This window comes from Amblyomma americanum, chromosome 6 (assembly GCF_052857255.1).
Source record: "Amblyomma americanum isolate KBUSLIRL-KWMA chromosome 6, ASM5285725v1, whole genome shotgun sequence".
Classification (NCBI taxonomy): Eukaryota; Metazoa; Arthropoda; class Arachnida; order Ixodida; family Ixodidae; genus Amblyomma; species Amblyomma americanum.
In genome coordinates this window covers 197,267,174-197,339,262 of record NC_135502.1, presented here as the reverse complement: position 1 = coordinate 197,339,262, position 72,089 = coordinate 197,267,174, and the positions used below count along the sequence as shown (strand labels likewise).

Sequence of the window (72,089 nt, the reverse complement as noted above, 5' to 3'; positions counted from 1 at the left end):
GAGCACTGCCGACATTTCCCGAGCAGAAACACCCTTTCCGTGCATTGGCACTTCATGATAGACGGCAAGAACTAGAGGTGGCGGAGGATTTCTGCTCGAGAATTGCCGGAAGCGCTTCTTTACCTCGGCAGCATCGATGTGCTCCCCCCACGATGGACGATCGACTGGACATCCCCTTCACAATTCAAGAACTGAAAGCAGCTCTTTCTGCTCTCACGCATCCTTCATCCCCAGGACCTGATGGAATAACATACAATGCGCTTCGTCATCTAGGCCCACAGGTAATGGAAGCCCTCTTAACATTGTTCAACCACTCTTGGGCCTCTGCCACTGTACCACAGCAGTGGAAAAGAAGCCGCATTGTGGCCTTGCTCAAACCAGGGAAATCGCCACTCACATTAACATCCTACAGACCAGTAGCTCTGGCAAGTTGTATTGGCAAGACGATGGAGCGTATGGTGCTAACCCGTCTAGAATGGTTCCTTGAAAAACATGGGCTATACCCTTCCACAATGACGGGTTTCCGCAAAGGCCGGTCTGCCATCGACAGTGTAATTGATCTCGTGTCAACGGTAGAACATGAAAAACGCCGTCACAGGTTGACTGCTGCTCTTTTCCTCGACATAAAGGGCGCATTCGATAATGTTCAGCATGATGCAGTACTAAATGCACTCGAAGAATGTGGTATAGGCGGACGTCTACACAATTGGATTGCAAGCTATTTGACAAACCGGACAGTCTACATGGAGACTCTTGAAGGTGACACAGCAGATCATCATGTTGCTTGTGGTGTTCCTCAGGGAGGAGTGCTCAGTCCAACGTTGTTCAATCTCGTGCTCATTGGCCTTTTCAAACAACTACCGAAGACTGTTTCAATATCCGCCTACGCAGACGATATTTGCATCTGGACATCAAGTGTCACGCGTCCCCAAGTGCAAGCAAGATTGCAGCGTTCGGTGTCCATTACGTCTGCGTACTTGCGCCGTCAGGGGCTTGAACTTTCGCCAACTAAAAGCGTAACATTGGCTTTCACACGCAAGATAATGGCGTGGTATCCGGTCACAATCGATGGGCAAATTGTTCCATACGTAACACATCACAAATTCTTAGGTGTTACGATAGACCGTGACCTGTCCTGGACGAAGCACATTTCTGTGCTCAAGAAAAAGCTCGACAGCTTTGCAAGCATTGTGCGGTGTATGACAGGAAAATGTTGGGGTCCCTCTGAGCGATCTTTACTACACGTGTACCAGGCGCTGGTAGTCGGCCTTCTCAGATACAGTGCACCCGTTCTCTCGGGGGTCAGACTATCAGGCCTGCGTGTGCTTGAAAGCGCGCAGGCTCGTGCTTTAAGAGTATGCTTGGGTTTGCCATGTAAAACTTCTACATGGGGCACATTTTATGAGGCCCGCGCCTGCCCAGCACGAATTTATTTCCAACAGGAGCCACTTCGTGTGCATTTGCGGCATCTGACCAGGCATCGTCATCACCCCCTGACTAACATTAGTGCGGTGCGTCCAGATGCAGCCTTTTCCAGAGCCCTTTGGATGCACCGCAATGCGCTGCCTTCGAACTACGCGCCACACCAGATTGCGGAGGTGCCACTTTGGGCAGTACCAAAACCATCTATACGGACAACAATCCCAGGGATAACAAAGAAAACGCACATTCCAACAGTCGGACTGAAACAGCTGGCGCTGTCATACATTACATCTATGTATACTAACACCCAGCATGTTTTCGTGGACGGATCCGTTACGACCACTTCTTCAGCTGCAGCGGTGATAGTGCCAGGAAATGCCTCATGTCACCGTTTCAGGCTCATGCACAAAACGTCCTCTACGGCAACCGAATTGGCAGCCATACGAGAAGCCGTCCTTTATATTGGTCACCAGCCAGCGCAGCAATGGACTATATTCTGCGACTCGAGATCGGCATTACAGGTCGTACAAACTTATCTAAAACCAAGAGCATGCGAGCAGCTGGTTCAACAGATTGTGCTTTTGTTAGCCGAGGCTTTCCACCGCGGCCATATCATAAAGTTTCAATGGATACCGAGCCATTGCGGCATAGCGGGAAACGAGCGTGCTGACGCTCGGATGGCACATAGTGATGGTGCTTTCATTGAGATAGCCTTTTCAAGATCAGACATTGGAGCCTTGTTGGCGCATTTAATGCAGGCGGCAATGCAGTCGCACTGGCATGATCCGAGTCATCAACAGGACCGCGTGTGTAAGCTTGACGCTGGCTCACGATTACATTTCCCATCTGTGGTGGTGCGACGTCATGGGACTTTACTCCACCGGCTACGGCCTGGCGTTGCCTACACCAAACACTATCTTCACAAGATCGGCATCGAAAGTCACCCCAAATTGCGTACAGTGCAACACACCAGAGACTATTGGACACCTTCTTTGCGCGTGCCCGAAGTATACTTCTGAAAGAACAACATTGGAGGCGACCGTGAAAAACCTGGACTCTCGCCCTCTCTCTGAGGAAACTCTTCTGGGCGCAAGGACGAGACGTTCTGATTGGTGGCGTGTGACAAAAGCCCTGCTCAACTTCTTGTGTGAAACAGGCCTGGATACTCGTTTGTGACCGCCTGTGCACAACCTACATGGTTAATGACATGTGTCGGTGTTGTGTTGCAGACACCAGTTTTGAGTTTTATGTGTGTCCAGTAACCGCGATGCGAGCGCCAGCCAGTGTTGTGTGTGTGTGTGTGTGCGTGTGCATAGACATCACCCGTGAAACTCATTGTATTATGCCATCATCAGCCTTCATTCACACTTTCCTTTTCCTCCTCTTCCCTTTCCCCTGTGTGGAGTAGCAGGCCAGGGCCCTGTTACCACCGGCCGACCTCTCCGCCTTTCTTTCATTAAAATTCCCTTTCTTCTTCTTCTTTAGTACTGAAAACAGTTTTGCTTTTGTACCATGCATCACCTACTTGAAACCAAAGTATTATTGCATTTTGCAGTTAGTGTAGACATACTATACCTGCCAGCCTTTTTTTTTCACTCGTATCTTGAACAGCCCTACTATGCTTGCATTAACCGAGGGATGTTCAAAATCACTTGAATACAGTGATTTGCCCAATAATTGGAAAATGGCGTATGTTGTGCCGATTCATAAATCAGGGCCATGTAATCTGGCTTCAAATTATCTCCCGGTATCCCTCACAAGTGCAGTTTTCAAGGTTTTGGAACATGTATTTTCTACATTGTACACCATCTTAAGTTTTCCCTCATAAATAATAACCAACATGGGTTTTGTAGTGTTTTCATGTGTCACACACTTGACTGAACTTGCCCATGATATAGCTAGTTCTTTAGATAAAGCAGTTTCTGTTGAGTGCATGTTTCTCGATTTTATGAAAGCGTTTGACGTTGTACCACATACTTCATTACTAGAAAAATTATCATTGTATAAAATTAGCAGTAAAGTAGTAGCATGGAGCAAAGCGTACCCTCATTTAAGAAAACTTAGGGCGGTGGTTAGTGGTGAAATATCGGACGAAATTGCTGTAACCTCAGGAGTACAGTCACGAGTAAAAGAGAGTAGCACACATGACGGAACACCAGAGCGCCGGAATGACAATGCGTGGCGCTGCGGATGACAAAGAGGCTGATAACGAGAGTGTCGGGCCGTTCCCATTCTACAGTATTAGGGGGGTTCAGCGGACTGTCACGGCCCAGCAAAATTTTTCTGTCTCGCCCTCTCTTTTGTTTAGCGCAGCCTTGCTCCCACAGGCAACGGGTGAAGAATAGGAGTTTTTTTTTACTTGTTTGGCGGTTATTTTTGCAAGCAGCCTCAGCCGTGCTGCGTTTGGTAACTGCTTGAACAGCTCTGCATCCAGGAGTTGCCATGGCCTCCCAAAAGAGCAGATTTGAATATAATTGAAAATATATGGGGATTAATGAAAAAGCGACTAGCTGTAAGGCAGCTGCACAAATCATCACCAGATATCCTTTGGGCGGCGGTTCAAGAGGAATGGAGCAGGCTCCAGGCTCTTCCTGACCTTGCAAGCAGCCTGTTTGACTCCTTCCCTGAGCGCCTTCAAAGCGTTGTGACGGTCGGTGGGGCCTACGCACACCATTAGTGCAACGACGTGTTTGCTCACGCATCACGACAGCGAACTGGCTGTCCTCCTCCCTTCTTTCCCTGAACTGATGGGGTAGTGCTCCTGTTTTAATGTTACACTTTCCCAACAAAGTGACCTGTGTGAATTAGTTGCATCGGAAAAATAAACTGTTTTTCGAGCTTGTGTAATACTGGCTAAAAGTAGCTCTATCATCCCGAGCGAGTTCATTTTGACAAACCATCACGGGCATAAAAAAACAGTAATAAAAAAGAATCCATCTTTGCTCATGATAACCGAGCCAAAATAAATGCCGCATGCAGTCACGTAGGGTCGGCACTTCGACGCTCGGGCAATGGCACGCTTCATAAAGCTTACTTCCTGCAGTCCCCCCCCCCCCATGCTGAAAATATGGAAACGGCCTGATGGTCAGGCCTGCAAACCACAGCGCCGCATGGCGAGATATACAAATTCTGATCGGCAGTGATTTGTGCTAATATTTTTTACTTGCGACTATACCACAAGGGTCAGTTCTGGGGCCACTTTTATTTGTAATTTTTATAAACGACATTTTCGCTAGTATATCGTCTACATTGGGGCTGTTCGCAGATGACTGTTTTGTACCGAACTGTTTCTGTTCCTGCTGAACGTGATGCTTTGCAATGCGACCTTGACAGAATTTCTAAATGGTATGATAAATGGGGCGTCACTATTAATCTCCGGAATAGTCTCCATATGTGTTTTACTAAGAAAAGGTCACCTTGTAATTGTCTTTACAGCATTTACTCCGTAAATTTGTTGTCCGTCACCGAATACAAATATCTAAGTGGGTATTTAAGTAGTGATCTGTGTTGGCACAGGCACATAAATTAAATAACTGCAAAAGCAGGTCGAATTTTGACTTTCTTAAGCAGGAATTCCAAGCGTTTTCCTTTACAAAGGAAAGAACTGCTATACACAACTAACGTAAGGCCTATACGTGCACAGTATGGGGCCCTGAAACTAAAAATATTGATAAATTACAGAAGGCCCAAATCCTGGCTGTCCACTTTGTTTTAAATACTTACAGCAAAAATTTCAGTGTGTCAGCAACGCAGAAGTCTTTCGGATGGGTTTCACTGCAGGGACGCAGATATGTACTTAGGCAGAAATTCTTCCGAACTATATACCATTCTAAAACAGGTATTGACCGTGACCATTATTTCCACCAGGCTATATATCTGCAAAAAGGGACCACACTTTCAAAGTAAAAGAAGTTAAATGCACTACTGATTTACTAAAAATGTCATTCGTTCCAAAAACAATAAATGAATGGTAAGTTGCCCCAGGAAGTCATTTCAACAAAATCTAATGAATTGTTTGCCGCATTGCTGTAATTTTATGCTTGTGTTTGTATCAAATTATGTTGCAATGTATTTTCCGTGAGAATTTTTTCCCTGCCACTATTTGTATGATTATGTTGTAACTCTCTCCCTCCACTGTACTGCCAAACAGGCACTTTGGGTAATGTGATAAATAAATACATTATACAGCCATGTTTGGAATGTAGATCTTTTTTATGTCTCAGAAACCACATACAAGAAATATAAATGTGTTTTCGAACAACACAAAAGGGTGCAGAAGTCAAAGTGTCAGGAGGACACCTGATTATTAATGTGATTGCTATTGTTTTCACATCAGATAAACACACCACTGTTTGTACCTCTCCAGTGAAGCAAAATAAATGTCACTCTTTGGCAAGTAATAAAAAGAAAGCATGCATAAATACAGTTAATTAAAAGACAGCAACAAAAAGCAGATGTCACTAATATTCAAGATTATCACATATCTGAAACAAGGTTATCAAAAATCTTAAAATCAAATTAGGAACTGAGAAACAGATCACACAGTTTGTACCTTTCTGGTGAAGGAAAACAAATGACCTTTGGCAAGTACTAAAATAAAGCACGCATTAATATAGTTCATTAAAAGACACCAGCAAAAAGCAGATGTCATTAAAATTCGAGATTAACACACATCTGAAACAAGATTATCAAAAATCTTAAAATTAAATTAGGAACTAAGAAACATATCACATAGTTTGTACCTCTCCAGTCAAGCAAAATAAATGACTTCGGCAAGTAATACAAGAAAACATGCAGAAATATAGTTCATTAAAAGACTCCAACAAAAAGCTGGCATCATTAAAACTGAAGGTTATCACATTTGAAACAAGATTACCAAAACTATCTTAAAATCAAATTAGGAACTAAGAAACAGATCACAGTTTGTACCTTTCTGGCAAAGGAAACAAATTACCTTTGGCAAGTACTAAAAGAAAGCACGCATTAATATAGTTCATTAAAAGACACCAGCAAAAAGCAGATGTCCTTAAAATTCGAGATTAACACATCTGAAACAAGATTATCAAGAATCCTAAAATTAAATTAGGAACTGGGAAACATATCACATAGTTTGTACCTCTCCAGTCAAGCAAAATAAACGACTTCGGCAAGCAATACAAGAAAACATGCAGAAATATAGTTCATTAAACGACTCCCAAAAAGCTGGCATCATTAAAATTGAAGGTTATCACATTTGAAGCAAGATTACCAAAATATCTTAAAATCAAATCAGGAACTGAGAAACAGATCACACAGTTTGTACCTTTCTGGCGAAGGAAAACAAATTACCTTTGGCAAGTACTAAAAGAAAGCACGCATTAATATAGTTCATTAAAAGACACCAGCAAAAAGCAGATGTCAATAAAATTCGAGATTAACACATCTGAAACAAGATTATCAAGAATCTTAAAATTAAATTAGGAACTGGGAAACATATCACATAGTTTGTACCTCTCCAGTCAAGCAAAATAAATGACTTCGGCAAGCAATACAAGAAAACATGCAGAAAAATAGTTCATTAAATGACTCCCAAAAAGCTGGCATCATTAAAATTGAAGGTTATCACATTTGAAACAAGATTACCAAAAATATCTTAAAATCAAATTAGGAACTGAGAAACAGATCACACAGTTTGTACCTGTCTGGTGAAGGAAAACAAATGACCTTTGGCAAGTACTAAAAGAAAGCATGCATAATTATAGTTCATTAAAAGAAACCAACAAAAGCAAGCTTCATTAATACTCTTAATATATATATATCTGAAATAACATTGCCATTATCTTGTAAACAAATTAGGAACTGACAAACACATCACACAAAATGAAACTGAACAAGGACGTAAGATAAACCACTGCCTCGGCAGATGATAATAATAATGAAGATAGGAGCATATTATTAAAAACAAAAAAGTACATTTACTTACTGCACACTTTTGACTTGTCAGGAATCTAATATTGCACTTATACTGTTTGCGATAATATTGCACATCCTTATAGTTACCTATAAGGCATTAGGGTAGATTAACAGGACACTGAGAACAAATAGAAGCTGGCGTGTATTGTAACTGTACCATGCTCAAACCACAAAGAGACCATTCACACGAAAATTGGAGCTTTTTGTAAGCCGGAAAAGAAAAAGAGGCATTGCCGTCAGCCGCCGATTTCGGAAGTGGAATGCATGTATCAACACAGATTTTTGGGCGCGGATCCCAGAAGCTAAGCTACACCACCGTTCACTTGTACACGATGGCAGCCCGGTGGCAGAAAGTACAGATGTCACGAATTTTAATTGACTGCCGGCAAATTTTTAAAATCCAATTTTCTCGGCTACAAATGCATCTTTTGGTGCTAGAGAAATGCCAATACAGCCAGAAAGAGGCAAAGAATCAGCCGCCGCGATGGCTCCGTGGTTATGGCGCTCAGCTGCTGACTCGAAAGACGCGCGTTCGATGCCGGCCGTGGCGGTCAAATTTCGATAGAGGCAAAATTCTAGAAGCCCGTGTACTGTGCGATGTCAGTGCATGTTAAAGAACCCCAGGTGGTCGAAATTTCCTGAGACCTTCACTACAGCATCCCTCATAGCCTGAGTCGCTTTGGGACGTTAGACCCCCATAAACCATAATTTGTATCAAAAACAATGATTGGATGGATTTGTCCTCAGTGTCCCTTTAATGTTTCCGAGGCTGCTGCACATTAAGGAGGTATCAGTCGCTATTTTGTACTCTCGAAGTGATTAAATGAAACTGAAAAAGGTGGCAAGGTCACGGGTGTAGTTCACCTCAGTATTTAGGTGTTGGTGGTGTGTTGGTGGCTGGCGGCAGTGGTGGAAATTGGTGTTGCAAGTTCATGTTTGGTGGTCCTATAAATTGTGGGAAGCTGGGCATGTGTTGTAGGGATGCCACCAATGCTGCCTGCTGAGAAAAAAACTGCCCCATTAAAGTTTGTGTGCCCTGCAGAAAGGTGGTGGAAACACCTTGCAGGAGCTCCTGCATGTGCTTGTTTTCATCTGCAAGCAGTTGTTTTTGTTGCTGAAATTGTATGTCTGCTTGCTTCGTCCAAAATTCTTCGTTTTTACGCTGCACATTTAACAGCACCTTTTCCAATTTCGCCTCTCTCATGCGGCGTCGTTTCTGTGGCGGTGATCTGCTTGAGGTGCTTGCTAAAAAAAGAAGGAAAACACATGCAAATGGTCACAACTTTCCTTCATAGACTATTCACACTTTGCTGAAAAATAAAGAATTGCAGAGCAAAAAAAGGCAGGTCTGCTAAAAACAGGTTTGAACTTTTAACTTTTTATACGTGCTGTGGCTGAAGCAATCAATTCTTGCATGAAAACTACACGGAGCTTAAATGGAACAGTGCTACAGGTAAGCTTCCACAGAGGACACTGTTGCTGGTGTAAAAAAAAAGAATGGGTACTAGCAGTTGTCACGGACATTCTATTGAAGAAGCGTAGCTTGTTAGGCCGGTTGCTGCATGATACGTGGAAAACCAGAGGAAAGGATGCGTTCACAAGCAGAAGTACACAGGGCAACTTTGCCCTGTGTACTTCTGCTTGTGAACGCGTCCTTTCGGCGGGTTTTCCATGCATCACCGACATTCTTTTTGCGTGCATTGCGAATCCTAAGAAGTTTCTGAAAACTGCTCACAGCTTTCCCTCTGTGTTTATGCATATCCTAAAACATAGCCATACTCAAATGTGACAAGCACCCATTACATTTATAGCATCCTGCCAGCTGACCCCTTTATTGAACAGATAAACACTGCCTCATGTTCTTGAACAGCACACATACTATACCAGGGTACCAGGGTGCTCACTTCTTTGCACATTGTTTACTTTTTCTTTGCTAGAGGAACCAGTGTTCTGAGTCCATGCAGGCTGGCAACTGAAGAAAGTTCTCATTTTATGTGTCATGACTATCATTCTAGTATACACCACTCTTTGGATGCAGCAACAACTTCAGACTCCTGCTGCCAGTGCTTGCCCAGGCAATTTGTTTTTTTTGGAAAACACATTCTAGAATGCTATGACTCCGAAAGAGAGGAAAGATGCTGTGGCAAGGTACTAGACCTGGAATTTGAGACTACGTCCTGTGTCGTGATGTCCCCCTTTCACTAGTAACATTTCTGTGTGATACATAGCAATGTCCATGTTTACAAAGTGAGGTAACAGTTTTAGAAGAGCGTGTTGTCGGGCAAGTTGGCTTTGCATGATATAGAAGAAGTTAGCGCAAAACTTAGACGAAGGCAGGGAAGAAACACACAAGACAACAGACGAGCGCTACTACCAACTGTTTATTGGGTCTTAACACCCGGAATATATATCCGAAAAAGCATTGCCGTATTGGCAATGGAGCACTTACCTTTCACACTGTTCCAGGCTGCCCTACTCCTTGGCTCATCGCTACCTTGTTTGGCATCGGACGTGGTCTTCACCTGCCCAGTTGAGAACGCGAATCAACCCGCGGATTGGACGCAACAGCCTTGCCTACAGATCCATCTGGAAGGAAACCTGTTCTTCGGCTGGCAACCGCGGTCGTTCATCACCAGCGATACCACTATCAGCGCCGGCCACACGGAATATCAGCTGCTGCCCGTGAACGCCCCTCTGGGGCACGACGCCGTATTGGCAATGGAGCACTTACCTTTCACACTGTTCCAGGCTGCCCTACTCCTTGGCTCATCGCTACCTTGTTTGGCATCGGACGTGGTCTTCACCTGCCCAGTTGAGAACGCGAATCAACCCGCGGATTGGACGCAACAGCCTTGCCTACAGATCCATCTGGAAGGAAACCTGTTCTTCGGCTGGCAACCGCGGTCGTTCATCACCAGCGATACCACTATCAGCGCCGGCCACACGGAATATAAGCTGCTGCCCGTGAACGCCCCTCTGGGGCACGACGCCGTATTGGCAATGGAGCACTTACCTTTCACACTGTTCCAGGTGAGTTACCTTGATCATTGCACTTGCCTAAGAAGCAAGAATCGCTGCTTGTTTTTGGTGTCGTGCCCCAGAGAGTGGTTATTTGCCCTTGAAGCATGCGAGGAAACTGTGCAACATTGCTTAAGTAGTTTATTCTTAATTCTTTCCGGGGATGTGGAAACAAACCCCGGACCTGATTCTAATGACATCCTGGCTACTGTGCTGAAGACTGTACAAAGGATCGAATCCGGCCAAGATGGAATTCGAAGTGATTTGAGAGAGTTGAAGCAGTGGCAAGCGTCAGTAGACATTGAACTGAAGCAGTTGTCTTCTAGACTTCGCAGTGTCGAAGTGGACGTTTCAGATCTAAAAAACAATCCCGCTGCGTCTTCGGCTGATTCTCCTGGTGCAGTTTCCAGCGTCATCTCTGACCAGCTCAGAATTATTGAATCGCGTTGTAATGACGCGGAAAACAGGATGAGACGCTGCAACTTGCTTTTTTTCGGCCTTTCCGACGACATATCTGAGACATGGTCAAGTGCTGAAACAAAAGTGATTGACCTGTGCAAGAATGAATTGGACATTACAGTAGATTCATCGCAAATAGAACGGGCACACCGCATTGGTAAATACGACCCGGAAAAGTGCAGGCCAGTGATGGTAAAATTCACATTGTTTAAGGACAAACAACAGATCATTGGGAACGGCATCAAGCTGAAAGGAACTAACTACGCTGTGCGCGAAGATTTCTCCCTTCAGACACGACTGGCTAGAAAGAAGTTGATCGAATTTGCCAAACCACAAAAAGTTCCGTACAAGCTAAATGTCGATAAGCTGAGAATAAACGATAGTGTTTACGTGTACGACGCCGCTACTGACACCGTAAAACTATCTTCCGCATAGGTAAGGTGTTGCTCGGCTACACGTGTCATCAGGAAAGAACAAACATCTTACCGCAATAACACCGCGCAATCGCAGCTCTCCTTACTTTTCACTAACATACGCAGCATTCTTCCTAAGCGCATCGAACTTTGTTCATACCTTGACAATTGTGAATGCGACATTTTAATACTAACCGAAACGTGGCTCCATAAAGATATTAGGAACGATGAAGTCTTGCCTGATATGGACAGTTTCACTATCTACAGAAACGATAGGAGCGACAGAAGGGGAGGAGGGGTGTTGATTGCTGCTAAAAAGCATATAACTTCTTTTCCCGTTGATATTCCTAGTAACTTAGAAATTTTGTGGGTTTGCATCACATCGCCATCTTCCAAGCATCTTCTTGGAGTTTGTTACAGACCACCAGATAGTCCGCAATCATTCGTCTCTGATCTACATGATAACCAATCTGAAGCAAAAGCTAAATTTCCAAAAGCAAGTATCTGTCTACTTGGTGACTTCAACTTTCCCGAAATTGACTGGCCGAGCTTAAGTTCGAGAACACCTGATGGCACTAATTTTGTTCAACTAACTCTCGATTTCTCTTTGGTTCAATTAGTCGAAAAACCTACCCGAGGAAACAATAAGCTAGACCTCGTCTTCTCGTCAGTCCCAGACAATATAAGCCCTATCTCTTATTCTGATGGCCTCAGTGATCACGAACTGCTTAATTTCACGATTTCCATGCCTTCATGCGCACGTGCACAAACACATAAACGTATTTTTGATTATAACCGCGCTGACTACAATGCCATTAATATAGGGTTACAATCCTTTTGTGACACATATCTTCCGACTTTTTCTCAGCGTTCGGCCAACGAGAACTGGGTTTTGTTCAAAAATAGTTTACTGGAATTAGTACACCGTCATATACCACTGCTCACCCTCCGCACGAACGCGTCTAAACCATGGTTCAACAGGATGTTACATGCATTAAAAAACAAGAAAAAGCGACTATTCAAAGCTGCCAAACGCCTTGGCACACCGGCTTCATGGCAGAAACACAAAACCGCCGAAAAAACATATTGTAGTGCCATCCGCAAAGCAAAGCTTAAATATTATTCCCATGACCTTCAATCCCTTATGACACACAACCCTAAAAAATTTTGGAAAACGATATCACCTATTGACACTCCGGTTCTTGTTTCGTTGTTGGATAACACTGGTGCTCCAGTTATAGAAGAAGAATGCCCACTTATATTTAATAATTATTTTTCTTCAGTGTTCACACAGGAAGACCATTCCACTACTCCACCATTAGTAGATGCCGATTACCAGTACATGAGTCCCATAGAAATAAGTGTCTCCGGTATTGCAGCATTAATAAACAATCTTAAGATTTCGACTTCTGCTGGCATTGATGATATTAATACAAAAATTCTCAAAAGCACAGTGATCCATTCAAGCAATATTCTCTTCCATATATTTCGTCAGTCGCTATCAACTGGTGAAATTCCATGGGATTGGAAAATTGGTAAAATTATCCCCATCTTCAAATCAGGTGACAAAACGAACGCGCAAAATTATCGCCCCATATCATTGACATCTGTCCCATGTAAGATCCTCGAACACATCATCGTATCAGCAGTGGCGCAGCATCTAGATAGTAATAATTTCTTTTTTTCTAACCAGCACGGGTTCAGGAAAGGCTTCTCTTGTGAGACTCAACTACTGGAATTTACTAACGAGCTACTACACAACATGAACGAGAACTTCCAAACAGACTGCATATTCTTAGATTTCTCAAAAGCATTCGACCGCGTTGCGCACTCACGCTTAATAGGTAAAATTACTTCCCTCAACCTAGACTCACTAACAACCTCATGGCTAAGGAATTTCTTGTCTTTTCGTAAACAGTTCACGGTTGTTAACGGCCACTCATCTCCGTTTAGCGATTTTCTATCTGGTGTTCCTCAAGGAAGCGTCCTGGGCCCGTTGCTGTTCCTGATTTACATTATTGATCTGCCATCTAGCATTACATCAACCATTCGCTTGTTCGCAGATGACTGCATAATTTACCGCAAAATCCGATCACCTGCAGACCTTCTTGCACTTCAAATGGACCTCGATCATGTAACCGCTTGGTGTTCATCATGGCAAATGTCACTTAACACTGAAAAATGCAAGTTAATGACATTCAGCCGCAAAAAATCTAACTCTTCGTTCAATTACATGCTCGATAACAGCTTAGTCTCTCAGGTGTCTTCTTACAAATACCTCGGTGTCCATTTTTCATGTAACTTGTCCTGGTCCACTCATATACAGAAAATAACAGCTAAAGCATCCCGGACCTTAGGATACCTAAAACGGAATCTTCATGGAACTCCTGCGACTACCCGTAAGCTCGCCTATCAAACATTTGTTCGTCCGCAACTCGAGTATGCATCATCCATTTGGTCACCTCACCAGGCTTATTTAATTAACTCCCTTGAATCAGTCCAAAATCGTGCTGCGCGTTTCATCTCCAGAAACTATGACCGTCACTCAAGCGTCACAAACATTAAATTATCGCTCTCTCTTTGTACCTTGCAATCACGAAGATTAATTGCCCTAATCTGCTTATTTCACAAGATAGTCTATAGCACTAATCCTTCGACTCTCCCTCTTGCCCAACCTCACCGCACCTCGCGCCGTTTAAACAACCATCTCAGCTTCAAACGCCTTTCAGGTAAAACCGTTGCATTCAATTCATCCGCTTTGCCGCAGGCTATTGTTCACTGGAATGGTCTTCCGGAACACATCGTCAATATTCGTGATCCAGCTTCTTTTAGGACCGAAATAACAGCCATTTTTTCTAATTACTGACGCGTCAATAACTATTGTATAATGATGTTCTTACTGTTTAATGAGTACTAACAGTCAATCAGCATTATATAATCGTGTCATTCATGCTCCTGTTATTACCCCTATTTATGTAATCCCCCCCTCACACAATACTCCATGCTTGGAGCCTGTGAGGCAACGTGAATAAATAAATGAGACAGTTGGAGGCACACACGTCATACACCAGCGCCGTGACGAGGCGAAAGGGAATCCAGAAAATCACATTCAGAAGTATAAATCTGTAAGGAAGGATCACTTGCGCAGCGATCAGATAGCCTTTTAATGTGGAAGGCCTCCAGCACAAGCCTCGCTGTGACATTGGCGCTCCTGCCCAGAATCTGTTTTCTCAAATCGAGCCCTACACGTGCTGTCACAGGAAGAAATATGCCGCACAATATTAGCGGTTCTGTCGTTGTTTTCCAAATTTCTATCATGCTCCCATAGCCGGTCATTAATGCAACGGCCAGTTTGACCTACATAAGAAGACCCACAAGAAAATGGTATGCTGTACACCACCCCTGTAGCGCATTTGACATAAGAAATGCCATGTTTCTTTTTGCAGCCACTCTCACAAGGGCCAGAAATGCGTCGGCAGAGCTTTGAAAGCTTGTTGGGGGCTGAGAAGACTAAGGGCACGTGGTGCCTGCCGGCCACCTTCTTGAGGTTGTGTGACACTCGGTGCACATATGGAACAACCACCGGCTTTGATGTCGAGAAATCCGGTCTTCTTTTTTGAGCGCCTTTTTGTTTTTGCAGGAGGGTTTCAGCAATAGCAGAAATAACCGGACCAGGGAAGCCTACCGCCAAGAGGCGGGAAACCTGATTATTGACACTCTCCTGAATGCTATGAGGGCACGATTTAAGAAGGGCAGACTCCAGGCAGAGTGACGCAATAGCTCTTTTCACAACTTTTGAGTGTGAAGAGTCGTATCTCAACAACACTTTGTTGGCACGGGGGGAGTACAACCAGCACACGTGGCCATTGCAGAACCTAAGCTTTAAGTCCAGGAACCGTAACTGTTGATTATCAGGCAATTCATGCGTAAAAACCAACCCTCGTCCAAATTGATTAAAAACAGCTAAAATCTGAGAAACAACCGGGTCAAGGGATGTAAAGGTCCCAGCCCTTAAACAGATTAAAAAATCATCTACATATCTAAAAACTTTTAAAACCGGACCATCACGTAAGGCAATTTCCAAAGAGCGGTCGATAAAAGCTAAAAAAAATATCACATAAAATTGGCGCTACACAAGAACCAATGCAAATACCTTTGTGCTGCAGATAAAACTGATTGTCATGTAAGATAAAGGTAACATTCAAGTAATACACTAAAAGCTTTAGAAAATTATCAGTTGAAATGCCGGAATTGTTCTGGAACGCCACCGCCCCCGAGCTTTCGATACACTCTCTAACAGAGGCCAACAACTCAGCATGTGGTATCGAATAAAACAAATCTTCAATGTCGATAGAAAAGGCAGAGCATACCTGATCGCTGTTTTTAAAAAAATCGGCAACATCAGCTGACTTCTTTACCCAGAAGGGGTCATTAATAGACAGAGGTTTAAGCTTGGAAAGAAGAAATCGGCTGACGTGGTGTTGCCATGAACCCTTCTCACTTACAATAGTCCTAAACGGCATATCTGGTTTATGTGTTTTGGCCGAAAAAAAAGACCGACAAGGAATTCTTTGAACTGTTATCAATAGCACTCGCTAAAGGCGTCAGCTGCAAGCTCTTGCAAAAGTCAACAAATTTTGTTTTTACTCTTACTTTGCTTCGTTTAACAGGCAAAAAGTTTGTGCCCAGCGCCTCAAGGGCTTTTTCCTTAAAGAGGCCATTTGGTAAAACAACAAATTTGCCGTCTTTATCGGACTGCAGTAGGCACAAATCGTGACTTTTTGAAATGGTGCACAACAGAATTCACATCCACAGAAACAGACTTACTCGGGGAATATTTAGCACACCTTTTAAGGCTGTCCACACCTTCTAGTAGGCATCGTTCCTTGTCCTCATCGTTGGCCTTTGAGGAAATATTCCTATTAATAGCAAGGAGCTCGTGAGCCGGTACCTTGGTTTGAATGCAGTACTTAGGGCCTTTTTCCAGGACAGATAAAATGTTTTCTGGCACAGTAGAACCACCGGCGAAGACCACACGCTCCTTGTTGTCATGGCTTCTTTTCTTACCGAATGAGGTGAGGAGATAGGCAAGATCAGCTCTCCAACGTTGTTCGACGACGTGCGAAACTAGACTCTTTAGGTCAGCTGTCTTCTTTTTGGCGAACCAGTCAGGGTACAAACTCTGGCAGACGACCCACATCCAGTCATGGTAGAGCCTGATCTGCCGCCAAAGTTCCGAACGGAGAATCTTGAGAAGGCGTTTGACATGGCCCCACGACGGTTGAACAGGGCCAACAAGTGCACTAACACAGCCAGGAATAACACCCCTCCTGAGACAGAAGGCAAACTGTCTTGCTTGACATGTAGCGATGACGGTGTGCCGCACAAGATGATCCAGAACAGAAGGATGAAGAGATGACGTACAAAAGGATGGGCCCGCTGTACAAGAAATACAATTCAGAAGAGCGTGTTGTCGGGCAAGTTGGCTTTGCATGATATAGAAGAAGAAGGAGCGCCAATGTCACAGCGAGGCCTGTGCTGGAGGCCTTCCACATTAAAAGGCTATCTGATCGCTGCGCAAGTGATCCTTCCTTACAGATTTATACTTCTGAATGTGATTTTCTGGATTCCCTTTCGCCTCGTCACGGCGCTGGTGTATGACGTGTGTGCCTCCAACTGTCTGCGCATGCTTGTTTTTTCGGATATATATTCCGGGTGTTAAGACCCAATAAACAGTTGGTAGTAGCGCTCGTCTGTCGTCTTGTGTGTTTCTTCTCTGCCTTCGTCTAAGTTTTGCGCTAACTTCTATATCATGCAAAGCCAACTTGCCCGACAACACGCTCTTCTGAATTGTATTTCTTGTACAGCGGGCCCATCCTTTTGTACGTCATCTCTTCATCCTTCTGTTCTGGATCATCTTGTGCGGCACACCGTCATCGCTACATGTCAAGCAAGACAGTTTGCCTTCTGTCTCAGGAGGGGTGTTATTCCTGGCTGTGTTAGTGCACTTGTTGGCCCTGTTCAACCGTCGTGGGGCCATGTCAAATGCCTTCTCAAGGTTCTCCGTTCGGAACTTTGGCGGCAGATCAGGCTCTACCATGACTGGATGTGGGTCGTCTGCCAGAGTTTGTACCCTGACTGGTTCGCCAAAAAGAAGACAGCTGACCTAAAGAGTCTAGTTTCGCACGTCGTCGAACAACGATGGAGAGCTGATCTTGCCTATCTCCTCACCTCATTCGGTAAGAAAAGAAGCCATGACAACAAGGAGCGTGTGGTCTTCGCCGGTGGTTCTACTGTGCCAGAAAAAATTTTATCTGTCCTGGAAAAAGGACCTAAGTACTGCATTCAAACCAAGGTACCGGCTCACGAGCTCCTTGCTATTAATAGGAATATTTCCTCAAAGGCCAACGATGAGGACAAGGAACGATGCCTACTAGAAGGTGTGGACAGCCTTAAAAGGTGTGCTAAATATTCCCCGAGTAAGTCTGTTTCTGTGGATGTGAATTCTGTTGTGCACCATTTCAAAAGTCACGATTTGTGCCTACTGCAGTCCGATAAAGACGGCAAATTTGTTGTTTTACCAAATGGCCCTCTTTAAGAAAAAAGCCCTTGAGGCGCTGGGCACAAACTTTTTGCCTGTTAAACGAAGCAAAGTAAGAGTAAAAACAAAATTTGTTGACTTTTGCAAGAGCTTGCAGCTGACGCCTTTAGCGAGTGCTATTGATAACAGTTCAAAGAATTCCTTGTCGGTCTTTTTTTTCGGCCAAAACACATAAACCAGATATGCCGTTTAGGACTATTGTAAGTGAGAAGGGTTCATGGCAACACCACGTCAGCCGATTTCTTCTTTCCAAGCTTAAACCTCTGTCTATTAATGACCCCTTCTGGGTAAAGAAGTCAGCTGATGTTGCCGATTTTTTTAAAAACAGCGATCAGGTATGCTCTGCCTTTTCTAGCGACATTGAAGATTTGTTTTATTCGATACCACATGCTGAGTTGTTGGCCTCTGTTAGAGAGTGTATCGAAAGCTCGGGGGCGGTGGCGTTCCAGAACAATGCCGGCATTTCAACTGATAATTTTCTAAAGCTTTTAGAGTATTACTTGAATGTTACCTTTATCTTACATGACAATCAGTTTTATCTGCAGCGCAAAGGTATTTGCATTGGTTCTTGTGTAGCGCCAGTTTTATGTGATATTTTTTTAGCTTTTATCGACCGCTCTTTGGAAATTGCCTTACGTGATGGTCCGGTTCTAAAAGTTTTTAGATATGTAGATGATTTTTTAATCTGTTTAAGGGCTGGGACCTTTACATCCCTTGACCCGGTTGTTTCTCAGATTTTAGCTGTTTTTAATCAATTTGGACGAGGGTTGGTTTTTACGCATGAATTGCCTGATAATCAACAGTTACGGTTCCTGGACTTAAAGCTTAGGTTCTGCAATGGCCACGTGTGCTGGATGTACTCCCCCCGTGCCAACAAAGAGTTGTTGAGATACGACTCTTCACACTCAAAAGTTGTGAAAAGAGCTATTGCGTCACTCTGCCTGGAGTCCGCCCTTCTTAAATCGTGCCCTCATAGCATTCAGGAGAGTGTCAATAATCAGGTTTCCCGCCTCTTGGCGGTAGGCTTCCCTGGTCCGGTTATTTCTGCTATTGCTGAAACCCTCCTGCAAAAACAAAAAGGCGCTCAAAAAAGAAGACCGGATTTCTCGACATCAAAGCCGGTGGTTGTTCCATATGTGCACCGAGTGTCACACAACCTCAAGAAGGTGGCCGGCAGGCACCACGTGCCCTTAGTCTTCACAGCCCCCAACAAGCTTTCAAAGCTCTGCCGACGCATTGCTGGCCCTTGTGAGAGTGGCTGCAAAAAGAAACATGGCATTTCTTATGTCAAATGCGCTACAGGGGTGGTGTACAGCATACCATTTTCTTGTGGGTCTTCTTATGTAGGTCAAACTGGCCGTTGCATTAATGACCGGCTACGGGAGCATGATAGAAATTTAGAAAACAACGACAGAACCGCTAATATTGTGCGGCATATTTCTTCCTGTGACAGCACGTGTAGGGCTCGATTTGAGAAAACAAAGATTCTGGGCAGGAGCGCCAATGTCACAGCGAGGCTTGTGCTGGAGGCCTTCCACATTAAAAGGCTATCTGATTGCTGCGCAAGTGATCCTTCCTTACAGATTTATACTTCTGAATGTGATTTTCTGGATTCCCTTTCGCCTCGTCACAGCGCTGGTGTATGACGTGTGTGCCTCCAACTGTCTGCGCATGCTTGTTTTTTCGGATATATATTCCGGGTGTTAAGACCCAATAAACAGTTGGTAGTAGCGCTCGTCTGTCGTCTTGTGTGTTTCTTCTCTGCCTTCGTCTAAGTTTTGCACTGACTTCTTCTATAACAGTTTTAGGCATGTTCAATAAACCGAGAGACAATTTTCAATTAGAGGTCAAAAAAAGTGAAACACTGCAGGCACATACTCACCCTTAACCTTGTGCAAGTGAAACTTAGTCCACGAGACCTTGTGGTACAAAGTTTACACACACTTTAGATGAAAACATTAAAATTACCAGAATGGGAAAATGCCATAGTATGCATAAATTCTGACCACCTCAACAATGCCCATCACATGCACACTGCTCCTTTCACTATAAAAAGAAAGTTTTTTTTTTGTCGAAACACTGGTCACATATGTATTTAAGTTTGCACTACCTAAATATTCCTGGCAATACAACACATCAGGATTCTGCAAACAACCACACTTAAAGATAGCAAGTTGCATCACTTTACTTTGACAACACTTCCTAATAGCATACGTATAAGAGCTTTGTGCTATGTTTGAATGACTTTTTCTTGAAAAAAATTCGTGTGCTACTCTTGTTCTCTCATTACTGCTGCATACAGATGAGCACCAGCGATGCCACTAGGCATTCAGGGTGCAGTACAGTGGCCACTATAGTGGCCAGTTCAGTGGATGCTGCGCTGGCGCAGAGGTAGAGCATCCGCCTCGTGTGCAGGGGACCCATGGTTCAAATCCTTGTGCCGCCACAATTCTCCACCAGAAAAAGAAAGAATGGGTGTGAGGAAATTGAACAACAAGGTCTGGGGTGTAGAGTAATGTACCAAAATGCTAATTGGAAAGGGTGTAGAGTAAGGCGACATAAGCTCTTTGATGCTATACACTGCATGTTTACAAGAGTCAAAGGATTGGACTGGGATGAGCTTGGGATAAAAATTAATGGAAGAAATCCTAGGAACCTCCGATTTGCTCATGTTGTCCAGCGACGTAACTCAGAAGGAGTGCCAGTGCATGACTCAGGGCCTCAATATTCAAGCAGAATGGTAGAGCTAAAAGTTAATAAGAAGAAAACTGAAGTCACGTCCAGGAATTTGGCAAGAGACAAACAGTTAAAGATAGGCAGCAAAGTATTGTATACTGTAAGAAAATACATCTATCTTGGGCAAGTAATGAACGTAGAGTTGGACCATGACAGTGAAATAGCCAGGAGAATACAAATGGAATGGAGGGCATTTGGCAGGCACTTGCATCATTTAGCAGTAGCTTAGCATTGCCCCTTACAGGGAGAGAACATAGTATGTGTGGAATGTTTAACATTCGAAAGCAACAAATGGGCCATGAGATGTGCCATACTGGAGAGCCCTGGATTAATATGAACCACCTCATGTTCTTCCAGGATGCAGGAAAGACTAAAGTGCAGAAAAAAATTTTTTGATTTTTGGTTTTTTACTAATATCAAATTCCGAAACCTTCATGAATATTATTCAGTGTCTCACATGCTTTTCTGCCCTTTAATAGAGCCAGGACAGCCTTTTTTTTTCAAAGCCAATTTCTTTGAAGCTTCCATTTGCTCACATTTCTGCCATGGAAAAAATGCCCAAAAAAAAACACTGGAAATTTCATAAACACAGTTGATCCATTGACAGCCTCCAGGCAATGCAAGCAAGGCACTATGCATGTTTTATTCAGTGCTGACACTTTTATTCTGCGCTATTCTTGCCTCATGTGAAGCGTAAGACCTCGCTTTTGTATGGATGTATTTAAACATTTCTTTTGCTTTTTAGTGGGCACATAGAAATTATGCGTAAGGCTGTTTTGCGCAGGTATTTCCACATGTTGGCTATCAACAGCAATGTCTGTCAAATGCCGTGTTCAAAAGACTGAGGCACCTGCTGTGCTGACAAGAGCCAAATGATGAACAAGCCTTTCCTGCATAGGTACTCGCTCAAATCAGTTCTTCACACCACAAAGCCTGCTCCCCAGCAAGTAGCGCAATGCACAACCAAAGCTTCTAGAATAGTGTTTCTACAGGAGATGCAAAAATACGAGTCATTTAACCATGCAGTTTGGGAATGTGCACCAAAGAATGCCTTTCTTACCAGCCACGCATCCGAACTACCATCTTAGACGCAGCACTAACATTCAGTCATGGGAGCATAGCCCAAATTGATACCCTTTGATATACCCGGTGACATCCCAACGTATTTCGTGCATCACTGGGACACTACATCATGGCGTAGCTGAGTAAGGTGGACCGTAGTAGAAAGTACTTCACTGAGGAGAGATGCAGAACAGATCAAAAGGGAAGCTCAGCAGAAAAATGACAGGCAGAGTAAAATTTGCTTTCGTATTGGCTACATGGCCAGTAGCTATAGATTCAAGTTTCGGTGCATGTTGGTTCTGTTAAAAAATTGAAGCAAATATGTTTTTGTCTTCATCTTGAAAAACTCAAGATGTCATTTCTTGTTATATTTGAACAATTATTGGATAAACAAGAAAAGAAATGAGGCTGTCTTTTTCTATCTTCAGCTACACAGAGATGCAAAACTACTGAATCAAAATGGTACGCAGGAAGTATGCAGGAAGCATAAAGCAGGGCAACTATTCTAATTCTGACCTCTCGAGAGACTTTCAAGCATTCTTTGATTGGTTGAAGCAGCAGAAGCAGTTGCGGCACTTGCATCGTCTGCATCTGCGGGTAAAAAGCCTGAACGGTGCCACAGTAAACTGTTTATATAAAAAACAAAATGCAATAACCTTGGAAACAAAACTCTGCGCCAATGGAATCCACACCATCCCACTCAAACGATGTCTGGAAATATAATCACGTATACCTCACTATTTTCAAGGCTGGTCCGATGACACTTTGCAGTGCAGCTGAGCAGCACATCCGCTTCCGCTGCCTCAGCCAATTGTTGAGCACCTCAAAGGATCAATACCACGAGAAATCGAAGTGTGAACATGGGCCCAGGGAACCAATTTTCTTCTGCAGCCGAGCTATTAAATGCCATCCAGTGCTTAAAAATTGCCCACGCTTACGTTCACTTTGTTCCTGAAGGATATCAGCATCGTCCTCCTCAGTCCTGGTGTCACCATCGCTGATATCTGCGAAACAGAAAAAAAATCACTGCTCCTATAGCCAAAAGCGCTGAAATTGCACATCTTGCAGTCCAAAGATTGTAAGATGCCATCCCATCCCACTGCACAACATGGGCCCTCTATCTCCAATCACCTCTCCTTTGCAACTAGCATGCCTACCCTGTTACCAGCAAACTTCCTTGCTTCGTTACTGCAACAGACTCTCTACTAACTTTAACTACTTGTGCCTTGCCTTGACAGTCACTCAAAGACACCATGCTATATATTGCATGTTTCACCCATGTCTATTTCCTGCTCTTAACGAACTGAGATAGCATTAATTCATGTTCTCTCATACACATTGTTCTTGTGTCCTTTTTACATTACACTTATTGTTTTTTCCTTAACTCATTGTACAGCCCTTCATTATTTTTTTAGTTTATTTGTTAGCTTCCAAGCTTCAGCCCCGCAGGCAAACACTAGCAAGAAGTGTTGAACTTTCCTTTTGGGAGATATCAGCCTTTTAACACTGTCTATACCTCATCAGTATATAAAGCCACCGTGGTGGCTCAGTGCTCATGGTGCTGGGCTGCTGAGCCGAAAGACATGGGTTTGATTCCTGCCGCGGCAAATGCATTTTAATGGAGGCGAAATGCTAGAGGCCCGTGTACTATGTCAGTGCAGTGAAATTTGGATGAGATTAACCATGTCTCATGAAAGCACAATAATAATCTACGTCAAAGAAAATGTGCTCTTAAGAGTTCGCTTTTAAGGGGAACTGTGCTGAGGCACACAAATTTTAAGCCACTGCATTTTCAAAGCTGTTGGTGTGTACTGCAGTCAATGAAAACGTGCACTAGGAGCAAAGGGCATTTCATGTTAGGGACAAGTGCAGGGCACCTTGGTTATTTGTCAAATACATCTGCACAGTTACATGATTGCATGATAAAAAAAAATTAAGTCAGCCCCACTGCATGCCCAGTGGATTTGTCAAGGAACAAATTCAGTTGTCAGCTTATTGAGGCTCTTTACTGGAAACAAGAATGTTTGTGTGTCTCGCTCAAGAGTACCTGTGTGCACTCGTCATCAGCACAGTGCCGCATTTGTCCTTACGATTATACGTTTTCTGGAATCGATTTTTTTTGTGTTTACATAGCATTTAATGTAGGACTAATATCTTGTTGCGGGCTAGTTGGTGAATCATCATGGACAGCGACAGCGCGAAGCAACAAGTTCGAAAGAGAGACGAGATCAGCGCTTCTCGTGTGTTCTCGTGTCTCTCTTTCGTCCTTGTTCCTTAGCGCTACCGCTTTCCAGGGCGTTGTAAATGATCACGCTATTAGAAATGCGAAAGCTGGTTGAAACTGCGTTAACCGCTCTACGTTGCGGCATTCAAATCAGCGCTCACCAAAACAACGCAGCACCGAGTCGCCGACTTCGGCGCTGCTGACATGCTACATCACATAAAAGGAAACGAGCGTGAAAACACATTTGGGTGTATACTTGCCTAGCTGCGAGTTGTCGCCGTAGTCTGGTGGGACATCTTGCGAGTCCACGCCGTACTCGCGAGCCTGCACCATCGGCCTGTGGCTGAGAAGCGCGCTCATGTGGTCATACCTCTTCCAAGCCGACGGTGCAGCTCCACTTCTCTCTTGCTCCAACCATTCTTGTCACACAAGACAGAATTGTGCTGCAATATCGTATCATTCCGTATGGGTGTCGAAATTCGGGTGAGGGAATGTTTATACTCACGGCCGTGAATCTCTTCTTCAAATTCTTCCATCAGTTCCGCAACTGCTGCCACGTCCAGTGATAGCCAAAATTGGCCATTTCGGCCTGCAGCTCTTTAAACACATCTTGGTTGCGCTGCCGTCTGCTGTCCAGAGCCTCGCTCACTTTTTTTTCACTGATTAGCGCTAAAAAACATTCCACTTCCCGGTCGGTCCAAGAAGCTCGGGTGGAAACAGCGCGGGTACCGCCGGCGGCTGCCATTTTGGTCGACTGGTCACATGACCGAAATCTTTCCCAGAGTTCCCCGTTACCCGACTCCCCGAAAGCCGGTCGTGCCCTGACCCGACTAGAGATGGGCATAACGGCTCACTTCAGTGAGCGGCTCAGAACGGCTCCGCTCACTGAAGTGAGCCGGATCATTTGAACGGCTCACCCGCTCACTTGGGTCGCTCAGGAAAGAGCCGGGTCTTTTGAGCAACTCCTTTAAAGAACGAGTGAGCCGTGGTTCTTTCCTTTCCACTCCCTCTCTCCACAAGTGCGGCGCAGGGACCATCACTTTTTTTTTTCTTTTCCTTCCGCATGCTACCGGCTCCTTCAAGCGCGTCTCTATGCGTCGCGGGCCTCCACTATCTGATATTTCTGGGACGAGCCAGTGGGTTAGTGGCACCGCCAGTTAGCTGAGAAAAAAAAAGAAAGAAAACTTGTCATCCTTCGAGAGGCGACGCGCAGGTGGGGCGGGGAAGGAAAAGAGCATCACGCAGTAAGGGTAAGGGTTCGCGTAATAATAGGTTTTTCGGAAATTTTCGTTATGTGTTTTTTCTTTTATCCAAGCCCTGGGCTCGAGGTTGTGTCAAACTTCAGGGCTGTACGTGGCTACCTTCATTGGTTATCGAAACTTAGGACGGGCCTCGAAATACGGCCGCTCTAACTTCTTTGTTTATAAAACTTACAAAAACGCAAGCAAATGCATTACAAATCACAAGTCGGTATTGCCTAGTTTAGCTAGAGGCCCCGTGCAGTGACTTGTAATTCTGCAAATATACCTAGGCTTTAACACGTGGGTCGATAAGGTCTTGTAGTGTATGTTCTCTGTGTGAGAATTACCTTTTTTTAGTTACAGTTAGTTCGGCCGTCTGTGTGAGATCTGCTTCTGTAACTCAGTTTGCCTTTGTACATTTATGTAGATATATTTCCTCTCTTCATCATCTGCATTCGACAATCGTCCCCATCTTCAAACACTGCCTGGAGAGGCCCTGTTCCTCTCTTAAGAAAAGGAAGAGACCATGCCTGAATTTACTACACGGCTATTTTACTGATGCATATATCGTTTTGTTTTCAAGAAAGCCAAATAACTAGCAGGTTACACTGTAACCTCTGCTATAGAGTTTAGTTATTTGCCTTTAAAAAAAGCGATATGTGCATTAGTAGAATAACCGTGTTATAGGTATTTTTACTAATACCTTCGAAATGTTGCACCAGCTCACGATGCACGATCAGTGGGAGTCGTGAGACATCGCTCGAACAACAGCTGTCAACGAACGGCGCCATCCTTTGCCAATGATTTGCCAGAAGACACGTTCTGAGCGAAACAGCGCTCGCGGACAACGGACGACAACAAGGAAGACACAACACCGCAGGACAACACAAAGCGAGGACAAGCTCTGCGAGCGCTCTTTTACTCGGAATGCATCGCAACCAACTCGCCCAGAAATACACACTTTGCCAGAAGACCCGGCTCTGATTGAACGGTTCTTCGAACGGCTCACTGAACGACAGAGAAGCGCCCCTTCAAAACAGCCGCACGGCTCACTGAACGAGAGAGAAGCGGATCTCCAAAAGAGCCGCACGGCTCACTGGACGAGAGAAGCGCCTCTCCAAAAGAGCCGCACGGCTCACTGCACGAGAGAAGCAGTTCACCAAAAGAGCGACTCTCCAAAAGAGCCAAACGGCTCACTGAACGAGAGAATCGGTTCACCAGAAGAGCGGCTCTCCAAAAGAGCCAAACGGCTCACTGAGCCAAAGACCCGGCTCTTCAAAAGATCCGGATCTCCAAAGGAGCCAAACGGCTCACTGAGCCAAAGACCCGGCTCTTCAAAAGATCCGGATCTCCAAAGGAGCCATTCGGCTCACTGAGCCGAAGACCCGGCTCTTCAAAAGATCCGGCTCTTTTGAAGAGCCGGGTCTTCGGCTCAGTGAGCCGAATGGCTCCTTTGGAGATCCGGATCTCTCGTTCAGCGAGCGGGCGACCCGTTCACTCAACCAGCTTTCTCGCACTGCTAATAGATGGCGAGCAAATCGCACCCAGCAGCTCTGACGGACGGTTCGACACAGCTAACTGAACGACAAACCAGCTTTCTCGCACTGCTAACAGATGGCGGGAAAATCGCACCCGGCAGAAGACCCAGCGACACAGCTCTGACGGAACAGACAGTTCGCCGTTCGGCACGGATCACTACGCTGGGCTACGGTCCTATGGATCAGTGAGCCGGATCTCCAAAAGAACCGCCGCTCACTTTTACTGAGCCACGGCTCACCCGCTCTTTTAAAAGAGCGGATCAGAAGATCCGGCTCACTCCTGAGCGACCCATCTCTAGACCCGACTGCGTATACTTGGTTTTTGGAAAGGCGGGTCAGGCGAGTTAACTTACCCCCTGCAGGCGAGTTAACTTGACTCGCTCTGCCGCTTATTTTACTCGACCCGACAGCGTCTACATGAACCCGGCAACTGGTTTTTTACCCGACAAGCTAACTCTACTCGACTCTATCGGGTTCATGTAGACAGGGCTAATAGCCCTGTCTACATGAACCCGATCCTTCCATTGATTTTCTAATATACGCCGATGATAGCACAATACTTATTTCAGGCTCTAACCTTAACGATTTAATTGTGAAATGTAATGATATACTCAATTAATTATCTAGGTGTGAATGAAGAATAAATTAAAGATAAATCCTACAAAGTCCAAGGCTATAATATGTCGCGCAAGAAACAAACCGACAAAACCAAATTGCATGCTTAGCTTTGAAAATCAACAAGTAGAAATTGTTGAAAAGCACAAGATCCTTGGAGTATATCTTTCGTGTCATTTAAACTGGGATACCCACGTGGAACACCTCTGCAAAAAACTCTTCGGTCTGCTGAGCCCTTTCGCGATGCCGTGAAACTTTGCCTTTGAAATGTAAATTACAAATTTATTATGCATTATTTTCTCTCCTTAACTACTGTGGCTTAGTATGGACCACAATGACTAAAATAACATAAGGTTCTAGTATTGAAAAAGAAAACTGTTCAAATTATCGCCAATATTGATAACATGACTACCACCAAATACGCGTTCCAAGCGCATAACACTATCCGCATTGATCTATTGTATAATTTTAAGTTATTGGAAAAAATGTATTTTTCCACGGCATCAATTGCCAATTTTTACTCTACCCTAGCATCTTTGGACACGCGTCGTTCTACATACATACAAGTACTAACTCACGGAATATACCCCGTTTTCGCACCGATTATAAATTACAAATATTGTCTTATAATCTGTCCCATGTTTTAAACACATCAACATACAACGGGATATACAAAAATTGAGCTGCGGAGATATTTTGTTCAAATGCCATTTTATGTCTCCACTCATTGATTGCTGAACGTTTTCTTGGGTGTTAATCTATTTTCCTTTCAACATATATGTGACCATTTCAGTGTTCTCATTGTTTAAACATTATTCGAGTTAGTGTATATATGTGTCGAGTGTTTTCTTTATTTATTCTACTATTGTATGTGCGAGTGGTTTTGAAAATGTCCTGTACCATTCGTGTGCTACTGCTTGTAAGGGTTTCCTGGACCCAGTCAAGCTGCCAGGCAGCTTTTAGCCAGGAAACGCTCCAGTTCAACCTGAAAAATAAATGTTTTGACTAAATTGCAGCAGAATCAACATAAAGGTTGTCAAAATTTGCAATTACAAATTTACACTTAAAAGTTTCAGGCCGTTCACGCCAAAAGTGCCCCGCTGACAAACTACTGGGGTTTCAACGACGGTACAGCAAGGGCAATATGCTGGCCATCAAGGAATCAGAAACTTTACTTTAGTGGCCGCAAGCGGTTTCATGCCTTGAAGTACCAATCCATAATGGGCCTGAACGGAATCATTTGCCGGTGGGATGTATCATATCCTGGCAGCAAGCATGACGCTGGTGAGTAATAACAAACAGTTGAAATCAAGGAAGAGTGTTAGGTGCAATAATGCAATTTTGCACATCGTTTTTCTCCTCCCATACCAGCTGCTTCAAAACGGGTGCTGATCATTTATAATTCATTTCTACTTTCAGGTAACTTCGGGATTAGCATTGCATATTCGAAGCTAGAAAGGCTCATTCAAGGGCGTAACTTCTGCATTTATGGTGACCCCGCCTGCCCACTGGGATCCCTTTTCTCAAGCCATATGGTGGTGTGTCTGTCACACCGGAAACGTGCGCGTTCAACAAAGCTATGAGCAGTGTAAGGCAAGCCGTGGGGTGGGGATTTGGAAAAATTGCAGGACTGTTTGCTTTTGTTGACTTTATGAAAAATAAAAAGCTGTACCACCAGAACGTGCCGCGTAACTATAAAGCTAGTGTGCTTTTGGCAAACTGTTATACATGTTTGTATGGTGCCCAGCTATCGCATTACTTTGGCCTTGATCCACCAGATCTTGAAACTTACCTTACTCCTCAGTAGTTTCGCCATTCACACATCTTTCTGAAATGTGTTTTATTCAAGCACAAAATGTACAACACTTTACCAGGACAGTTTTCTGGATATTCATGCCATGTGCGGTTGGCGCTGAAGAAATCAAAGATTGCTTGAGACTGTTCGTTGAACATCCTCGGCACGTTCTCAAGCAGCTTCTCATGTTCTCTGTTATAACGTCTCACTTCAAGCTCATGCTTTCTCTCCAAGTCCAACCTGCGCTCCTCTAGAGCGAGACGCCGTGCTTCATTTTCAACTTTTTGTTTTTCAATTTCTTAACGCTTTTAGGCATAGCTCTTAGTCGTTTCTTCCATAGTGATCAGCTGAAGCCCAATGCTCTGTAACCCCCGGGTTCCTGCAAAAACAGACAAGCAGTTTTATATCAACCTTAAATTCATATGAGCTTCTCCACTGGAGCAAAATAGTCACAGAATACTTGTTTCTACCAGACGTATTCAGTTGACATGTGAAATTCACAGGTAACCAGGACTTTGTATGCAGAATGGAAACCACAATATGTACACGTTGTACAAAAAATAAAAAGAACTGTTGTGAGGACAGTAAACAGTTTATGACCCGTGTTTCTGCTTGTGTGCCATTTTCATTATGTCTAACAGAGTTCCTTTTGCAGTGTAGCCTGTGTACTAATTAGCAGAATATTAATGAAGACATCATTTCTTTCGGTGGGGCTTTGGGGTCTTAAACACGCCAGATTGCAAAGTACAAGTGGAAAGAGCAGTTTCTTGACCGTGTGAAAGACAATGACTATTGCTTTATTTTTAATTCACCATGCATGTCAAGATCACAATGGGGCAGGAAAAAGACAAACGCGCGATCGGTGATCGGCGGTATGTTAGAGTAATGTGACTTCTAAAAAGGTACAGTGAATATGCTCAATCTGAGCGGCACAAAGATTTTTGTGCCGATGGCGCACTGAATGAAAAATTCACTGGTGGTGTTTAATTATGATCACATATATCCTACGATACCATCGTAAGACATGCTCGGTCGTAGCTGCCCTGGCAATACATAATTAGTCTTGATAGTCATTTCAGTAGCCTATTTAGCCGATATAATAATTATATCCTTACTAATTATAATTCTATATATATGTAATATTACACATTAATGAAGCGCTGCATAGGAGTCATCATTCAACTCCTAATACAGTGGTGCATTGCAACCAATCAATAATTCTGCTGTCACCTGCCAAGGTGATGTACACTTATCAGGTTCTGGTACAACTGCACATCAAACAATCATACAACGGCATTTCAACTCAGCGAATCCTTAGTGTTTGCACAGTTAAAATATTCCTTCAAATACTACCTCTAGTGGTGATGGGAAGAACTTGTCGCCCAGCTGCAGGCTGGCGCTTTCCTCCTTGGTCCGTTCCATTTGTGGGCTGGGGCTGCGTTCGCCTGGTGGGGATGTGTTCCTGCTCTGGACTGAGATTTGCAGCGCTGCACTGTAAGAAAAAATCCCGCATAAATACAGGACATGTGGCCGCTAACCTTGTTGCCGCAACATGTGCTGCACCACTCCGTTGTGCACACACCCCGTGGTAAAGTGGTGCAGTGCATTTTGCGGCAACAAGGTTAGCGCACACACGCTACGTACCCTGTTATGATGTCAAATGTTCTGTATGCCACGGTGTATGTGCTGTTATTATGTCAACATAACACCAACCATCACGACAATGTATAGCATGCGTGCTGTAACCAAGTTAACATGACAGGATCTGTGTTATATGACTACATATGACGTTCTGTTCTCATGCTGCACTGTACATTCCACTGCAAAGATGCTAACATACGCATGTCCCGTAGCATTTATGAGCAGCCCATGTTCATCTTTGAAAGCTCACTGAACACATGCTGTTTAATACTTGATGGCACATGATACGCATTATTACACTCCTGTATTTTCTGATCGGAGCCAGGCCCACGTTCAGGTAAGAGGCATGCTATGCATGGTAAATGTGTCATGTCTGTAGCATACAAACAAATTTTTCTGCACACAGATTACGTATCAAAATGAACACACTTTGAAAGTAAATAGCTTGCGTGTGGTATTTTGCACCTCCTTCAAACACAATCTAGGATGTGATAAAATTGCATAAAAGTGAATTAGTGTGGAACAGTTTTAATTAAGAACACAAAAAGGTACAAAAATAGCAAAAGCAAGCTACACATCAAATGATATACATTATGCATGTATTTGCAAATCGAATCTAATTTCCAATATCTAACTTCCGATATCAGAGTTCGTAATCTGAGCTACGCAATAAATCCAAAATGAAAGTTCAAAGTTCACAAACACACTAAATTCGAGACATGCAATCTTGCCACTTTTTTTTTAATTTGTCAAGCTGCTGAAGGGCGCTGTGCACTTTTGGGTGGACTGAGGTGATACTCCGGTTCAACTGCCGGCTCCCTTCCTCTGGGTTCATGCCCACTAGTTGCCTGAAAAGAATAAGACATATTAAGAAGCTAGATCATCCGAATTAAGACGTGCATAATTATAGGGCTAGTCTAAATGTAGATCCGCCTTTGCTCTTTGCACCACTTCTGTGGAAATAAGGGTTCATGTTAATATCATTTACATGGTTATACTAGCTTTTCAAGAAAAACCACGTATCACAAAACACAGAGGAAGAGATGCTGTGAGGCCAAGAAAGCAAATGCCTCCAGCATTAGGCAGGCAACAGTAATAGCAATACTGCAGTTACTCACTGCATTCTGATTTAGCATGCTTTACGCAGCAAATTTCTAGTGCCAGAGATATTCCTTGTGCGTGCTGTTGCTGCACAGCAGTACAGTGCTGTTGCTACGACATGCCTAAGCTTCTAATTTTAAGAAGAAGTTTTGAATTCTGTGAATTCCATATGAAGAATCTGCAATATTCTCCGCGGCCTTACAGCAACGGCTCGCATGCCATCACTTCCTTTTCTCACAGCATCATGGTCCATGCGGCACAATGCGGCACAGTTCTGTGCATGTTAGCAATTTTTTTCTTCCCTACTACTCAAGGCTCTTTCAGTGCCTTCTATTCTTTCTCAGTAGTCTGCACGGTTTCCTTTCCACGTTCCTGGCCACCAAAAAGTTGGCTTACTCTCGCAGCTCAATAGTCTGTTGGGTGAGCTCGCTATGGGTGTAAAAAAGTTAGAAAAAAAATTGCTCTGTATTCATACCTTGGATCCAATATAACGTGAGGTGCTTTCTGAAGCATATGATTTTAAAAATAAACTCGTGCTGCATTTGTGCATATATGGTAGTACTGCTTTTGGCAGGTGCCCGTGCTGTAAACCTCATACAAGAGTGTGAGGGCATTGCTGCCAGAGCCGCAGCACTTGTGCCATCAAGGCATCAGCTGAACTTTTTTCATTGCCAGGTTGTACCCTTCATGATAAGTTACGTGACAAACAATAGCATTCCTATCGTTACGTCATCGTACTGATTACTGAAGGCACAATATCGTCCAAAAAAGATAATGTGGCTGCTAGCACACCATTGCACAGAAATGCTAAAATCAGCGTTTTTTTTTTCAAAAACTAGGGATCTTACACATGACTAGCCAATGCAGTTGAGCTCAGATTTTAATACTAAGCCAAATGATTAATGTAGCTTAAGAAAGTTATTAACTGAGCCATAGTCACATAAATGCTAGCCTTCAAGATTTCAGGAAGGCCATGAAGAACTGCCCTAAAGCACTATACACAATAAGCAGACAGGTTGAGTGCACGTGTGTGCATGTTGTCTTTTAGCACAACTCTTGCAGGGTGTGGAGAATAGAAAAAAACTAGCACCTTTCCCAAGACTTACTTTGCAACTACAGCACATTAAATTACAACTCATCTCTCGAGGAGGGCCGGCTCAAGGGCGGTACGAATATGAAAATAAATATTCTTTCCTAGCTGCCTTGCTAAACTGCAGGCTTACATAAGCCATGCCCAACATGAATTCAAGAACAGCAGATACCAAAATATTGCTGGCATGTTTTCTTTTTTCAAATCATGTATTAGGCATTAGTATCTATGAATTACCTTGTAGTATTTCCCTATTGCAGCTAAATTATTTATAATATTTTTTTCTTGATGCTATTTATACTTCATGAACCGAACAATAGCCTCGACATGTGAGGAGTGAACTGCAGTATAATCACTTATTCCTAGTTATAAATCACTGTACATGTGTTGCACCGTTGTAGCAGCTCCATGTTTGAAAACAGTCACTGCAGAAACCTGAGAATTTTTAAATCCACGTGTTACCACCTGCTCTGACCTGCACTGCAGAAGCTATGCCTTGAACTCAATCATGGCATCTGTGATGTCACATGCAACCCATGTAAGCAGGGAAGCTGGTCTTAGAAAAAAAATTTCCAATCATAGTCACAACTATGAAAATTCCATGGAACGTGTTTCTACACGGTGATTCCAAATATGCCACTGAATTTTATAGACATCTAGTGCTTGTGCACTTATATATTAAGTAAGATTTTGGAGAGAAACTAAGAAATTTTTCTGCAGAAAACTTGCTGAAACACATGCTATTATTTTTGTCTTGACATCAACGAAAAGTAAAATCATCCCGTGTATCATATAACTTGAGTTATAAGGTTCTTGTGTTGCCATTTTAAAAACAAGAATATGTACACGCTTGCCTTCCCGTTTCTGAAGTGGCAACTTCAAACACCAACAACTTAATTTCTATGATAAGATGATAATTTTACCCTTATTGCATTCCCTGACGTCACTACAAATGAATGGCATGCCTTTTAACAAGTTTCCTCCAGCAAAATTTCTTACGATCCAAGTCTTACATATTACATAACATAATGAAATTGAATGGCATATTTTCAATTAGCATACAAAAACATAGTGGACAGGGTTTTTTACCTTCAGCTTTTTTTTGGCTTTTGGCATTTTTTTTGCTTTGGTATATTATTGGCCTTTGGTACCTTTGGTATTTTTTTGTCAATTTAATTATTGGAATAATCCTGTGATAGCTATGCTGGGGCACACATTCCCACACATTTACTTTTCCTTTCTTTGCCATGGTTCACAACTGTGAAGCATTTCTTTCATTTACGAAAGTCCTGTTATACTTGTTTCAAAGAACAGAAAAGACATCTTGAGGATGATTACAGACAGTTAAGCATCCAGACTGACAGCGAAATGTACCTCCGAACACTTGTGATGAGCTTGAAAATCTAGCTAACGATGACGTTAATCATAACCAGGGTGCTCAAGTGCAGGTGAGTGGCTGTTTCCTTATTCTTTTAGTTAATAGAAGAAGCATTCGTCGCAAACAGGACACCTATAGAGGGTACAGTTTTTTAGTACCGAAGTCAAGGCATTTGCCCATTACACCTTCCTACATAAACTTCAGTTTGTTTTACCAGTCCATTGTCTTTATGCATTTCATCCTGAAAATGGTAGTACAAATCATGTAATCTGATAGCTAAACATAGAGATGCATATTACAAAAGTACGCACTTCAATATTATACTGAACATTTAGACGTGAGTGGCTGTTTCCTTATTCTTTTAGTTAATAGAAGAAGCATTCGTCGCAAACAGGACACCTATAGAGGGTACAGTTTTTTAGTACCGAAGTCAAGGCATTTGCCCATTACACCTTCCTACATAAACTTCAGTTTGTTTTACCAGTCCATTGTCTTTATGCATTTCATCCTGAAAATGGTAGTACAAATCATGTAATCTGATAGCTAAACATAGAGATGCATATTACAAAAGTACGCACTTCAATATTATACTGAACATTTAGACATTATTATGCAGCTTCAAGAGTTGGCTATCCCGTAGCATTCACACCAGCAGAATATACGTCTCAAGTAGATGACACGAGCCTGAAATTTCATCTTAGATGTAGCACTTCGACTTACGTAATTAAATTGCAATATGGAACATTATTTCCAATGCACCACATTACTCTTTCAACATAAATGGAAAGCAACGCGTTCTTAAATTTTATTGTGACCTCAAGCACAGCAAATGACAGCTTGGAAAATGCGAAATGAAAATCCTGCACACAAATTAGTAGAGAAAGCGATTAATAACAGGATAACAGATTACCTCAATAAACATCAGTTGATTTCTTCTATCCAATACGGATTTCAAAAAAGGAAATCAACTGAATCTGCGTTGCTTAGTATTAAAGACGAACTGACTAAAAACATAGAAAATTATTTGTACACATTAGGCGGCTTCCTAGACTTCAGCAAAGCCTTTGATTCAATTAAGCATAATGTACTTCTTAGCAAGTTGCCGTTTTATGGAATACGAAGAATCTCACTTAAATTGTTAGAAAACTACCTGTAAGGTCGTTCTACCTGTAAGGTCGTTCTCAGTATGTTTCAGTTAATAATGCCACGTCCGATCCAGAGTTTATCAAATTTGGTGTTCCTCAGGGCTCAATCCTAGGACCTACTCTGTTTCTCCTGTATATCAACGACATTGTATCTATCCCACAAACTCCTTCAGTTATCCTTTATGCTGACGATACTTGTGTATTTTTTTCTGCAGAAAATTTTGGTTCCTTAATTCCTCGTGTAAATTTATGGCTTAGAAATCTATCTGACTGGCTTGTTGCAAATTAACTTTCGTTAAATGTTGACAAAACAAAGTACATTGTTTTTAGTTCTGTTAACAGACCAGTTTCTTATAATGAAGTGACATTTCAATCGCGACCGCTAGAACGAGTTTCAGATATAAAATTTTTAGGCGTCCGGTTTCACGAAAACCTTCACTGGTCTTGCCATGTTCGCTTTATTAAACGCAATATTGCAGAATGCATTAGTGTGCTTAACAGGTTCCGTCTGCTATTACCTCGTTATTTACGACGTGAGCTCTACTTCAATACCGTTCACTCGCGGCTTCATTACTGTTTGCTCGTATGGGGCACTACAGGTAGGTCAAACATGGAAAGCCTATTTTCATTACAGAAAAAAGGTTTCCGTTTCATTGAAAACTTACCGGTCCGCGACTCAACAACGTTATATTTCATGCAAAATAGAATCTTGGATATTGAATCATTGTACAAGATGCGTTTGTCTGAGACTGCCTTTTTAGATTTTAAAAGTGATCCACAACTATTCATATCAAAGTATATGAAGCATGACCCGCAATACGAATTTAGGAAAACTGTTTTCATAAAATCTAAATGTAGGACTAACTATGGAAATCAATTATTCAGTTGGCTTATTCCTAACCTGCTGAACCTCCATCCTGAATTGCTGGGCATCATGAAAAACTGTTCTTCTCTGCTTGCTTTCCGAAAACAGGCAAGAGATTTTTTCTTGACTTGCGTATAATCCCGACCATGTTTGCAGGAACTGCAGTACCAGTATATTACTGCTGTGTTCCAGGCGATCCCCTCCATTCCGGTTATCTTTCTTTGTTTTGTCTAAGAAACACATTTGTGGTTATTCTTTTTTTAAGTGCTTTGCCATGTAACTAGGGTGTGTTGTTAAACCATATGGTATTCCTGTAGAATTTTGTTGTATTTTTTGTTTTTTTGCTGAACGTGATATCTTACGATATTTTTGCGCAATTTTGTTGTGATGCCTTTCATGTCCACACTATGCTGTATGAATTCAGGGTGTTTTGGGCCTAGTCAGGTGACCTCACGTATCACCTTTAGCTCTCTCCACCCAGACAAATTGTATTTTGTCTGAATTTCAATAAATTTCAAAATTTCAAATTTCAAATTTTCTTCGCAAAAAGTTGATATAGGGCTACAGAAAAGACTCCGAATAAGGTGCAGCCAACTTAACATTATTCTGTAATTAAACCACATTGCCTGGCAGGTTGTCTTAACACAATGGCGAAACATTGCAATGGCATGCAAACAAAGCAAAGAAAGGGCGTAGCACTCCTGTACATTAGCGAATCAGTGCGTTACATCCACTGGTCTCCACTAAGGGGCTGAATGATGCAAAAGATGCCTGAGCATGAAGTCACTGTAAGTGAATGGGCTTGTCCCAGAAGACAGCCTTTCACAGTACACTGAATGGGACATCAGCAAAGTTCTGAGGTTTCCGTTTCGCATCATTCATTACACATTTCGTCTTTCCGTCACTTTTGTCTTTTTTCACAACAATGCGTGGTTGTTGCGCCATCAACTATGCGAGAAGACTAGAAAAGTTTTTGAGAAAGACAATTCAGGAAGAAGGGTCCATCAGAGTGCAACGGGACAAGTAGGAGAGCCGATGACATGACAGCGCCACAGGCAATCTAGAGCCTTGTCTCCTAGGCTCTGTGTCGTCCTGTTGCACTACAAAATACCCGTCTAATAATATGCACCACGAAGCCCAGCATGAAGTTTTGCTTAGTATTCAAGTTCTAATTTGCGTGATACCGCTTATTATGTTGCAGTTACCAAGTTGCAAACGTTGATTTTTATTGTCATGTAATAAGTGGAAAACTTCCGCAGCTAGCCAACCACTTTGCCAAGTTGTATTTTTTTGAGCGAAGCCGACAGGGGATGTACCTACTACCCAATGTGACGTCAGTGGTGTCCAGGTACACGAGGGTATCAAGTACTGCTTTGTATTGTAGCAGATAAAGTACTGTGCCTGAATGGGCTTTTATTCATGGAGCTTGGTGCAGTTGGCTTAAAGCAGCGCATGTTCTCTACCACTCTCTCCTGTTGGCCATTTCTCTCGCGCTGCACATATCTAAAATGGCACATGCTGCCATAAATATTCATCGTTCTCACAAGCCGTTGCTTTAGCTCATAACTAGCCCAAAAACTATTTTGCGTGCTTCAGGTAGGTGCCGCTAGATAAACTTGGCTGTGCTACAGGCATGTCCGGTAGCTAAATGAACGCTTAAAGCAATAAACACCTGCATCCACCATCGATGTCAGGAGACATCGGCTGTTTGCAACTTCTAGCGCTGTATATTTGAACTATTTAAAATCGAGCGGCTGTTCAAAGGACGGGTGCCCTGGTTTCTGTCATCGTCCGCCTATTCTCTGCTATGCGAAAATTCAGTTATAAGATGACCTCAGCCTCATTGTCGTTCTAATAGTACTCCATTGCATTCTGAAGAAAAGAATACAAAGTGCTTTGCAAGCACCTCTTTACCGCAGCATTTGCATGGATATTTTCCTGGATTTCCCTGAAACTAGAAGGTTTGACAAGCGATGCTCACATTTCTCGTGTTCATATTTCTTATTTCTGTGATACAACAGCAGTTGCCACCAGAGAGTGGCACAAAAACTATGTACGAAAGGATGAAAGCTGTGGTTGCATTCACTGAAAAAGCACAGCAGCCTTCCGTCTTCTGACACAAGCCATCCAACTCCCAGTGGCTTCACGTATGCTCAGCTCACATGAGAGAATGTGCCATCCAGCCACCTAGTGAAGATTAGTAGTTACTTTCTTTTTTTGTCCGTATGCCACTGCATTGTTTCACCGTAGTGTTAGACCAACTTGCCGATCAGTTCGTGTTATTAAGGTTGTCAAACTATGCACAAAATGCACGTGCACATTGAATCACAACAATGTCGAGATGCTGCAGGAGGGGTGGCAGGCATATGCAGTTTACATGCTATTTTTTCCTCACGTCTTACTGAGTATATACTGCAACAGTCATAAAGAGATAGATATGATAAAAACTTGTCTATACACAAGAGAAAAATTTATGTGGTTACCTCTGAATGAATTCCAATGTGGCTTGCAGTTCTTGATTGTATTTCATGTTGAGACAAAAGTACGCAGCACACAGGGTCTCCATGGCGGCCAGAAAGCTCAGTCCTTCAAAGCACTTCGCTCCGTCGAGTGTCACAATGCACGTACAATCACAGTCAAAGATGCTTGTGCCTGAAAAGAAAATTATCAACGACTGCATCAAAAACTGAGTTCGGATTAAATATTAGCAATTGTGGAGCAATTTGTTTTTTTTAACGCTACAGCTCAGAAGAATCATTTTTAGCATGATAATATGAACATGAGGCATACAAATCTTTCTCACATAGCTGGTCATGTCAGCACAGCTCACAAAAAAAATATGACGGCACCTCTATGTAGATGCAAATGCTAGACACTGAAGGTATTTAAAAAGCAACGGACAAAAGCAGATGGATGAATGGCAATGCATGCGATATTTTCTAGAGATGATTCTCAAGCTAATATTATAGGCCACAAACCTGAATTTTATAGCTACACTAACAAGATTCTAGCAGCGGGTTATGCTGCCAGGTACAATCTCAAAGAGAAGACTGTGGCATGCGGATGGTTAATTTAGCTTGCTGGGCATGCCTCATCGAATTCTTGAAGCTGCATTGAGTCTGACATACAGGGTAATTCACAACAACCTCCTTCGTTTACATGCTCTAATTCTTTGCGATCAATGAGGTTTCATACTTCCATGCTTTTTAGAAGGTTATACTCTGCTCAAAGCATCCAGAAAATTATGAAAATCTTACCAAGTACAACCACCACTGCTGTAGGAGGCAGGTCACTAATCAGTTCAGAAACACAGGTTGACGTCTGTGGAGGTAAGAAGCCATTATCAGAAGGAGATGAATATAAGGAAACTGCATGTTCAACACAAGGGCACACAGGTAACAAGTGTGCTGAAGAATCACAGGAATAATGATCACCTGGCTAATTGCAGCAGCAGGACTACAAAAAGGAAAGTTCACAGCTTTTTGCACTTTGGTAAACTTTGAGGTGGTGCCCATAAAATTCTACTAGAACAATGACGCATTGTTACTTTTCATTGCCACTGGCTACAATTTCTGTGAACTCAAATGATGGAGCAAGTGCTCTAGAATTTTACAGAGATATGTGAAAGTTTCATCTACAGTCATAAATCAGAAATTATGTTAATGCTGAGAGGCAACCGAGTATCCATCCCCGCAATAATCTCACCTCAAAAACACCTCAAAAACACTTAATGTGCGCTTGCAAGAGCATTTTTTGTCATTGAATAAGTCGCCTTCATCTAATCTCGCTAAGCACTGTTCGAAATGCAGCGGCTGCAAGCCTTTGCTTGACCAAACTAAAATCTTGTTCCGACACCCTAATCAGCTAACCAGAGAGATTTCAGAGGCCTATCACATTCGTAAGAATCAGCACACGTGTGTTGCCGACCCTGTGGTGGTTTTGCATGAAAGAGAGTTTTGTTATCTTGACGCACCTGTATGAGCACTTTTCCTGTCACGCCTGCGCGATGGCTTTTGTTTTGTTTGTGATTGTTCTTCCTTTTGTGTGTTTCTCGAATAAACGCGCAGTTGCGAGTAAGCGCTTGTGTTGTTTGGTCTCCCTTGTCTGTTGTCCTAAGTGCGCTTTATATAATTTTTGAAATGAAAAACCAACTAGCTCAGATGTCAATTCTACTAAATAGGAACTCTGTCTTTTCCTTGAAGAAAATGCACAGCAATGGGAACACCCCACTGAGCAGAGCTTTTGGACGGCCCATGTCCTGTGCTGCCCTGTCTGTCATAAGGAGCCATTGAAGTGCCTCGTCTCCCTTCAGGCTGTGCCGCAGGAATGCATACAAGACCTCGAGGTCTGCAATTTCTTGATTGACAAATAATCCTTCCAGCTGCGTGTCCATTAGCCTGAAAAAAAAGACGTTTGGCTGTAAAGCCTTCTTGACATCGCAGAAAACAACCATAACAGTGAGTGAAAGGTAATTTGTGTGCTTGCACAAGACTTTCACCTTTTTCAACCTAACGATCCAGTGCTGACCAATTTATCAACACCTACAGGGTATGCCCTCTCTTCTTTGTGTCATGCATTACCCCTTCATTTTTTGGCCCTGCCATCTTGGTGCGAAATTCATGGTCATATGCAATGTGTTTCAGGGAAGCCTGCCACTAATTTTTAAAAATGGGCTCTTTGAGTTATGAAGACTGAAGACTGCTTCTGCGGCAGAAGAATACCAGTGTAAGCGGAAAATGCAAACAGGTGAATAAAGTCTGCTAGTAAGTTGGTTAAATAATTTCTGATAATTAAATTCATAACAATCGCAGTCAGGCAACTGGCAGTAATTAAAAATTGTAGCCAGCCATTAGTAACAGCCATATCAGTGTTTGAATTTCGAAAACACGATTACTCTAAATGCTGTGGCCCAGCAAATTTTAGCTAGATCATGCCAAAATACAAGCACTTTTGAAATGCATGCAGACAAACCAATCCCTCTTGTGCACGTAACTATACTTTCGAAATAGCCAAACTTTCCATGTCACAGCGCCAAAGGTAATCGTGTTTCAAAATTCTAAAAATTGACATGGCTATGAGTAATGACCAGCTAGAAATCTCTAATTGCAACCAGGTGCTAACTGTGACAGTTTTATCAGAACTTAGTTATGCACCTAACTAGTTAACATGCGGGCTTCCCTGAAATATCTGGTATACACTTATATGCATGACCACACTAATACCTCATGCCTACTGCGACATACTATCAACAACAAGAATAAATGGACTGCAAAAATTGTTGATTTTGTACTGCAGGGTAAGGCTCTCAGAAGGCAGCACGACAGACTTACAAAGGCAACTGCACCAGGTGCTGTCATCATCATCATCAGCCTGACTACACCCACTGCAGGCAAAGGCCTCTCCCATGTCTCTCCATTTAACCTTGTCCTTTGTCAACTGTGACCACCGTACCCGGCAAACTTCTCATCCGCCCACCTAACTTTCTGCCGCCCCCTGCTATGCTTGTCTTCTCTTGGAATCCACTTCGTTACCTATAGGTGCAGTCTACTCCCGACTATATTAACTACTGTTGCACCGAGTTTCAAATTAAGTAAAATTTTAACCCAATTTTTGAATTTTGTTCACTTTTCTGACATGATAATGAATGCTCACAGCCTGTAATTTATGGATTCCTTATTACTTAAACAGTTATTGCACTAATCGTTGAAAGTTATTCTTTGACATTGCATCTGGTAGTAGATGGCTTACCCTGTAGATGGCTTACGTGGCTTACCCTGCACATTCGGCATCCAGCATTACTTTAACACACACTCAGCAACAGTTACTTTTCCTGAAACCTCAAACAACACTTCAATTTACTGACATGCAGCTTGCAAATACAGTTGCATACATGCCTTCTAAAATGGGCCAGGAAGTGCCGTTGCGTGAACAGCAAGGGCCACTCTTTCTGTACATCACAAGCTCGCTTGCCCTTAGTGTTGATGGTCACTCGAATTGCTGCATAAGCACGCATCAAGAGTTGTTCTTGCAGAGGAATGTTTTGCTCCTCTCGAGCTTTCAGCAAGCATTTTTTTTGCTCCCTCACAATCATTGAAGTCTATGGCGGTGACTGGTGGCTGCCATTCTGTGCAGCCATAAGTTGTCCTTGCTGTTGCCCTCTTCAGAGGCCCTTCGCACAATTCCTCAGAAAGACGCTTACATCCGCGCCTTGTGTTTTCAATTCGGCACTGAATTTTGTAAGCAAGTCTATGAAACGTTTTACCCCCTGAAGAGGTGGACAGTGCGTCACAGAGTGCTGACGAATATTTCTGGCCGACACGATTGGCCACTGACCGGATTTGCTTTGCAGTTGGCCTTGAGGCCGCTTTGCACATTGCTGTTGCTATTAGTCTTACTACTTCTTGATATTGACTTCGTTCAAGTGGGTTTGATGCACTCAGGGCTGTTAGAGTGCCATGAGACAGGGAGTTCCATGGAATCGTCAATGACTGAAAAGCTTCCAGTGATGGCTGGGGGGACGACGTTGAAGGCTCCTCTTTAAGCAACATTCAAATGCAATCAGACTTGGCAAAGGAGTTGAAGAGTGGTAACAATACCAGTACTTACAGCAGCCGAACAAATTGCAAGATGGAATTTATTGCACAGCATTTAGAATCATTTAAACCTCTGCTCCATTTTTTGATCAAGTGAGGTAGTCAGTTCAGCGTGATGTATCATCATCATCATCAGTCTATGTCCACTGCAGGACAAAAACCTCTTCCATATCCCTCCAATTAACCCTGTCTTGTGCCATCTGCGGCCACTTCAACCCTGAAAACTTTCTAATTTCATCTGCCTTCCTGACTTCGTCTCCTGTTATGCTAGCCCTTGTAGCACTACCCTTTAAGGACTATAGACAACTAATTTTATTACGTGTTTTCTTTTTTCAAATGATGCATCAGACATAGAATACATGGATTACCGGGTGGTACTAAACCTACAACCGCTAAATAATTTATAATTGAATTTCTTCTCCCATGCTGTTTCGGCTTCATCGATTGAACGATGACTGTGACATCAAGTTGATGTTTTGGTCACGTGATCCACTAGAAAAACTAACATAATATGCAGATATGTAGATTTAATTCACTATGACATTTAATCCAGCTTCTTCCAAGACCTGAAATGACAAAAATGATTTCTCACTTGACGTCAGTCGTGGTTCAGTCAATGAAACCGAAACACATTAGAGAAAAAATTCAGTTATAAATTATTTAGTAGTTGTAGGCAAATACCACCTGTTTCATTCTGTCATCGAATGTTACAGCTATCAGTTTCTTTTCTATAGCTTACTGATTTGTCCTGAATTTAAGTTCACCGAACTTGTTAGCCTCCACACTTCTGTCCCATTGGCGAGTACAGATATGGCTGTTATTACTTCCCTCAGAAATGCTTGTAAACTGCCATTCATCACCTGAGAGTACCTGCCAAGTGCACTCCACCCCATTCTTATTCTCCTAGTTATTTTACTCTCATAATCCAGGTCTGCAGTCACTAACTGTCCAAAGTAGGTGCATTTCTTACAGCTCCAATCTTAACCACATTTCTGCATATTATTTTTAGATGCACTGCTCTACTTTGCCTGCCTAGGTCATTGACCATGCTTTATGAGAAATGTTGTGGTGGGGAGCTACAGATGATTTGACCACCTAGGGAACTTTAATGTGTACTGGCATCACACAGTGTACTGGCGGTTCTCTATTTTACCCTTTTTAAATTTGGCTGCAATGGCCAGGAATCAAACCTTTAAACTTGTTGACCTTTGACCACTCACAGAGTTGTGAGTGGCACTCCGTCCCATTATCTTCTCTTGTGTGTGTTTTTGGCGCCTTTAAATAATTACAATGAGCTGCTTTAGCAAGGACATGTGGTTTGCTGTGTCCAACGTAGTGGCAGCAGAAGTCAATTATATGAGCAGGATGCAGCTTTGCTTTTTGTAGCTGCCTTTGCTTAATTTACTGTGCCTTATGTCAAGCAGGTGCAGTCATTTGAAAAACGCTAATAACAGCAGCCACACCAAAATAATATTGTGATAGTACAAGCTTTGCTTGGCAGAAATTGCTCCAGCTCCCTTTTCAGATTATGACTACACTGGCATTTCTCATTACACTCAACCTGCTTTCCACTCATTTCTGTAGCACTTCCCTTTCTTCGAAATAGAAAAGGATACAATCAAGTTTCAGATGCCAGTATGCCAAACTATAGTGCCTTTCCTTTTTTTCACCTTTAATTTTTTCTCTGAGAGACGTCTTGGTCCAGAGAAGAGTATAGCAACTATAGCGCTATGTTATAATTTTACTGGTTTTGCTTACACAGCTTGTTCACATGTACAGTCATACACAAAAGCCTGTGGGTTGTAGATTCGTGGCAATAAATGTATTCCTGTGTAGCCAGGCAAAGCACGGCAATGAAAAGTACACACGCATGATGACATATGCGTGCTCCATTTGCTGGAATGAATAGCTGACTTTCTAGCGAGGTAATGCAGAATTTTTTTTTTTCCGGCCAATCTGCATCCTGCAAACTTTTGTCGATGACTGTACAACCATCACATCGGAGCTCTCGTGTCATAGTGCAGTAGCAGGGCTCTTAATCAAAACTCATGGATCTTCTCACTCAATATAACTAGGTGTAGTGGCTACAACAGTGCAGACAACAATACAATGCATCCTTAGCATGCAGTTTGCTTGCTTCAAGGTTTACCAGTCATGAGAAGAAAAAGTTTATTAAACCAGAACTTTTTGTGTACATAGTTTGGTAAATACAGTTAAACCACTACAGTCCACCACACTAAACAGATGCTGTTGATCACTTGACCCCATCGTTAGCCTAGAATAAACTTGATGCTCAGGCTAATGCTTGCTTCAAGTTATCAATTATACTGATAGCAAATCTAAATTACTTCAGAATTAACATGCCTGCCCTTTGTCTACATCAGGGTATAATAAGAATGCATACTAGTCAGGTCAGACCCATAGCTCCGCATCACTCTACTGATGCAAAAGGTTCGCATTCTGTGCGATGCCAGTGCCTGCATATTAAAGAATCCCAGATGGTTGAAATTAATTGGGAGCCCTGCACTAAGGCATCTCTCTTAGCCCATGTGCAGCTTCGGGATCACAAGCCATACCAGCCTAATGAATGCAAAGCAATGTGTAACAACACACTTCAATGCACACTCGAGAAATGTTATGTTGCCAGCCTCATCTGTGAATCCTCTGAGTACCAGGGCTTGAAATTTACCTTGGCCAGAAGATAGGTGGTGCATGTGCTTATGAATAGCGACAGAGTGTTGCATGCACTGAAAGCATCATACCTGCATTGAAAGGATCTGAAGTGAAAGCACTGGAGCCAAGTATGAATGTGCAGCCCAAATTGCCACCAAAGTTTTCTTGCATGTACTTAAAGCATTCCTCATCAACTTCTGTGCCGTCTTCAAGAAATACCTAGGACAAAAAAAGGTCATTTTAGAATGTGAGGATCCATACAGTCTAGCAGGCTGGTTAACGATCTCGAGGCTAAAGGGAAGATGTGGATCTTAAAAATGAAAATTTTTATTACAAGATATAACGTAATGAAATTAGCTGTGGATATGTAATACCTCCTTCTATTTTTGAACATACAATTAGTTTCAGTACATCTCAATCGGTTTTCATATTATGGAAAAATAACTGAAGCCTAATTAGGTAATTTCTTACAGGTTGTTCAGACACTTTCCCTCAACCATGCAAAGCTATGCTATTTGTATTGTTATTGAGGTACAACATCATACAGAAATGTTCAATTTTGTTAAAGCATCATAATTACGAAATATAATTAGGTGACATTAAAATTTTGTATGTTCGACTGAGCTACAAAAATATAGCATAGCTCCATGGTTCAGTTCTTTCTGATCTCGACAGTATAAGTTTAATTGAAATTGCACCACAAAAGCATGATGAAAGCATCTGTAAGGGTAATCAAGTTGGCAAAAACACGAAGTGGAAAAACTGCATTTGAGATGCGCATGCCAGGCACTCTAGAGGCCCTTGTAGAGGCCTCAGAAAATGGCAGAATGCAGACATTCCTAGAGAACTTCCCCATACTAAGTAATACTTAAATGTAGGGAAGAGCGGCAGTTTTCACACAAGAGCAAAATGGTGGCCATTGGATATGCGGTTCTGCCGCATTTTGCCCCGAAATCACCATTTCAGTGCGTTGGTGGCATCAAATATGTCATTTTTAATTTGGTAGCTGGAGGTCAAATAATCATGACAATATAGCACAGACAAGGACGACGAAACAATACGATGGCACAAACGCCGTCTTTCAAGAAGGTTCACTGCAAACCACGTCAAATATATAGATATATACAAATATACAGAAATATATGCTAAAATAAACTGATGACCACTTGCTTTGAACATGTATAGCAGACCTACCAAAATGACAACTTTGGTCCAATACACAAAATTAAAATGTTATGCTCATTAAATTTTTCTGGTGCTGGCGAGAACGGTGGTAGAAGCTGCGTCAGAACTTGAACATTTATTGTGCCAAACACAAAACAATTGAACACTTGGAAATTCGGAAGTGGAAATATACCAGTAATACAAAAATGGCAACCCTTATTCATTCATTTTAATTAATGAAATACAACCAAATTAAACTATTCAGTTCAAATCTGCATTAGCTATTATAATTTACTCAAGTTCTCTCATGGCCCATGCAGAGGCAGTAAGAGAGGGGAGTGAGCGGTTGCAAAGTAATACATAAGAACAATGCTGAACTGCAGGTTTTTCCAGGAAAAATATTGCAACATCATTATACAGGATTACGGGGCAAAGGAAATACACATTACACATTGCCATAAAAAATATGTCTTGTACAAAAGATATTAGGGTGAGAAACAAAACAATGCAAGCTGCAGTATCATAATTGGCTCAAAATGTTCAGAAACAGTCGCAACAGCAGCAACCAACGACACCACAATGGTAAAACAATGTATAATTTGTATCAAGAACAAAAAAATAATGCTCAAACATGAAAAATCGGCTCAGTGATTAAATTCAGTGCATTTGGCAGAATATTTTAATTTAATTGTTTCAATTAGCTTGGAGACGAGTATTGCACTTCACTTCATTAATACATTAATTAATTACTGAAATAATGACTTCAATTCAACTATTGCACGCACTTAATGACATGTTCAATTCTAAGAGATTCACTTGTATATAGATTCACGAAATTATGCAGACAAATAAAAATGCGTACATGCTGTCCTATAGCTGCCTCATCTGTCGAAGACAGGATAAGGAGCGGATTACCTCCCAGGCGCAAAAAAAAAAATGTAATAACGGTATGTATAGCATGTGCCCATCACCTTGTCACTTCAATACGGCGAATCGAAACCATGTGCGCCCGCGCTTCGCATGTACACGGTAACGCGCCACGATACTCGATAATGCTGTATTTCGAGCTGGCCAGGTTACTGATACGCCGATGCGAGGGCCATTTTGGGGCATGCATATATGGTTTCTTTGCATTTCACGCGACAGTACGCGCTAACTCGTTCGTATGGTTTCTTTTTGTCCTCTCGTTGCAGCTGCCAATCCCTACAGTGAGTTGTTCGCCGCGAAACGTGACAGTGCTGTCTTGATAATCGCAGCGCTGATAAAAGATGAATGTATACATACCTTGAAAACGAGCAGCACTTGCTTTGTCCGGCCAAGAAATGCTGTCTTGTTCGGCACACAGTTGCAGTCGCCGAAAAACGACGTGCTGTTCGCGCGCCATTAGTGGCATCAGCTGCAGATCAGCAGCCGCGTTTTGTGGCACTCCGCGCTGTGTGCTGCGGCTCCAGGGGTGGTATCACTCCGCAAGACAATCATGTTCCGAAGAATAAAAGACGCTATTTGCGCTTACGAACAGCCTGAGAGTGCGTGACGCTTATAATAAGCGTGCAATCGCTCTATGTAGCGCTGAGCATAATAGCACGAATGTACCAAGTTTTTCGCACTTTAGTTGCACATTTCTGAATTGCGTAGCAGTTCCCGTTTCGAAACCGAAACTACACTTTGGCGATTGCGCCGACATGCGGGACGGGAGCCGTTCAGCTTTTCCCGTAGTTTTACAGAATTTTCTAACAGTGTGGTTATGCACTTGTCCCTGCACATGTTGCCCATAACTGTCGCCACCACCAGCAGCAGCTGCAGCAGCCGAGGTCTCTGGAGGATCCGGCTCATACATATTGAGGAGCAGCTGAGCAGCCGGGGATTCTGGTTCTAACGTGTAAAAAAAGGCCGACACAAAAATGTAGCAGCCTTGCTAGGAGCCGGTTTTCATTCGCACAGATAACCAATGTATATCATCCGTTAATTCTTACAAACCTCGTTGTTTGCTTAATTAAGTGAGCCCAAATTAAATCAGCGTTATTATGGTTGGCAATCGTTGCCCTTCGCTTTGTGAACTCCTGACGTTGTGGTTAACCTTCAGTTATTAAGCGTGATATGTTCCCTTCAGAGGAACCCACGGAACTAAATTATTTATCGGGCTTAAGTCCTAAGCTGAAGCCTGCCCGGAACTAAGTGTTCAAGGCCAAGCCCGTCCCGAACGCGTCCTCGCCTTAAAGTATCAGGCAAATCGCTCATATTACCAAATAGATCTCTGTGATGTCAATCAAGAACTCTCGCCAAAGAGCTCCAGTCGCAGAAACGCTTGGAGAATTTTAACGCAAAATGAAGTGCTGAGGTGTGCTCACTGGGTCGAATTTTTGAACAGCGATCTAGCAGATCTCACAGATAACCTATAATCCGTGGAATTTCCTTGAAGCCAGTGGATTAGCTCTTTTAATGAACACAATTTAACTGATCGAGTGCGCAGCAGAACTCGGCGCCTTTCAATAGAGACTAAAAAGAAAAAGGGAATCGACTTCGGCTGCATCAGCAAGGCGCCTTTAAACAATCTTTCAGTATACGAGCCGCATGCACAGTTCTTGTGGTAAAGGCACTAAACAGTGTTGAAAAGCGATCTTGGAACCGACACGGCGGCCCGTCGAGCACGCAAACAAAGGTCTCGTCCCATTCAGTGGTTGCTGTGAGGTTTCGAATGTCTCTCCCGAGCGGTAACCGAAACCTGAAGAGATGCGCAGCGCCTTTTGTTAGGCGGTGGGCTTGCCGATGAAACAGCTCAGACGAGAGTTGCTTTGTTCTAAAGTAAGCGAAGGCACTTTCCACACCACAGTACAGCAGCCCGCATTCATGTTTCATGCTTTATAACACGTGAGTGCGGCTTTTCATTCCTGCTGCTGCATCATCGAGGAATGTTTTTTTTTTTATCATTCATCAAGGCCGGCCGCGCGACACTGACTGTGATTGACTCGGCTTAGAAAGACTGCATAAGCTTGCTCTCATTTTGCGTCAATTGCATTTCGATGTTTGTGCTGTTTTATTTACGAGCCATTCTCAACAGCAAGCGAACTGAAAAATACAGTGCAGTTTGATTTGCCAATTTTCGTGCAGGTTATGCTTGGGGTCTAACATCCAAAGCAACAAAACAAGGACGTTCACAGTAATGATGAGTGAAGTGAGCTCTAAAGACTTTCAATATCAAAAGCTGAGGCACTCGACTGCTCTGGCTCATCGAACTTATTTAGAGTGCATAGAGTACCCGCAAAAATTACCACTCATAAGCGCTTTTATATTTCAGCAGAGAAAATCAAAAGCTAGAACATGCAAGGTTAGATGCACACATGGTAAGACTTACCATGCGTTGATTCAGTTTCGCAACTTCGGCCGGGAGCCACGCTAGGATTACTGCTGCAGGCAGCAGCATCTCTGCCACGGTGGATGATGCCCGGAATGGGATGAGACATTGCCTGGAGGCGTTGATGGCTGGCGCGACACATGCCGCTGTGGCAGATGTGCCGTCGCGTGTCACAGAACCGTCTTTGCAGAGGAGGGTTCGCCCCTGTAGCTCCTGTTGTATTAGAGAAGCCGCCTCCTGCTGTACGGCACAGACTGGTGTTTGGCACTTTGACGTCTTGATGCTGGGGCAGTGTGGTGTCGAGGAGGCGGAACGGCCGCTATGAAGGGGGGGGGTTGCTATTTCTACCTCGAAGAGCTTCAACGCGTGTCCCGTGCAGGAATCGGGTGCTACGCGCAGGCGGTGGGCCAGCAAGGCTGTGCTGGGCTCCCTCTCGACGCGCGTAATTGCGTGCAGTGCAGCGTGCTGCGCTAGGAGCGCGGTGGAAGAACAAGCTAGGCGGCCGGACGAAAGCTGCGCAAGCGGCAAAAAGTTTTGTACACATCGCGCTGTTCTCGACAGATGGCGCTACACGCAAAGGGGCCGCAGTTTTCAAACGTAGACACTGAATTAAAGCAAATACGGACGCGAAAAAAATTGACAATGACGCGCGTATTCATGACCGAATTTGCAATAGACACAAATGTTGGGTAAGGCTGAGGCTGAAAATTGCCTGCAATGACTAATGCTTATGCTCTGGGAGTTTCGGCACGCCCTGCGCATTGCAGCGTTCGCGCTCGTCGCTGCCAATAGGAGCATACGACACGAGTCGAGTGCAATGTCTCTTGGCATTATTTACCGCAGCCCATGCCGCCGCAGCAATATGCGTTAAATAACTGGACGCGGTACTGTAGCGCACCTCCCTTAGACAGACAGGAAAGCAAAACCGTGCACAACTCAAGAACAAGCATTGTGTCTACAGGTAAACTGCACATGCTGGCAGGTAGACGATAAGGCGGCAGAAAACAATTTCCTTCACCTCATTTTTAAAAGGCCACGCATTTAACCACATAAATTGAGGTCACCAAAAAAAGCAAGATGGCGGCTGTCCGGCTAGACGTCTAAGTAGCCGTCTACTTGGGAGTATTGGAACGCAGCCAAAGACACCAAAGATCGGCCAACCCGGTCGGCCGACCTTGTCTGTGGCAGACCGAGCTGTCACACTAGGCAGACTACGACACCAACGCGGCCGACGACCGGATGTCTTCGTAGTGTGACAAGCTTTGACGACCGCGACGCCGACAAAACCAGTCTGCCGACCGTGTCGTCGCGAGATCGGTCGCCGAGCAAAAACATTGCCGGAACAAGGCCCTGCTTCCATATCCAGCCTGCGGAGAATAAATTTCGGATACATTTCGGCGCTCACATAACGTTCAAATTATTATGACAGCCGAATTGACATCGTGTCCACATTGCTTTAACCATCCTTTGGTCAGGTTTTTAAGCGTGCGCTGGTGGGTTTCAATCGCCACCTCGCACGAGAATGACTGCAGCAACATTTTCATTGGAAGTGGAGACGGAGCTGATCTCCCTAATCGAAGAGCGTCGCCTGATATGGGACGTTAAACATCCCCATTACCACCGCCGCGACTTTAAAGAAGTAGCATACGCGGAGGTATGCGAGGCACTGGGAGGCCAATTCACCGGTACGTACGGAAGCATACCACGTTGCGCGGAGTATCGGAGACTATATCTGATGCTGTGGTGTCTGCTGTTTTTTTTAGCACTGCTTAGGTTAGTGTGGCGTCGTGACTTCCCGACCGTCGATTGCATTAACTATGTGGCTTGGCGTCGTCCGCACGAGAAGTCAAACAGCAGCCACCAACTTTATTTGACTGCCACGCTGTACCCATGCTCCCTTTTCTGACGTTACTTTTCAGTTGCCCAAGTGCGCGCGCGGTTCGCGAACTTGCGAACACAATTTATGCGCGAGAGGCGCAAGATCAAGGCCTGCTACGGCGCAAGCCCTGACGAGATATACCAGCAAAAGTGGGCTCATTACAAAAGCCTGATGTTCCTGGATAGCTCCTGCTCCTCGCAGCCAAGTTTTTCGACACTCCACACGCAGGAAGAAGAGGTAAAAACTCAAATTCAACCAGGCAAAGCAACCTGATACTAGGCAAGCTCACAATACAACAGGCTTGGCTTATGGTAACTATTTACCTTTATCTCCGGGTCGAAAATTTGCATGTTCGATGTGCCTTTGCAGGGTGCGTTCTGAGGGCAAAGGGTAACCATATTCCCTAGGACACTTTGCCATTGAGTTTTTCAGGGCCAGCAGTCATTGTTCCTAAGTAGCCGACTCACACTACAAGTGCAAGCTGGATAGGCTAGCTCCTCTACAAGTCACAATTTCGATTTTTAGAAAAGGAGGCCAGGGATGCTAGCATAATCGCAACAAATGAAATCGAGAGGCTGTACCTTCCCACATATCATTGACAGCAGAAAGCAGACTATAGTGCCATATTTCTGACTGTACAGAAGTCAACAGCATATGAAATGGAGCCTCATTTGGAGCATGATATTCAGCATGCTGCAGAGGACAACCTCATTTTTATGCAAGAAAAGGTTGCAATAGCAAAAATATTAAGGAGCAAGCAGGAAGAATAGAAAACGCAGCGTCAGGTGACGCGTTATTACGGGCAGTGAGAAAGGCGCCTTACCTCGCAAACAACGCTGTTCTTTGTAGGAATAAAGTTCTTTCGGCCAATATTGTGAAGCCACTGCTTCTTGTGCAAGCCGTCACGCTTGCCGTGACGTATCATGAATACCGCATAACCATCTTCAGGCCGCTTGCTGCAGTTGTACGCACAACAGCACGGCATAACGCTTGCACGTTGCAATAAAAGCACAGCGCGTAATATTCGCTCGCCGAGCCTAGGAGAAAAACGGCGCGAAGGAATAAGAAAAACAAGCAAAACGGCGGACCCGCTCGTTTCCAAGGGCAACGGTAGGGAGACCAATCGTCGCGCAGGAGATCGGGCGGGAGCCGGCCCTAAGGGAAGTGGCGCGCAAAGTTAAATGGTCGGCGGAACTTTCGAATTATTCAGGGGCTTTAAGGGGACAGGGTAGGTACTATTCTTGCCGTGCATTTTAGGCTGTGGTCGTGACCCTTTTTCTCATGATCTGCCGGGGTTAGAACATTAACCTTGGTGGCATTGTAATCAGCAATGTTAGGTAGTGTTACTGAACTAGGATTATTTTTTTAAACAATTAGTTTTTGTTTTCTTTTTTTACTGCACCCACCAAATTTTAGAGCCAACATCTGCAGTAAATAACCTGTAAATAAAATTCCCCTACAATAATATTTATAATCCTAGTTCAGTCTGTATTGTTTGCTCAATATCTGGAAAATATTATCTTCCTAGCGCTTGTAGTTTCTGAAAAAAAAGGGTCAAATGCAGCAAAATTGAGATAATTGGTGCTGAAGTGGAAGAAAGAGCTTTATTGCAATATAGGACTATAGAAGCAGATTCTGGCGCATTTTTTCAATAGCCACCAGCCTGGTAGTCCCCTCCATCATCAACACTTCTGTGCCTTGTTTTCTAGGCCTCCTTAGTGACCAGTCGTGTAAAGTACAGTCGCCGCCGGTCAGCTTCGCGAAACCACAATGAACTGTGAACCGTCCTGGAGAAACTCCGAATGACCTCACAATGTCGGCTCGAGCAATGCTGCCGTCATTGAAAGTTAGCACAGCATCATCCATTGTCGCTATTTTCAGCGTCTTGAGACCAAGTATGACATTCTTCGGAGCGCACTCCCATACAACGTTGCTGAGTGGCTCATTCGCGTTCTGAGTTTTTCCATGGAGACTTTTTTGGAGAAGCTCAGGCTTAGAGAGCTGCTTAAACACCGGCTTCACTGCCTCAAGGACCGCTGCTGCCGGGAGGCAATCCTTGTGGATGTAAGGTTCGCCACTCATCTCGCTCTTGTTGAATCGGCACCATGTGTAGGGACCCTTTGGGCACAGGCAATGAGAAGGATGGGCATCAGTGGACGCCATATGAAAATAGGTGGCCCATACGGCCTTCCGCATGTCGTGCAAGCTCCCAACATGTCTCCTAATGGCCAAACCATAATATGTCTGAAGTTTGTTGATCACTGTATCAGTCAAGCGTCCCCGGCTAGAACTAACTTTTCCGTCGGGCAGCTTGTTTCTTTTGTTTTCTTTTTTAAGTCTTCGCAACCGGGTCCCCATCCTTTTTTGGACGTGGCCAATACACTCTAGCCTTGAAACGTCAACATGATCTCCGTATGGCTTTGCTGCTTGCACAGCAAGGAAGCTTTTGCTGTCGCCATCTCCTAAATACTTAGTGTACCGAACACCGTGTAGTTGCTTAATTGCTCCTTTGAAATATACGCAAAGCTCCTTCCGTCTCATTCCTCCGCTTGAACCTGCATAGTTCCGTTGGCAATGATGCTTGTCTAGGTCGGCACCAGAGGTGGCTTTCGGCACGCACATTGCGCAATGTTTCGTCATTACTTCCACATCAATGACCTTGCCAGAGTCAACACTGGTTGCAGACACTATGCCATTATTTGAGCTGTGCCCTCGCTTCTGCCAGCTTTCGTCAGGAGCAATAGCGATATCAATATCTCCGTCAATGAGGTCCGTTGCTTCTTAAGCTGCGCATTCCATTGATCTTTCAGCGGCAGCGGTAACATGATTCTGTAGTTCATCATTGTATCGCGAAAATTTTGTGGGTGGTTTTGGCAAGTTGAGCGTCGCACACAATGTAGTCCCGGCAGCTGCTCCTTTTCGTATGCATCGAAATGCATAAACAGTCCTCACATTTACTTCGTAAAGGCCCGATGTCGTCCGTCTCGTTGTCTCGAACCGGTGCGCTGAGAAGCACTTTACACGCTGCACGGAAAACGCGCAAGCAACTCCTTTTCGTGCAGCGTCTTCAACAAGCTGCATGTCACCACCGCACGCTTCACACGCACAGCTTTCGGCAACGGCACACGAGAGAACGCCAATCTCAATCAGGCCATAAACGCGGTCACTTGCCTTTAGGTTCTTCAAGCGTTGCGGAAGCTTCGATGCAGACGCGCACGTGGAGGCCGCGGCGCCTACTCGTGAGTTGTGTTGCGGAGAATCGGCGTCGTTGGAGATCGACTTATGCCGGTTTCCATGGAAGAGACGTTTTTTAAAGCACTCAGTGATGGGAATGGCCAAGAGCATTTTGTATCAGGCCTTGTAGCAGGAAAAGTTGCGTTTTGTAGCAAGCGGCACCCATTTTGTAGCGAGACAGCATCTGAAAAAAAAAGATCAGAAGACAAATTTATAGCTTTTTATTTGTGACAGCATCTCTTCTAAATATCACAAATAACAATTTACCTAACCACAGAACAGCAGATCAAAATTATTTGAATACGACTAAGTTCCTACGACACTTCGACAAAACAGGTATGATTTTTCATGGTATCAGGAATATTGCAGCGACTCGCACATGACACACTACGTAAGTAAAAGAAGCCAGAAAAGGAAGTACTGAATAGCAAAACATGGCTTTAGCAGCACAACTGTTAAAAACTGCTCTGCCATCTGCAACAGAAACAGCACAAATGCAACATATAATAAACAAAAACTAACCAGCTCAAATAGAAATTCACCTTGAAAATAAAACCGCTTGCCAGCAAAACAACTATTACAAAACACGAGAAATTTTAGGTAAACTAGATAACGTAATAAAAGATCGTACCGAAAAATCTATACCCGCTGATCTGCAGAGCATAAATAAATGCAATACAATACCGAAACACACAAAGTATATACTGCGTAAGCAGCACAGGTCATCGGCCCAATATTGCAACAGGTTGGTCCCATCCTTGTCCTTTGTAGGGCCAGCTTTGCCAATACAGTTCTAATGCTGGGCCAATTACTTGTGCTGCTTGGGTGACTACCACTGGTTATCATTAGCATGGTAATTTTACCGCCAGACAAATAAATATATGACTTCCCCAGCAACACAAATTGAGACCGAAGCTCTCAAAATATTAAAACAATAAATGATAAGTCTAAACAAAAGCAGTAACTAAACTGAAACTGCATTTGAAAAACAAAGGAATTGACCATGTGGCTCGCAGTAAGCATGCATGACAACCCTTCACACAAGAATCAAGGGAAATGACAGGGAATCAGGCATGTGCTTTAAAAATACCGATTCCAATTTGGACGGCCCTATGTTCCTTTCTTTGTGCCCTTATTAAAGGCAGCGAGATGACTGACACTATCACTCATTTGTTCTCTAGCTTGGATCAATATTGCCTGGCCACTCGCAATGTCACTGAAGTTCTTCAGCTTCATGCCCCGCTGAATCAAAAATTCAACATTTCTGAACATGCGTTGTGCTTCATCCGCCTTCTGTTTTGCTTGTACTTTAGACAAGCTGGCAGTTGTTAGCACTGGATCCACACCTGCACGTAGCCTTTTCGATTCTTCTTGCTCACAGGCAATGCACTCGCACACCGTTTTAATGCGCCTCTAACGGCCTTAATGACATCTGGACCAAATGAAAGCTGGCATGGGCCACTGTTGTACCTTTTGGCAAATGAAATTATGTGGCGAATACCATTCACGCTTGCCAGACAAAGGTGCGATCCATCATTCAAAACTCTTGTATTCTGGCTGAAGCCTCGCTCAATGTCTCGTGTGGAAGTGAAAGAAGTGCCTTGACAAGCTTAGTCAAAAGCAGATATTTTCTTTCACGTTGAGCACTCTTGATGATAAATATATTATGCCAGTATTTGTCAAGTGGCACATCAGGGCCTATATTCAGCACTTCAGAGCTTAAGAGTGTCACCTCATCAAGGAGAAATGAAACTTGGCTAGGTTGTATCACTTGAGGTGCACATTTTGCAAGATATCTGAATGATTCTGCTGAAGAGTCCTGGGAGTGGGTGTTTGGTTGCAAGCACCTGAGATGCTCAAGTGTCAAATTCTGAAGAGGGAGCCTTGTCAGAAGGTACTTTGAGCATGCTATGTAAATCGACCTTGCTCCTAGTCTAAATTCAGCTTTCTCTGAACCAGACCAAGATTTCATAGCTTCCTCAGTATCTGCACCAACTAATATGCTTTCCTTCCAATTCTGCGAACTTTCGACATCAATGGAAGCAGGCTCATGTCCTTGTTTCAACATGAACACCTGAGGCCTCAGAAATCTGCCTAAAATATTCTTCAACATCACACAACTAGGTCACCTGCATTCTTCACAAACAGAGCCTTTTCATACAAAGTTTTGTGATTCAGGTTTCTGTTTAGTCTCGCCCTCACACTACCTGCAGCACGCACTGCTTTCTGGGCATCTAGGATGTTCTTCAGGAAGACAACTGCTCGACTAGTCTTTCCACGGCTGGTACAAGAGACAACCAGCGACAGTTGACATGACGCAATCAGGCAATCCAACAACCTCATGCTTTTCTTTGAGCTGGGCAGTTTGCACCGAAGATGTCTTGAAAAAGTAATACACATCACTGACGACAGTTGCAACTTCGCTACCAAATGAATCAAGAGCACATGAAAAAGCGTTGTGCACCTTGTGCAACAAGCACTCTCCGACTTCCATTAAGGGTCATTTTCCTGGATCAATTTCTTCTTTAAACACTTCATTACGTTTGGACCATCGCTGAAAAATGAAAAAAACCCTGCTCGAGGAATATTTTGAGTGGCTTCATTTACACATTTCAAAAGGATATTAGCCGTTGCCCTCCCCAAACGAAACGATTGCAGGTGCTCAACCACTGCTGCCTTTTCATCATCAGAAAAGTAGCGCACTAGGACATCGAACTGCTGGCATCGCTGTTCTGGCAATGATGTTTCATCTACGCTGATACTGTAAAACACCAGGATGATTCAGTTCATCATGCACAAGTCCCTTGAAATGAGGCCCAAGCCCATCTGACACGACGTAAGACACTTTTTTCCTGCTACAGGAGAAATCTTTAGCCACCTTCGAGTCGGGAAAACCCCACCTTCGAGTCGGGAAAACCCGGCTAAACCCCTTCATCAAGTGATGAAGGGGTTTAGCCGTATCAGCCCATGAGTACGGGAGACTTTTTATCGTCAGTGCCAAAACAAGAAGTGCTTCGCTGGCTGTGACACGGTCTGCATGGGTGATCACGCCTGTCGCTGATGAAAAATCCAACGCTGCTTGAACAGCAGCTGGCCTCTTCAGCCTCCCATCAGGGTCCCGAAGCTTACTGGTCAGCTCCAAGTGCTTTTTACACTGTGAATGCCGTTTCACTGCTGTGACACCATGTTGTGAGCAGTTAATTGTCTGGTTAAAAATAATGCAGTAAGCATTTTCTTCCAAAAACCCTAGTCTGCACCACACCTCGAAGCAACCCCGTTGCCACCGACATCTTTGAATATGTCAGTGTTAAACTTCCTGTTGCGTCCTGCAAACAACAAATAATAATGTTAGTTTAATGAAACATAAAGCTGTTAGACAAGCAATACGATCCTCTAAATTAGAGAATAATAATTCTAGAGAGCTTAAACATGTTCTAAAAAAAATGAAGGCCAGGAAACACAATGGTTCTTTTCCCGCAACAGTCATGTTATAACAATTCTTCACTTCGTCCACAAGTGGCAGTACAGATAATAAGAACACGTTCGTCGATACAGAATCGAATATTAAAAATTATAACCGACAAATATTAAAGAGCAGTGTTTGTTTGTTAACAAGACGTCCCTGATATTAAGGGTTTCATGTTTGCATCACTTGCTGATCTGTCCTTCATTTTATGTTATCCAGTGATTAGGAGTTTAACGAGAGGAGATTATAACTTGTTGCACAAGTAGCTTTTTACTTTTATCTGCTATGTTGCTTAGCACAGTTCAGGGCTTTCACTGCACCTAAGCTGCACAAACTGGCACTATTTCTTGCACTATTTTGCTGAAGAAACGTATGGCTAAACTTTAACTTGAACATGTAAAAAGAAAAGAACATTTTGAGATAATGGAGTTCCAGAATAAGCAAAGTGCCAAAATTTGCAGCTTAAAATTTTCAAAATCTTAAATATTGAAGGCTTCTGTCTAGATGTTTGGCAGAGCAAGGTCTATTACACAAACCGAACGCGTAATTATAATAAAAGCAGTACCACTTTGCGACAAACCAGCTCACGAAACATCACCGACTAAGAGCGCACCTGCTTTGAGCGCGCGATCGCGCTAATCAGGACTTGGCTGCCGCGGAAGGGCGGAGGCTTTCTCCCAGTATCCCCTACCCGCCCGTTAATTGTTGCCCTAAAAAAGCAACCTCCTTGTTTTCCCTTGCGTGTTTTTGAAAGCTTCTGCCGTCAATTCGCTAAGCCTGCCATGCTTCGAGAAGAGGAACAGAGGTGACATGTGACGGCCGTTAACGCAGCCCCAAAATCGTACGAACGTAGCGGGTGTGCTAGAAGAGGCTTGCTTGTTGTTTCATCGTATAGCTAGCGGGCCGCAAAATGCCGCATTCTGTGGCCCTTTCTTTGAGTTTCGACTCGAAAGTTTCTTGATTACGGGAGCGACGACACGGGCACGAGTGTCCGTCGCACGTTTCCGCCATTCTCATAGGCAGAGGCCCGCACTAGTGCCTGCATCCCCGCCTGTAGGTTGCAAGCCCTTTACAAAGCACTCACGTTTAAGGAGACCCTCGTTCCTGTTTTACAGCTAGCCGACCCGCCGTGTATAAGTTGTAATAGTAACAAATACCACGCCAGTGTTGACGTCGGCCTACCTCTAACATGGATGCGTGCGCGAGGTGCGAGCGACGGTGCCGCATCTGCGGTGCAGGGAAGAATGCCTACATATTGAGCTATGAGCGATATATTTGGTCAAAATGCAAATGTAACGTGTCTTTTATTACGAATGCCTTCTACGCCCTATGTCTGCTACGCAAGGGGTCCATTTGTCGGGAATGACGGCGCCAACCAATTTAGTGAGAAATGTCCGCCTCACGATTGCTGTACCAGGACATGTTGCTGCCGTGCCACTTATAACGGCATTTAACTGTATTCGCAAACAATTTCGGAACTTATAAAAAAGCGAAAAATTACGGCATCATGCGCACGCGGTATATATAATTATTTCAGAAGCCACTACATTAAACTTCTTAGCATGAGTTCACTGTTCATATCCATGAAACACTCGTGCTGCAAAGGCACTGCTTTGAGAACATATCTTCCTACCGCCCAAGTGATTTCAGGAAAACGCATTCCGTAGGCTCCATAGCCAGACAATCCGAAACTACCAAGCGATCTCGCATGTCGAGTGAATAAGGCATGCATAAATGGCCCGATTGCCTGCGAGTTATCCATTTCGTGCCGCAAGCCTGTTGTCATGGGCAGCCCAGACGTCACTGCAGTTTTATTTCAACCCTGGCGTTCTCAGAACTGCGCATGGCAATATGAAATTAGTGAGCGACGTTACATGGATTCCCTGCACGCCACGTGCTCGAGGGCTTTCGAAGTAATCAGTTATACTAGCTTAAGACGAACGCACAAAACTACGCGCCCTCTTTCATAAACAGTGATCAAACCGGCAATCAGCAGCACACACTCCTGCTGGCTCAAACTACGTAATCGTCGGTACTGCGACGAGCAGCCGTTGCCATTCGCTCAATTTGTGACTCTTAAGTCACTTTCAGTTTCTAAATTTGGACCCCGCCACATTGACTCCGTGAAATGTGCAGAGAAATTTATTTGAATAAACTAAAAGGCGCAAGTAAAGAGATAAGTAATAATAATAATAATTGGTTTTTTGGGGAAAGGAAATGGTGCAGTATCTGTCTCATATATCTTTGGACACCTGAACCGCGCCGTAAGGGAAGGGATAAAGGAGGGAGTGAAAGAAGAAAGAGAGAAATAGGTGCCGTAGTGGAGGGCTCCGGAATAATTTCGACCACCTGGGGATCTTTAACGTGCACTGACATCGCACAGCACACGGGCGCCTTAGCGTTTTTCCTCCATAAAAACGCAGCCGCCGCGGTCGGGGTCGAACCCGGGAACTCCGGATCAGTAGTCGAGCGGCCTAACCACTGAGCCACCGCGGCGGGGAAAGAGAGAAGGACCTTTCAGTTTCGAGAGTGCCATCGTGACACCGCCACGACGCCGCTGAAACCACGCCGTCGAGGCGAACGAGCGGCGGAAGCGTGCAAGTGTGCGTACCACAGCACTACAATCCGAGGTCACACAACTGGCCACACTGCACAAATCCGCCGGAACCTCTCGGACGCGGTGGAAAGCGAGAAGCGTTGTTGTTGCCTTCGTCACATGGCACATACCCACGACGGGGGATTGGCCAGGGGTCAGTGGGGAGACCCCATAGAATAGAAAAAACTGGATTCAAGCTAAAGATTGTGCCTTGGGTGGAATTTCAGAGTAATTTAAGAGAATAAGAAGAAACAAAATATCGGGAGAAAACATCTGAGAATTAAATAATGAAAGATATGAAAATACCCAAATGCTTTTTTGAATGCGGAAAGTTTCGAAACAATCAGCAAGGGAATCTGCCGGCAGCTGTTATATTATTGTGGAGGTATTCGCAAACTTGATGTAATGCAAAACCCCTGGCGCTCGCGCCGAAAGAGAGGAGGAGAGGAACCGACAAGGTGAGACCCAATTTTGTAATGGGAATTTCTAGGTGTGTTCTCCTTTGATGTGCAAACCTTCGGCAAGAGATTAAGAAATGCTCCAATGTCTCTACTTCGCCACAAGCCGCACAGAGGTTTGTCGGACTGAACCCGCATCTACATAAGTACAGATTTAAACGGGGAATCCTGCACCCCATGAGTGTCATCGTTACCTCACACTGTCGGGTTTTACATGCACGAGACTTCCATGGGTACATGAGATGTTGGTAGTCAACAGTAAAGAGTAAGGGATCGTTGCATGCAGTGGATATAAACTGAAAACGCTGAAATCGAGTCATTTCAAAGAGAACAAGATTAGGGACGCTACTGACAACTGGTGCATTTAGAGCTGCTTTTGCCATGAAGTCTGCTGCTTCATTTTGTAAAATACCACCGTGGCCTGGTATCCAAACGAAGCGCACCTTTTTCACTCATCCAGGAAGAAAAAAGTTTAGTGAGCGTCTCAAAAAAGCGTCTTGTGTGGACTCCAGCGCCAGCAAAACGGAGAGGCAATCTGAGAAGAATATCACCTGAGAAACAGTTGTGGGAATTGCCAAAGCGGCCAGCCCCAGAGCCATAAACTCTGCTAGAAATATTGTTGTGTAATCCGGGACTCTGACCGAAAAGCTCCACGATAGAGACTCTGAGAAAATACCAACCCCTGCCTTCCTTTCAATTCCAGACGCATCTGTAGCAATTACAATATGATTCGGGTACTGGGCAAGGTGATCCAAGAGAATTCCAGTTAATATCCTAGCAGGCAGATGCTTCGCATTAGGTGGGAAAATGAAATCAAAAGTAATATCTACAGGGGACGCTGCCTAACCAACTCTGCATGCAAAATTGAGATCCGCACCAATATTGGATAACAGATTCTGAGTAAATGCAAGCTGAGCTAGGCGGAACCTTGGCCAATGAGGAGTGAGAAAAACGGCTGGGTGGGAGACGAAAATAGGAGTAGCCACACCAGGAGGCGACTCAAATTCCCGCAAAAAAAGTCCTGACAGTTAACAAGTGGAAACGGGAGTTAAGGTCGCAAATGCGAGCCTCCAAGTACAGAACTGCGGTGGAGACTGATTGAGGGAGACCTAGGCAGAGACGCAGTGCGCGCCTTTCTAGCAACAGCAACGGATGAAGCTTATATTTAAGGGAGCCAGAAAAAAGTATGCAGCGAAATTCCAAAATGGGTCTGACATAGGCTTTGTTGAGAAGTACAAGCGTATCCCGGCGAATGCCAAATTTCCTATTACTTATCCGTAGTAGCCTACCTAGTGCACGCTCTCCTCTCTCCACGTTAGTTTTGATGTGGTGCCGCCAATCCAAAGTGGCATCATAAATGGCGCCTAGATACCTCAACGGTTCTACCTGAGGTATGCTGTCCGAGCGATAGCGTAGTGATATATACAGAGGTATGTTGGTTTTAAGAAGCGGTACGCTGCTTTTGTGCACATTTAATACCAAATTTAATGTATCCAGCCAAACCTCGAGCGCATTGAGGTAATCCTGGAGAGAGCGATATAGGGCATGAATGTCTGCTGCAGAAGCAAAGAAGGCTATGTCATCTGCATAAACGTATATTGTAACTTCAGGGTGAACTGGAATGTCAAACATCAGCAGATTGAATAGAAGTGGCGAAAGTACAGAACCTTGTGGCACGCCTCTGGTTTGGGCATAGGTGTCTGAAGTGAAGGAACCGTCAGAGCAAAAGAACTGCCGTCCTGTTAAAAATTCGCGGGTCCATGCATAAATGTAGTACGGCATGCGTAATAATGCCAATTTAGAGATAAGGAACGAATATTCAACACTGTCGTATGCTTTAGCAATGTCAAGCGTCACTAATGCTGATACTTCTTTCTTGTGCATAGCAAGGCGGATTCTGCTCTCCAAATCGACATGGGCAGACCAAATGGAGCATCCCCGGCGAAAGCCAATCTGGGCAGAGCTCAATGCATTCGCGCATTGGATGCGCATTGCAACCTGATGATTGCCTCACGATGCCGAACAAGCTTTCAATTTTGTCTTGGCTAAGAAGAGATGCCATGGTATAAGTGTATCCTACTTCGGAACTAAGATATTTCAGAAGCTCTAAAGTGTTGTTGATCGACACTTTGAAGCCTTCCGCTGTTGAGGAACTTAAAAAGTGTTTTGTGTCTGCATGTTTCTCCAACTGGTTTAAGAAATCTAAAAAATCCTCAAGCTCTCGTAATTTCGACGAATTTGGCTTCAGGGCTTCGGCAGGGAAGCGTGACGTGATGATTTCAATCAGTGACTGCATTCTTCTGCACAAGAAAACAGAAAACATAAATAAAAATCAAAAAGAAAACAGTTTTCAGTGAAAATACTATTAGACAGAAAAGTTAAGGATGGAAATCATAGCAATAAATATAAGTTTCAAAGACGCCTTCGGAGCATCAGTTCATATGTAGGTATATTTTATAAAAATTCAAAGTACAAACGTGAAAAATTTTTGTGTTGCATCAATTTTTTTACAGTTGGTTTCTACTTGTGCCTTGAAGAGCTGAAGGCCTCTCAATGAGTCGGAACTGAATAAATGAAAAGCATAGACGACTATCATTTTTTCAAAGTTGTTTGGCTCAAGGTGTGTCCTGGTTAGCCGAGGCATTGCCTTCATGGTGACATTATTGTAGATAAGCTCGAAAGCTTTCCGAAGTGGCTCCAGTGATACCTGAAGCAAGAGCACATACTTAGTAGTTATTAAAAAAACTTGCATATAATATGCAACTGATAAAAATGCACAAAATGCTCTTCTCTAATGCAGCAGTATGCATACCATTCCATCTGGTGTGTTGAAGCTTGTATGTCTCTTTATCGCGGTCCGAGCGGCGAACTTTACATCTGGTATCGCATGGTTCCTCTTGCTGCAGTCTTTTTCTTTGGAGCCTTGGAGTCGGAGTTGTCTTGCTCAAATAGGTGCGCAAGTTCGGGAGAAGGGTTGGAACTGCGTTAGGGGCGAGCTTTGCAGTCCCCCTCGGGTATCTGACTTCCTTTCCATCTGTAACGTGGACATAATCCCTCAAAATGAGGTGCGGTTCAAAGTGGAGTTCGCAAACTGCCCAATCGGGGCCAAGTGGCCTGTCAAGCCTGCGCAGATTTCGCTGCCAAACAAGTCTTTCGGTTTCATCTTCGGGAGCCTTGAAAAGAGATAACTTCCGCTCTTGGGCTGTTCTTGCGTAGCCAGTTGTGCAGCCTTGCGCGTAACAGTGGTGTAATCGCTGCTTGGGCGGCATCATCAAGACACTGACGCAGAATAAGGCACGAAAGAGGCGAGGTGCCGCGACGAAAGCAATGCGAAGCGATGCGCAGTAGCAGACGACGAGCGCGCTCGCTTCAAGTGCGGACGATGACAGCGCCGCCGCTACTTTCGCCCGAAGGAGGCACGCGGCGAACGGTGAGCCGGGCCTCCGCTCGAGCCACTGTATATGTTCTAGTTCACTGTAGTTTGGCTATAGTGAACTATAATACTGGGTAGTGTGCTCACAGGCCCCGCTCGGGGTGACCCCGCCGGTGTCGACAGGGAGCGGCGGCGCGTGGTGGCGCTGCACGCGTCTTCACTGGTAGAAACGAGTGGTGCATTCGGCCGGCGTCGCAGTAGCTGTGGTAACCGCGCCGACGAATTGAATTATTATCTCAACATTCGCGTGGGTATCGCCGGAATGGCTTAGCGGATCTTGATTGCAACTTTATTTCTGGCATATGCAAATGTTTATTTCTCAAAGGTCCACAAAGGACATTGATGAGGGGTTACACGAGCAACTTTGATCAGTACGTTTGGTACGCAGGAATGATCACGTATTGTCACTCGTGCCTGCAATGTTTCCCTGGAGTTATAATGCACTGCACGCCGAGGGGTCGTAAAGCTTTTCTATTTATACTCGAAGTCAATAGTAGTAGCATGTGGTGTAGCGGCATTTGATTCATGCCAGGGACAAACGCGGAATGAAAAGTGTAGACAGGGACAATTATATTTATTCGCAAGGAGCCAAGCTGCAGCACACAGAAAACAGAGGGGCAGGGAGACGATAGGTAGAAGCAAGACACGTGAGACAAAGTACAAGGGGGGGGGGGGGGGGGAGGTTATATACATTATTTACAACTGGCGTTTTGCGCTGAACACGAAGAGTGGACAGAACATTAACTTCACATTTATTTGGACAGCCATGCAGCCTCCACTGCTATTTCAAAAAAATGAGGCAGATTTGTCATCACTGCTTACATTTATACTCGCTCATTTCGCCTCTGGCCGCGGTGGCTCAGTGGTTATGGCGCTCTGCTACTGACACGAAAGACGGGGGTTCGCACCCGGCCGCAGCGGTCGAATTTCGATAGAGGCCCGTGTACTGTGCAATATCAGTGCACGTTGAAGAACCCCAGGTGGTCGAAATTTCCGGAGCCCTTCATTACGGCGTCCCTCATAGTCTGAGTCGCTTTGGGACGTTAAACCCCCATAAACCAAACAATTACCATGTTATTTTTCCCAACTTATTCTAGCACTTAGAGCAGCGTTAGCAACGGCTCAGTTTAAGGTGCTTCGCCAGTTCGCGTTTCTCTGCTTTTTTTTTAATTAACTCCTTTAACATAGAAGTGCAGTCTAGTTACCAAATAAAACCTGATTATTTCCTCAGAGAGGCCTGCGTGAGCGGGGAAACGAACTTCTTTCTGCAGTCTACTTCTGACCACTTCCAACACATCAAGAATGCTTTCGGAATGTAATTCATTGCAGCTAAAGCATTCTGTGAAGAGGTTTTCTAGCTTGAAAACAAAGCCATAAAGCTGCGCCGATGGATACAGCAGTCCTCCGTGGTCGCGGTACTTTGTCAGCCTCGCAAGGAAGAAGTTATCATTGGTAGACTGCATTGTAAGCATTGTTATGCATGTTTGGCAATTTCTCTTCAATACACGCTTCCGTGCAACATACCCTGCTACGTAGAAAATAAGTCTACTGTCACTTCTTGCTACGTGCTCATCGTGGTCATGTGCAGGCACACAAGTTGAAATATGTTCTTGTGCGGAGGGCCTTGACAGTGTATTTGAAGCCTGCTTATCTCGGCATGCTCTATCATCTCCGTTTTCAAATTATAGCAGAGAATCTAGCACTGTCTCAGGATGGTTGCCTTGTGATACACATTTTATGAGCCCATGAAATGAAAGGCAATTAACTAGAATTAAAAATTGGGTTGGCAGTTGAAGTGTGCTGGAAATAGTCACACGAAGACCAGTGGCTGTTGAGGCACTTAGAAAACTACGGCCACTTTTTATAAGTGCCTCCCAGCCGTCGAGGAATGCTAAAAATTTCTTCAAAACATTGTGACGCTTTGATTCCGGCCGCAGAGCCTCTAGTGGAAACCGGGAAGTCATGGCCTCTATGAGCTCGTGGATCCGTCTACACCACACAAAATAGAGGCCCTCAGCACTTACCACAATGACAAAACATTCGTTGTAACACTAGCCTGGAGAGTTTCTGAACAGTTTTACAGGTGTACATAGGTTTGTAGCTGGCTGCTTGTAGTGTATTATTCTGTAGTAGTATTGAGCATAACAGATATTTACCAGAATCAGGAAGGCGCGCGAGTGCTCTTGACAAAAGATCCATAAGGCTACAAAAGTTCTAAGGCCCGTGGCCGACATGTGAACTGCAAAACCAAGCACTTGTTCCCTTGATATCATTCTTTGAGGACAGCGGCATCCTTCAGCAATACTAGTTTAGTAGAATTGGAGTCAATGCTAGAGCTCTGACCTCTTAGAGCATGAGTGCTTCAATATCGTTATACCAACCTCTCCTTTACTGTTCATGTAAATAAAAAAATACAAATTGAATAAAATTGGCAAGCAGTTCTGCTCACCTGAAAAATGCTTGTGTTCCAGCAATACATCCATATTTTTTCTTCAATTGCGGCTCGTATAGGTGAAGACCTTGCTGGACATTCATTCCAAAAAGCTGGAACGCATACGAAACTCGCACCTTCTCAAAATTGTTCAGCTCCATGTGGCTTCGCGTGATTCCAGGCATAGCCTTGAGTGTCACAGTGGTAGAGTCCATTCTGAATGCCTCCTTCACATGCTCCACAGTTACCTGTGAAAAAGAATTCTAGTTAGACACCAATGTATGTAGCAACTATCTAGTGAAACTTGTCCATCTGGAGTGTGAAATCCATTATTCAGAAGGCAGTTTCGTAGGCACTTCAATAAGTGAGGAAAATCTGATATAAAGAACAAGCTCCTTGTGGGTTCCACTGGATGCTGTACTTCACATTTCACAGAATCAGAAGTTCCTTGAATACCCATTAATCGCCACATCTTGCGATTCCACGTCGCACCATCACACGTAATAAAGCCAACGAAAGGGACACTGTTCTCAGCAAGAATAGTAGCTTCTATGACTACCTTTGTTAGTATTTCTGCTTTCATATTGCCGCTAGTCGCAAATCAGCCAATTATTTGGCTCCATTTTCCCACAAAGGTTACAAAGAGTACAACCATCCCATGATCAGATGGCAGACGCTGTTGGTTGGGTGTGGTGAAAGGGCCCAAGTCTACAAAGCCTTCGATAAATCCACCACGTTTCATGGTCAGGCTTTCAGAGAGCTTCAGCTCATCAATAATGAGGCCACCATGCCTCCTGTAAGGGTCAATTTCAGCAGCCTTTGCCGTGATCTTTTTCAGAACGTTCTCATTGAAGCCAAATGATGATCGGTATGAGGCAAGGTAGACTTGCTTCAGAGTAGACTTGCTTGGGTAACTGAGGATGTCATTTTTTCTAATGTGCTGATAAAGCTGTGGGCTCTTCATTTTCATGATTAAGCAGTCAAACACCCATTTCCTGCTGTAGCGCATGCCTTTCGGTTTCACCCGTGCAGCAGTAAAGTATTGACGGACAGCCTCTTGCTGCTTTGGGGGTAGCAATGAGATTTTTTCGTTGAAAACATTCTCCCCTGTAGAAGCTGCACGTTCCTGCGCTTTTTCGAAGGCTGCAGTCACGCTCTGAAGACGCCTCACAAGTCGCTTGTTCTTCCATGACAGGGACTTAACCTTCTGTGCAGATGACCGAGCTGACGTGGCAATCTTCCGCTAAACCTTAGAACGGCGTGTCAGCACAGCTTTTCTGAAGTATTTGCAGGAGACACATCGTCTACCTGTAAAGAGCAAAGCAATACATTCTTTCTAATTGTTTATAAATGGTCTCAAAATACCCGCAGCGCGGTTACAGAAAAAAAATGGTCAACTGAAAAAGACGAAAAAACTGTGTGAGTACCTGGTTCAGTCACTGTTGTTAAGCAGGTATTGCTGAAGCATGTGTTATTACGTGTGACAGCATGACCGCTAAGCTTTTCAGTGAGGTAGGCGCTGTTGTATTCCTAGGTCTTCAGTGCTCCTGTACAGAGTTGAAGTGCGTCAACATGCTCAAGGACACCTTCGGCTTTCAATTTTTAAGAAATGCTTTTTTCCTCTAGCAAAAGGCCTCTTACATACACTTTGCAATAGTGGACAGAATGGCCAGGAAGAAATATCACTACTTTTTCGGAGACAACATCCATTTTGGAACTTAATACTGAAGTACAGTAAAAAACTGCGTCATCATGGTCCGGAAGCATGTGTTTTGCCCAAAAATTCGATGGTATCTTCAGGCTTCCATTATATTCTTCTGATGCGCAGGCATTAAAATGATTGATGGAGACGCATGCTGTGTCATCACATTTCGAGTTTGGGCAATCCTAGGATTGATCTTCTATTTGCTTCTGGTGGTCTGAGGCCGGTTCCTGCTCTTCTGTTAGTACTGGTAGAGAGACAGCGGGCGGACTTGAAAAGTTTGTTTCGAGGGCCCATGAGATTCAGCATCAGCAGGTATTCTCCTCTTTCCTTGTAGCCTTTATTTCGGTAGCTTCTTTGAAAGGTAGACCGGCAGATTCGGCAACATCGTTGGTACGGCATCAGGGGATAGTGCTGATTTCCCACGAGGAATGCGGACTTCATCTTCATTCACAATATGAACATCGTCCTGGGCCCGAATTACGGAACTCGCTCTAAAGTTGTAGAGCGTTACGTCAAAATGACGACAGCATGACGACAAGGCGAGACGTCAACGCGTGACGGAATGCGGAATCAACCAATGGCTAGTAGGGTGCCGCCCCGGAAGAGTTTATTTGCCCGACAAGAGGCCTATTTGAACGGCAAGGGGCCGTATGCTAACTTTTTTTGTAAGAGCAAGCAGTGAATAAAATAAATATTGTTTTATTCTTTCATAAAAGTGTATTTCACTCTCACAGGCATGAAGCAAGACAAGAAGAACATTCACTTTTGCAAATAACTGCTTTCGTGGGTAACTTTTGTTGCCATGAGGGCGCGCTGGCAGATGTAAACAGTGAACATGGCGGCCTTCAAGAAAACAGCTGATCCGACGGCTAGTTCCTGCTTTTTTACGCGTCGTCTGAAATCAAGGTTCTATTTGGTTGTCCAAAGTGCGCGGATAACAATTATCCAAGCCAGTGAAGGCCACGGGCCTCCAGAAAGGAACCTGCACGAAACGTCGGGCCCGAAAATCGACGAAGACAACTTGAGGTAAGCCTGTGTTATTGGTTTAAAGCTGCCATATTCCAAGCATATGATTTGGGTTCTGTTTCTTTTGCTTTAGGAAATACAAGACGTCCACGAAGCACGGCTTGTTGGATAAAATCAACTTTTTTGGCCTCATAAACGTCTGGCACAAATGATTCAGTTGGGAAGGAGCAAGAACCAAGCAAGACGGTTGGGCGCACACTAACAACTTTGCTTGTTTTCGTTCGTTCTTGGCTGTACTATAAGTTGCTGCAGCGCAGCACACGCATATGTTCCTGTAAAAACACATTAGCCCGAATTCAGAGCAAATGTTTTTTGACCCTGTTATTCCCTGCTTTCGAAAAGCGGAACAGAAACTATTGCCTGTTTGTTTTCCCCGCTGTGTTCGCTGCTGCAATTCTCTAAGCGGGAATTATAGTCTCGAAATGGCGCCAACACGAAGAATGCCGAGCGAGCAAGAGCTAATCATAAAAGTCTATGGAGAGCCACCCGCTCTTGGCTCGGGCTTCTGCCTACCTAACAAACTCATACACAGCTGTTGAAAAGCGCGAGCTGTGGAACCAGCTTGCGTCGATTCTCAACAAAGGGTCGGCCGTTTAAAAACATGATGTCTGTGCCTTGCGCCTTGCTAGCACTGTTTATTCCATCTGTGGTGGATTTTAGTCTCGGAGGAGGTGCAGGAATGCATAGACAAGTGGTTGAGCATTATTGATTGCTTCTCTTTTGCTAGTGCTCTTTTAGTTTCATGGTTTGCTAGTACCAATCAGCCGCACCTTTTACCCTGTTACAGCAGAGGAGATGAACAGGGAGCCTCAGCAAGTTGTCGACAAGACACACTGAGCCCCACAGACCGTGAGTTGGCTTGCCATTATTCAAGCTCCATACTACCCTTTCTGGCAGCTGCTTGAAAGTAATAGCACTATACTCTCTGGGAGCATTTGCAGCAGTAGCCAAAATACGGCAGTGATTCTACAGTATACAAAAAACTATCTCTCTCTGGCTTTGCCATGCCGTGCAGAATGTTTATTTCTCTTGCAGTGAGGCTCTGATATCTCCTAGCAGTCTAGCAAATGTGCACACGAAATATGCTACAACAATGCTGCCCAAGATTGCTGTCCTGTATATTTATGTCAAGTCCTCTAACACATTGTACCAAATGTTTTGCTTATTCCATCACGTGTTGAGCACATTTTCTTTCCCGACAGCTACACCGGCGCCCTCGCCGCAGCCCTCACAGCAGCACACACCAGAGCCCCCATTGCAGCCCTCACCGCGGGCCACGCCTAGCCTTCTTGGGAAGCGACGGCGAGACCATGAGGCCAATGAGGTGCTGCGCCAGACCCTGTATGAGTCGCATCATTTGGGTTCCCTTACCGAGGCCCGGAACTGCCAGGACGTTCTTTTCAGCAGAGCATGCTGGAGGTGTGTACTCGCTGCACACACTGCACTTTGCAGAGTCGAAGCCATCGCCTGAAGCATAAATATCAGTGCTCTCGTTTGAGCGCCTCTACTTCTGTTTTGACGCCTCTTGTGGGAGGTGGTTGGGACAGCTGAGTTTATGAAATTGACACGAGTCTTCTACAACCATACTTTTTCCAAAATATCACTAGCACCTGACATTTTACATAAAACTTAAGCGAGATCTCAATATTGGTTGTCAGTAATAATTTGTAATTGGAAGTATTTTTACCTGCAGGCGATACGGGAGGTGACAGATGCTGTGCAGGCGTCAAATGGGCAGCAACAGCTGCTCGTCCGGAACGTGAACCTACTGACGCTAATCTTA

At 43.9% G+C, this 72,089-nt stretch overlaps 2 protein-coding genes and 1 long non-coding RNA gene across 9 annotated transcripts in view; 1 reads left to right on the top strand and 2 right to left on the bottom strand.

The window, feature by feature from the left end:
- Positions 1-19,395: 19,395 nt before the first annotated feature.
- On the bottom strand, positions 19,396-24,643 carry LOC144094333 (uncharacterized). Its single transcript, XR_013306490.1, has 3 exons — positions 24,393-24,643; positions 24,148-24,330; positions 19,396-22,667 (listed from the first exon to the last, which is right to left on the bottom strand). It is a non-coding gene; the product is annotated as an uncharacterized LOC144094333 (long non-coding RNA).
- A 4,461-nt stretch (positions 24,644-29,104) lies between these two features.
- LOC144094334 (uncharacterized) lies at positions 29,105-48,164 on the bottom strand. Of its 6 annotated transcripts, none has more exons than XM_077628299.1 (9): positions 48,011-48,163; positions 45,652-45,781; positions 42,191-42,293; positions 40,494-40,693; positions 39,554-39,619; positions 38,780-38,948; positions 31,425-31,565; positions 30,430-30,568; positions 29,105-29,455 (listed from the first exon to the last, which is right to left on the bottom strand). In XM_077628299.1, the coding sequence occupies exons 2-9, from the start codon at positions 45,731-45,733 to the stop codon at positions 29,420-29,422; spliced, it is 936 nt and encodes a 311-aa protein (XP_077484425.1). In that variant the 5' UTR covers positions 45,734-45,781; positions 48,011-48,163; the 3' UTR covers positions 29,105-29,419. The 6 variants fall into 6 exon arrangements, 5 of the variants coding, with proteins under 5 accessions (XP_077484425.1, XP_077484426.1, XP_077484427.1 ...); XM_077628300.1 differs by having other exon boundaries at positions 31,449-31,565; XM_077628301.1 differs by having other exon boundaries at positions 31,493-31,565.
- A 21,954-nt stretch (positions 48,165-70,118) lies between these two features.
- The window catches only part of LOC144095154 (uncharacterized), a 3,373-nt gene continuing 1,402 nt past the window's right edge, over positions 70,119-72,089 (top strand). Inside the window, exons 1-5 of one of the 2 annotated variants that reach the window (XM_077628949.1) lie at positions 70,119-70,306; positions 70,380-70,492; positions 71,094-71,155; positions 71,509-71,725; positions 72,000-72,089. The exon at positions 72,000-72,089 is cut by the window's right edge and continues 1,402 nt beyond it. In XM_077628949.1, the coding sequence (XP_077485075.1) occupies positions 70,455-70,492; positions 71,094-71,155; positions 71,509-71,725; positions 72,000-72,015 (333 nt within the window). In that variant the 5' untranslated portion in view covers positions 70,119-70,306; positions 70,380-70,454 and the 3' untranslated portion in view covers positions 72,016-72,089. The remainder of the gene's footprint in view (positions 70,307-70,379; positions 70,493-71,093; positions 71,156-71,508; positions 71,726-71,999) is intronic. The other variant, XR_013306701.1, reaches the window with a different exon arrangement.

What these genes read in the sequence shown, in the direction of transcription:
- LOC144094334 (XM_077628299.1), bottom strand. Translation starts at nt 45,733, where the DNA reads ATGCAAGAAAACTTTGGTGGCAATTTGGGCTGCACATTCATACTTGGC. An exon ending in ATTGCTGTGCATTTTCTTCA is followed by an intron (nt 39,620 to 40,493) that starts AGGAAAAGACAG and finishes TCTTACCTCCAC; the next exon opens with AGACGTCAACCTGTGTTTCT. An exon ending in TCTTCCCATCACCACTAGAG is followed by an intron (nt 29,456 to 30,429) that starts GTAGTATTTGAA and finishes CTGTTTTTGCAG; the next exon opens with GAACCCGGGGGTTACAGAGC.